The sequence below is a fragment of the Belonocnema kinseyi genome, chromosome 6, assembly GCF_010883055.1.
Source record: "Belonocnema kinseyi isolate 2016_QV_RU_SX_M_011 chromosome 6, B_treatae_v1, whole genome shotgun sequence".
In the NCBI taxonomy this organism is placed as follows: domain Eukaryota; kingdom Metazoa; phylum Arthropoda; class Insecta; order Hymenoptera; family Cynipidae; genus Belonocnema; species Belonocnema kinseyi.
Window position 1 is genome coordinate 64,772,994 of NC_046662.1, and position 63,153 is coordinate 64,836,146.

Genomic DNA, 63,153 nt, shown 5'->3' on the forward strand with positions numbered 1-63,153 from the left:
TGGTGGTTCGGAACCCACCTTAAACTGTAGGTCCCCCTTCCACCACCAAGTAAGTGTGTGGAGGGTGTGTACAGGAATAGAGAAGGTGTAAGAAAAATGTAAACCCTTAGGGGACACATTAGAAGCTTCCATTCCACTAAACCCTTCTAACCTTTTACGCCTCTGCCAGAAAAACAACACGAGCTATATAGTCAAAACTGTGAACATATGATCGTGACGAGTGTACCAACACAACAAAACAAAAAATTTAAAACTTGAATGTACGTAGCCCGCGATAATTGAAAAGTCACCTTACTTTTTGAACACACCTCGTATACTTTTTTGTATAGTATTGGAATGTATCTATAGAAAGGCATCCAGTATTTTAAGAGTCCTAGGTTGAAGGCAAGTTGTCGATGTATGGTGCCCAATACATCATTATATCTGTAACGTTTTGAGGTGCTCGCCATGGATCTCTTGCTGCCTCTATTGTATTTCTAATTCCTCTATGGTTTCTGCCCTGATATTCAAGACCCCATCTGAGGACAAATTTAAGAGCGTATAGTCAAGATCCGCCTTACAGATGCTACTGTAAAGCGCAACATTTCGTTTGCTGTTAAAATAGTCTCGCAACTGTATAACTTGTGACTCACACAGTTTCTTGATATCTACAACGCCCCTACCTCTTAAATGTCGTGGTAGAACTACCCTTTCAATCAATGAATTTCTGTGGTGTATCCGGTGCTTCGTCATTTCTACGCGAACAATTCTGTTTAACTTTTCAAGATCGGTGTTAGACCATTTTATGAGCCCGAAGGAGTACGTGAGGACACGGATGGCATATGTGTTGATTGCTCTGATTTTGTTTGCCGAGTTGAGAAAACTCTTTATAACACGTCATGGTTGAGCCATAACCTCAAAAAATGACGAAAAATCATGCACTGAGGCAAATAAATTTCAAAATAATGCCAGTGATGCAAATTTTAACTTCAAAAACATGTCGAACCTGACCTGACCTAACCTGAATTACCAGAAATTTATTGAACTACACGTAAAGCTCTGGAAGCATATTTTCCCAGTAGCAAATGTGTGCTACATCGAATGGGTCAACTCGAGCCTAACCTAGAAATAAATCTAACCTAGCCTAACCTAACCTAACTTCACGTAACACAATTAAACTCATTGTGTTGTCCCGTTGTGTTTGCGGTACCGTTTCATTCAGCTTCGGCTTAACCTACATAGAGGTTTAACCTATCCTAACCTAACAAAACCTGACCTAACATAACCTAGCCGAATGAAATCCAACCACACGTGTAGCTATGTAAGCGTACGGTTCTCTGTCTTAAATCTGTGCTATATTTAATAGGTTAACTCAATAAAATTCATTTCATTGTACGTGTAGTTCAATAAATTTCTGTTAATTAAGGTTAGGTGAGGTCAGGTTCTTTTGGGTAAAGTTATGTTAAGTAAGTTGATATCAGGCAAGGGTTGACCTTCACAGTTGTCGACATGTTTTTGAAGTGAAAATTTGCATCACTGGCATTATTTTGATATTTATTTGCCTCAGTGCATGATTTTTCGTCATTTTTTGAGGTTATGGCTCAACCATGACGTGATGGGTGATTTTTGATACCGAATTTGAATTCAGCGCCCCAAAATCCATAGGAATACGTGTGTCTTGTTACCAGATCCGCACACTTTTTTTTGCGGGGCTGTGTAATCAATCCAAGTCTCGTAGTGAAGGCAGTCGTTAGGCTTGTCTTAACTATCGTATTCTGAATACCTTTAAATTCAAGAATACCTAGATATTTATATGATTCGCCTGCAGCCATTGCCTCGATGTCATTTTCGAACTCGTTCTCTAACTCTGCGGTCCCTAACTCCCCTCTAATTAAATGCACTGTTCTACATTTATCTAGTCCGAACTCCATGTGGATCTCATTGAAAAACTGCTTTGTGACATCGATCACTTGCTGCAGTTTCTGGGCTGAACTAGCGTACAGCTTCAGGTCATCCATGTAAAGAAGATGGGTCACTTTATGACCATCCTTATTATCATGAATTCTGAAACCATGAGACATGCTGTTTAGTGTTTTGCTCAACGGATTCAACGCTAAACAGAAACATAGTGCGCTGAAGGATTCTCCTTGAAATATACTTGTCGTAAAGCGTATTGACCGAGTTATCCTTGGTTGTACATGATCAAAATACTTGATCCTTGTACCCCAGAGCCTCGTAGCCTGGCTTAGAAAGTCAATAATGCTTGGGCAGAGTTTGTAAAGTTTTAAGACTTCAAGAAAATAGTCATGCGGCTCGGAAGAAAATACTTGCTTGTAGTCAATGTATGCCATGTGTAAGTTCCATTAATGCTTAAGGGCTTGAGTCATGGCAACAGCGTCTATAGTGACTAGATCTTTACAGCCTCGCGAGTTTTTACATCCTTTTTGTTCTACTGTAAGAATGTCATTCTCGTCGTAACGAGAATATACCTTATCTGCAATGATAGCTGTAAGACATTTATAAATCGTTGGAAGACAGGCTAGCGGTCGAAAGTCAGATGGATTTTGAGCGTCTGGTTTTTTTGGTGACATATACGTAGTACTCTGGAGCATAAAGCCTGGCATCCGATCTGGGTGTTCAATGATCTTATGAAAACACCTTGCCAACGCAAGATGCATACATCTGTTCATTTTTCGTGCACTACTTTTCTTTTACCGACGCAGTCTGACAGTAAGAACGTCAAGTCTTTGTCGTTGGGAGTCTATAATCTCATCAAACATCGTTGGTGTTAATGTATCGATGTGCCGAGGGTGGATGATTTTAGTAACATGGTTTGTCAGCTTTCTGGTTCTATTTCCTTTTCTGTATGGATGGTGGATCTCGATCCCTTGCTGGGACAAAAACTGCAATAGCGGGCTTAGTTTTCCGGTCCAAAGTTCTAACGGTTGACACAGCTGCACAGTATATAAGAGTTTGCACATCTAAAGCAGTTTGTCCTTTTTTCAAATAAGTAGGTAAAACCTTGGTGTCGAGACGTGCTATTAGTGCATGCAGATCATTTGTGATGTTCATTTTGGGCAAAGAATACCTTAGTGTTGGTTCTACATATCTGAACTCTAGTAAAGCATGAGCAAAATTCCTTTCAAGGTGCTGTACTTTTTCTGGGATTTCCTTATCCACATCATCGTTACTAATATACGAATGTGGTTCTAATGGTTCCGCTACATGATGTTCATTATCCCTAGCACCTATGCCTTCAGCATCAATCAGGTATTCGTTGTCCACATCTTCCAAGGCGAGTTCATCAATAGGAAGCTGCTGTTCCACTTCCATTTTGATAGCAGCTATTTCAACAGCCGAAAGCAATCTGTTTACAGATATTGAGCGTTTTTGATCTGGCAGATTCTGCTAATTTATTTTTGTGGCTAGCTCTGGGTATTTAAGTAAGAAGAGTCTATGATGTTCTCTCCTCACACATTGCCCACATTTATCTGCCAAAAAATAAAGGCGTATAAAATCTCTGTTCATATGGTATGTCCATTTTCGTCGCTTTTTTGGTTGCTGAACCTCTGCTTCTACCTCTGGTTGTATAAGGTCATCCACCTTAGGAGGATGTGGTGTTGTTAGATCATCAATAGGTTGAGAATAGACATCAATTGCTTCTGCTTGACCGTTTGACGCGGCTTCCTCTAAGTGATGCTCATTGCCATCGTTTTGCCACGCCAAATCAACCTGTTATTTAATCTCCATTGCTCGGTCTTCTGTCACGTGCAAATTAGCAAATTTCGTTCTTAAATTGTATCCTTTTTCCATTTTCGTTTCAAACTTCGTACGTTCGTAATAGAGACGCACGAATTCCTTTTTCATTGTGGCATCCCAATTGATGCTCTCCCACGGTATTTCTGTCGAGGTGGTTGGCTGCAAATAGCTAACGCTAGCCAAAGCATCCTCAGCAGGCACAGTTGATGTTCCGCTGCTTACCGTTTGTCGCAGATGTTCTTACTGGCAAGCTATTTGATTAGTGACATCTTCCTGACAATCTCGCAGCTCACCATCGCCACCGTCCCGCATGCTGTAGCCCCCAGATGTGGCTCCATGGGGCGCCTCGAGGATCCTCGGGAAGCGACATGCGTTACAATTTCTTTAGTATGCTCTCCATTATTATTTAGTGCCTCTCTTCTTCGTTATCAGGCTATTTGTCATGGGAAACCCTGTCAGTAGCAATTCTACCGCCAACATAGCCGTTAAAGTCATAAAAGGAAAGCTCAAGACCTACCGCGACATCAACGCAAGAACAACTTCGGTAGGGTTATTTATTTATTATTATTATTATTATTAATTATTTTTTATCAAAATTTTACTCGTCTAAACCCGATTATACATTATAGCCACATTATAGTCAAGTGACTGATGAGATTAGAATGTCATAAGTTAATTCAACTAATTTAATACGATGCTTAAAACCTCCTGTGATGATGTTGAAGGTATACAATTACGAGCGGCCACGAGCGTTGAAGGTGACAACAGCCACCTCTGGACGCTTTCTTAGAGCTAACATCTTCTTAGAGCTGATGGTGATCTCTGATGACGATGGTGATGATTCAGACAGTGAAGGCAACATCAAATGATGAGAATGGTGCAATAAATGGACATACTTGCATATACAACTAAAAAAATAGATTACAATAAATTCATCAATATGGCCAAAATGATCATTTTTTTCACCATTTCATCTAAAGTTACTTCAATACCTGGCGTGCTGGACAATTTCTGTGGCTGAATTCGTTTTCAGCGTAAAAAAGTCTGACTTCCTATCATTTATGTGACTGATCCTCGCAGGACTGTGATCTTTAATAAATTTTCATTGCCTAATTAATATTCGATATATGATATACAAAGAGCTATTTTTAAATCTAGAATTTACGTACTAAAATTCTTGAATAATATCTCTGCACACCTACTGTGTAATTTTTTTTGTAAATATCATTACTTATTCAGTAAGAAAGCAAATGCTATAATTTTCCCGTCATCATGAAGAATGAAAATGGAATTCTGAGACGATTTTTGCTATAACACTCAGATAAATATATTTTTGTAACAAAAGAATGTTTCTCCACCCAAATGGAATTTCCTCTAAAGTTGAAGTTTAAGTTGATTTCTTTTACTACATGTTCCATCTAGCATTGTAGTCAAATAATTCTATTTTCATAAGAAATGTATTCACGTGATTGAAAACGCGTAACTGCTTTTTGATTATGAGAAGGAACAAAGTACTTTTCTCGTGCTAAAATATGAAAATTGATTTTTTTTGTAGAAAAACACTTTTTGTTTATCAAAATTTCATGAAAATATTAGTGTGGTATGTTTTTCTAATTTTGGTGACTCATTATTATTAAATGTATGTATGCTACTTTTGATAAGTATAAACTCTGTGTGTTGTAAAATTAATTGAATTTCCCGTATATTAGGATTTTAAAAATTATTTATGAGAAAAATAGAAAAATCCCTTGATCTTGAAAAAATGTGAAACACGTGCATAAAAAGCGTTTAAGATAGAAAAGATAAGAGCAAAAAATGCCGGACATAAAAAACTAAAATCAGTTTCATCAGTAATTTAGTTTCTGAAGTTCATAGGTTTAAAGAAAAGGCGAAAAATGTCCTTCTTTAACAAAAAAGTGAAATAGTACAAATAAAAAGGATTTAATGTAAAAAAAAGTAACAGCAATAAAGTCCGAAATGAAAAAATGAAGTGTCGCTTTTTAATAATGTAGTTTCTAAAGTTAGTAATTTTAGAGAAAATTGAAAAAAGAACAAATTGTTTCCTTTAAAGCTTTTAAGAAAGAAAATACAATATTATATGCAGGACATTTTTTCAATTTAATTAAAAATTTGAGGATGTTTTTTCACATCTACCATTTTTAAACATTTAAAAACTCTAACCCTATCCAATTAAAAAAATAACTACCTTCTATTTGTACATGCTTTACACGTTACATAACTTTAAGTGCCTTGCGAAAATTCAAAAATAATTACACAAAAAATAGGTTAATTATTTTATTAAATGGTATAAACTAACTGTAACTTTTCATATATAATTTTTTTCAATAAATAATTGGGTTGATCATTTCGATGATGATTATTTATGAAGCTTACCACTATGAAATATTAAAAAATAAAATAATTCGCTATCTATTTCTTATTAGTTTTAAGTTTATTTTATAGTTGAAGCAAAATATACTAAAAAATAATAGGAATAAGTTCCAGTAATTGCAATATTTATTTTAAGCATAAAATTAAAACCTGGTTTTACACTGTAACTAGACGATGCTTATTTTAATAAGAATGAAATCCTAATAATAATGAAAAAATTATTATTATACAAAGGATTCAAAAGATTTCAAGGGGAATTCAAGAAAATTCAAGTTCAAAACAGGAAATTGAAAGAATTCAAATAAATTCATCTCTAATCTCAGAAACTATATATAATTGAGACTTCTTGAAGAATTTTCTTCGAAGACAATCGAACTAAAAAAATTTACTTTTAAGAATATAAAATAATAAGTAAATTTTAAGTATTGTCAATTTTTTCGTAACTATACAAAACTTCATAAATTCATACCAAAATAAAAATAAGATTTATAAAATTCCTCCATATTAGCAGTGTTATATAATTGTGCCTGAACTCATGCATTTGTTATAAAAAAATAGTATATTGTTGTTTACAGAATTGAATTAACTACGATTAAAGAAAAGCAATGTTTAAATCAAATGATACAGTTTTAGCCAATGGTGCGTCCATAAATTACAGAATATTTCTCAAAATTTTAGATTTTTTTCTATACTCTGAATCATCGTAACTTTCCACCAACTAAAATATTAAAAACTTTTTTGAAAATTTCGAAAATTTCAAAAAATGTCAAAATTTTGAAAATTGCATCTGAGAGGGAGGATTTAAAATGTGCTAGGGGCAGTTCCTGATGGTCTTTTAACTTCAAATTGTGTTGGTTGTTTAAGGTGAAGACCGGTGAGATATGGCTCATTAAGTGTCCTAGGAGTTTGTTGGGATCGCTGACATTACTGTGGGGATGAGAAAACGTACTAGCTTCTTAGGAAAGTATCTGGGTTGACTAGATTTCAAGATTCACGATTCAAGATAAGGTTTATTATACAAATTCAAAGTGAGATACAAAAGGAATCGCACATTAAATAATTATACTAAGATGGGTTTCACACTGAAAAGCTAGCACAATGTAGTTAAAAATGTAATTCAGTTGGTCAATATTTCGTAGAATTAAAACGCGCTCGATGGACTCTAAGTCATTTCTTGACCCTTCGAGGTATTTTTAATGAATTTATTTATTTTTTGCTGTTTTAGTTAAAGGCAGCTGAGATGAGGATCGTTACATATATTAAGGGTAGTTATTGAAGGTGGTTAAATATGACGGCCGTGATGAAGTATTAACTAGAGTCTTGACAAGGTGTTCGCCGTGTTTATTTTTAATTTATTAATTTTTTGGGGGTTTTAGATGAAGGCAGCAAAGGTAAAGTTCGTTGAATGTGTTAGGGGAAGTTATTGTTGGACGGTGACAGCCACATTTTGCTTCCATTCACGTTACAAAATTACGCATCAAATTAAAAATTCGAAGGAAATTTATGTTATTGTTATTAATAAATCGTGAGTTGTTTTTACCAGTATGATTGAGTATATTTCTATAAAATAATTAACATAACCTTAGATTTATTATACGTTTCATCTACACTGTTAGTTCATATTTTTTTGCTAATTTTTTGCTCGCCAATGATATATGATACGTTCCCCAAATCTACCCCTGATTCATACATACCTACACCTCGTGACCAACAACGTTTTGAAAGTTGGAAGACCACCTTGAACAATGTGAACATGATATAGAACTGTGAAATATTTGTATCTGTGAAATATTTTATTTTTAAATCTTTGGCTGTTTTAATAACAACAAAAACAGTTAACGAATTTTTTCACAAAACAATTGAGCTTTCACCAAACAAATTATTTTTCAACTAAACAGTTGAATTTTTGACCAAAAAGGTTAGAATTTTCAACAAAAAAGTATAGATTCATCCCCGGAAGATGGCATTTCTACAACAACTTGAAAAAGTTGATTGATGAAAATGTTTGTTAAAATAAAAAATAGAAGCAAATAAAAAAAGTACACGAGCAAAATATGTGTATATGAGTGATAACTTTACTGTAGTGATAATATACAATTTTATAAAATATCGAAAAATTTATATATACACACGTCGTTCATAAAACACTAGTTTCCTACAAAAAAACGTAAAGATGACGTATATTATTAATTTATTATATATCTAGATAAAATATACAATAAATCCATCAAATATAAAATCATTTTATCATAATAAATTAATAAAAATAGTTAATAATGAATACTTACACTTTTAAGATTACAACTTTTCTCTAAAGAATGTGAAGAAATTATTATAGAAATTGAGTATATTTTTCTTGGCCTCTAAATTAAATATAAATGTACACTTTTTCAGTTTTTCAGGTAAATAAATGTTTAAGCTTCGACTAGAAGCTCTCCTAAGTTTATATAAAACTTTTTTTTCACCAAACTGAACACTTTTTTGTCGGATTCATTGTCGTTCCAAGAGGACAATTAAACACTTGCGCAAAGTCTTTTGTATTGGAAAGGGTGCCAATCACTCGAAATTTGCCAGGTGAATGCACTGCAGTTTTCAATTTATTTCTAGTTGCTTCCGGTCTCATCGACCCACACCATACTTGCGCAAAATTCAAGAAAAATAATTGCTTTCCGGTGGCATTGATACCTGGAAGATTCTCATTTTCGTCTCCGTTTGTCCTCAGCCACGTTTCATAAGCCTGGAAAAGGTATTTAAATTTTTTTCATTTACTTAATGTTAAAAACTTAATCGATAATACTTTTACAGTTTTGTTATTTTTCAGCAAAATTGTTTTAGAAAATATCGAACCTTTCACTAAGCAACTTTTAATCTTAGCCCCCAAAGACGAATCCCAGAGGAAATACAATTAAACATGAAATACTAACTAAAAAAGATCAGTTTTTAGCAAAAGAGATGAATTTTCAACGAAAAATGTAATAGATAAAATTTCAACCAAAAGTGATTCTAGATTAAAAATAAAAAAACAGTCGCATTCAACAAAAAAATTAATTTTGAACAAAATATGTCATTTTCCAACCAACACAGAATCTTCAGTTGAAAGAGAAAAAAATTAACCAAATTGTTGAAATTTCAAGCCAAAAGGGTGTATTTTCTACAAAGAAGTTGAATTTTTAACCCAAATATATGAGTTTTTAACAAGAAAGTTAAATTTCAAAAATAATTGAATTTTTAAGAAACAAAAAATTCTACAAAAATGTCAAATCTTCCACAAAATAACTGAATTTTCAACTATGAAAGAGAAATTTTCAACTAGAAATAAAATGTTTGGAGTGTCAATAAAATAGTTTAACATTGAATTAATAAAAGTAATTCCAAGCCAAAAGACCAAATTTTCTACAAAACAAATGAATAATCAATCAAAATAAACAAACAGAACAGGCATTTAAATTTTGTGGTTAAAAAACTGTGACCCCCAATTTTTGGAATTTAAACTAAAAATAATTATTTTTGATTAGACCTCACAGCCTAAAATTCTCTCAAAACAGATGAAACGGCAATTTTTTCGAAAATAGGGGAATAATAGGAGAATACATTATTTGAATAAATTAATGTGCGTACATTATTAAATTAAATTTCAGACAATATTAATTCAATTTCAACCATAAAAGTTTTTAATTTTAAATAAACAGTTTAATTTAATAAAAAAGAAGAATTTTCAACAAAATAGTTCAAACATCAACCAAAAGAGATGAATTTTCAAACAAACAAAAAACGAATTTTCTGCATAACAATTGAAATTAAAACCCAAAAATAGGAATTTTCAACAACAATTAATTTTCAACCAAATAGTAGAATTCTCTATTAATTTGTCGAATTTTTGAGTCAGAATAGTGAATTTTCTACCAAACAGTTGAATTATCAACCAAAAAATATGAAATTTTTACAAAAATTTCATTTTTGACCAAATAATTTTACTTTTGCCTAAAATAGTTTATTTTTCATGAAAGTAATTCAATGTTCAAAAAAATAGTAAGATCTGTAACCAAAATATATGAATTATGTATTAAATATATAATAAGTAGACTTTTTATAAAACAAGAATTAACTTGTACCTAAAAATAGTTAAATATTCTTATTGGTTTCGATTAATCCAATTTGCATTTAGGCGAAACAAAACTTGAAAAAGGGGGAAAAATAAATGTGTTAAAAGTGAAAAAATTGAGAAAGAGGAAAAAGTGTGAAGTATCTTTGATATTACTTACTCTAAAGGCTTGTTTGATTCCACCATTGTCAGCAATATTCTCTCCCTGAGTATTGACACCATCGATTGGCATATCCACATCCGTCACTGTATATCGACTATATTGATCTTTTAAAAAAATTAACTAATTTATGAAAAGAATAATTTATTATCATATTAATAAATTAATTATTAATAAAATTTCTCTACCAATCAGACATTGGGCTCTCAGATGAAATTCTTCAATTGCATCGTCTTTCCACCATCTGTGCAAATTCCCATCCTTGTCGAATAAACGACCTTTATCGTCAAAACCATGAGTTATCTCATGACCAATTACGACTCCGATTCCCCCGTAATTTAAGCTTCTGGGAAAGTATCTGTGGTAAAAAGGTGGCTGCAAAATTCCAGCAGGAAACACTATAAAAATCGGAATATAATTTAGAATATTCAGCTTTCTTAACAAAAATCCATTACCAAATTAACAGGAGGTGGATTAGAGCCAGTGTGAAGTTAGCTGATGAGCACAGCTCAGCTCTCACATGCGGTGACCGTCGAGTTGGCGAAGAGGGGGGGAGTCGCGAAGCAGCGTGCGTGCCCATAGACCAGTGGGATGCGTGCGCGCACACATTGGGCACGCACGGTGCTTCGCGACCCCCTCTCTTCCGGGCCGACGGTCCCCGCAATTGAGAGCCGAGCTGTGCTCGTCAGCTAATTTCACAGTGACACTAATTCCCTCCTGCGACATTAATTTTGATTAAGGATTTTTGATCAGGTGCTTGTTCCAGAAACTAAAGAATTGAACTGACTTATTTGATTTTTATTTCGACTGTAATAAGCATTTACAACTGCTGGAGCAGTATTCCAGAGAGTTTTGTTAACAGCACTTCCTAGGCGATCCTGTTCGACTCTAGTTAAATGATGCAAGATATTTAAAGTATTCTCGAAATATTTATCCGGACGTATGATAACCTGAAATTTCAATAATATCATACCCAAAGAAATTAAGGAAGATTGATGAGCAGTATTAATTTTAAGTTTAATTACATCTTTATAGCGTTCGTTGAGCAATTCAGGGTCTAATATAAAATCTGGATATCCAATCCGAAGAAACATTGCGTCTACTTTTTCACTTGCTATTTTCTTTGTGTCTTTATCGATCCAGTTGATTTTGTTCAGTAATTCTCTGAAAGATTGCTGAATTTCCTGAGTCATAGACAGCGTCTATAAATAATAAAAAATTGTGTAATTTAAGAATTTTATCATTCAGTTTCATGAGTAAGTGTATTCTAAAACTGCAAGGATTGGAGTTCTACCCCCTTTTCCCTCTTCAATTTTGAAGAATCCCCTAAAACACGTAAAATATCAAGAATTTTAACCCAATTTTCCATTTCGTGCCTTTTTGCAACTTTCGATTCATTTATTTGTTTACTACTTTTGTAGATTTGAAGAATGACGTCGACAGAAAAGAAATCGCTTTAGAATCCAAAAAACTCTAAAAACAGGGAAAATAAGGAGATTTTTACGAAAATAGGGAAATAAATGTTTTTAAATAAAATTAATGTATATGTACTACATTAAATTTAATTTTAAATGCTTTAGTTTGAATTCCAAATGAGAAAGATGAAATTATAATTGATTTTTAAATCAAAAAATAATTTTTATTCAAGAAATGACAAAATTTTCAACCAGGCAGTTGAATTTCTAGGCCTAAAATATTAATAGTCAGCAAATTAATGAATTTTCAACCAAATAGTTCAACTATCTACGAAAATAGTTGAATTTTTAACCTTAAAATATAAATATCTTTTCCTCTTTCTCCTTCTACTATTCCTCCCCTTATTTTCCTTCACTTTCCTTACTTCACTTCCAAAAATTTCCCCCACATTCTTTCACTCATTTTCCCCACTGCCCCTCTCCTCTATTTTTCTATTTCCTTTATTTCCCTCTCCAGATTTCCCCTCACTTCTTCTACTTACTTCCCCTACTTCCCCTCACATCCCTTTCTCTTATTACTTCCTTTAATGAGAAAATTAGTATTATGATTAATATTATTAATAATTTAACAAAATACATTAAACATAAAAAATGTCTTTTGCTCCCAATATTTCCTTATTGTATTTATAATGAATCAATATGATTGATTGAAAAAACATTTTCCTAATTTTTTATTATATTCTATTGTTTATATTCTATTTTTCGGAATTTTTCAGTTTTGGAAATTTTATGATTTGGCAATTTTCGATCGGAAATTTCATTATTTGGAAAGTTTGAATTTGGTTATTACAAACTGTCAGGAATGTTATGATTCGGGAATTTTACAATTGGCTAACATTATAAACGATTCAGGAGTTTTATTATTCGAAAATTTTCTAGTTGGGATTTTTATATTTCAGCAATTTAAAATTTTTGGGAATTTTCTATTTCGAATATTTTCTTTTCGGAAATTTTAGTGTTGAGACATTTATTTTTCGGGATTTTTCAGTTGTCCCTTTTCATGGATAATAATAATTTCAAGTACCTGGAGATCTTAACTGTTTTCATAAATATTGTTACTCACATATTGTAAAATTTTAAATAACAATATTTTTAAAAATTTAAGTTAATTCATATTTGACAAATGTCCATGCACTCTGCAATGAGTATTTTGTAATCTCATATTTTGTATACTTACATCATTTTTGCTGTTTTCATCAAAATATCTTTTAACGAACATGGATCCAACTGCCATTCCCATATTTGAATTGACTTGGGCGACACAATTTTTCCATCTAAGTGGAGCTTGCTCTCGCCCAAAAAGAATAAAATAAAACCTCTGTTTAGCTTCTTGAAAACGATCGTCCAGATTGTTAACTCTGTGTCTTACAAATCTCCATAAAAGGTAATTTGATACTGTCCTAAAAAGAAGACAATTGAAAATCAAAAATCAAAATAACAAAATATAAATACCGTAAACTTGGGCTAAGCGGCGCATGTGTTTTTAAACGCTTACAATGTTACTCAGAATAGCTCAAGATCACAATACTACCCCTACTGGAAGTAAATGGATAGAGTCTCTATCTGTTTGTATCATTTTATATCTTTAAGATTGAAATGGAAAGAATCGATCTATCGAGCTAGATCCCAGGTCATTTTCTATCATTTTCTATCTTTCTTCCAATTCACAATCACCTCTATTCTTTTGAATCCCAATCTTCCTATCGATGTCTATTTGCTACTTATCCACATTTATCCTTTTCTTGCCACTCCCAATCCCTATTCTAGTGTTTTTTTTTTCAAATGAATCCTTCGCTTATCCTCGCCTATCTTTTTCTATCCGTTAAGCAATCTAAGATTTCGTCTAACTATGTAATTCCTATTTTCCTGTACAAGTGAAACCATTTCTATCTTTTCTGAAATATAAGATAGCTCTATATTCGTGAAGCCCAGTATTTCTATCTAAATGAATCCTCCACTTATCCACCTCTATGCTTTTCTATCCTTTGAGCAATAACAAATCTCGTCTATCTTCTTGAATCTCAATCTTTCTATCTAAATGAATCCACAGCTTTATCCACCTCTATCTTTTTTAATTTGTTGGGCGAACCAAAATTTCGTCTATCTTTTTGAATACCTCTTTTTCTATCCAAGTGAATCCATTTCTATCTTTTTTTCAATATGAGATAGCTCTATCTTCTTGAATCCTAGTCGTTCTATCCAAACGAATCATCCGCTTATCCACGTTTATCCTTAGCGAGGCTATAATTGGAGGTGCAACAGACGCCTTTGCATTATATTAGTATAGATAGTCAGGGATATAAAGAGATAAATATAAGTACACGCGACGGATAGGGCGTGGAAAAAAGATAGAGTTTGTGGGATGCAAAGTGTGCATTTGAGAAGGATTGAATATCTCTATTTTTTCTATCCATACGTTTCTATTTTTTTGAATCTTTTTACTTCCAGCAGGGACCGTCGGCCACCGCACGACAACTGCAGTAACAAATGCTTTTCCCCGACATGCGCCGCTTAGCCCATATTTACGGTAATATTAAAAATACATTTCTCTTTATATAGATCTTATACCTTGGTGGAGTTTTTGAAATAAGATTCACCAAATCCTGAATATATTTAAGAGCAAATATAACAACTGGTTCGGAAATATTAGCAGGACGAGCCAAAACGATCGATAAATACTGATGCCAGTCTATCTGCGGAATCGCCAATCTTAACTCTTCAATGCTCATCCTCTTGTAAAGGTCGGAAACGTTTCTCCTCTCATCTGGTGAAGAAGTGATCTATTCGAAAAAATAATTTAGAAAAAGGTAACAAGACTGACATGAGATAGCAAGCGGTGTTTCTATATCAAGATTCCAACCTTATCGACTTGGAGAACATACTACAGCTGAAGTGGTTCATTTTCATGTTAAGTTTTGTAGAATATTCTCTGAGGGTTCCTATGATGTCACAAAATGATATAGCACACTTTGTGAGAGACGAATTTGCGTAAACCACTTCAAGGTTATCTATCATCTCAATTAGGATTTTCGCGTAAACACTTTCAAGGTTATATTTCGATTTGTCTTTGCATTTTCTACTGCGTCACATAGTTTTTAGAAAAACAAGAAGTTTTAAAATTAAATTTTTCTAAGAAAAGATCTTCTCACTTCACTTCACTGGGAATCGAACCACAGAACTTCCGATTACTAGCCGAGTGCTTTTCTAATTAAGTACCCGAAAAGCACGCGACCATCAATCGGAAGTTCTGTGGTTCAATTTCCAGTGGAGCCAAGTGAGAAGATCTTTGTTTACAAAAATTTAATTTTAAAATTTAAATAATTTATATTGCATGTAGTCAGAAATGACGTTAAGTATTTTGTGTTATTTGAAGAGTTACCTTGATCGATATTTTTTATTTCTATTTGCACAGATTGTGGGATGACATCTGCACTGATCAATAATAATTACCTCTGATGATAATACAGATTCCTTTAAATCACGCGTATAATAAATGTAACACCTGGCTTGAGATAGCGTATATTTCTGAAAAAGGATTTTTCTTTTAATCTCTCTAGCAGCTTAATTGGAAAGCACTCGATCAGTAATCAATCTGATAATACACATTCCTTTAAAAAAAAGCAATAGATCATTCTTGTTTTTCTCAATAAAATATGACGCAGTAGAAAATACAATGACAAATGAAAATATAACCTTGAAAGTGTTTACGCGAAATGTTTAATTGAGATAATAAATAACCTTGAAGTTGTTCACGCAAATTAGTCCCTCGAAATTAGGAAAATCATTTTGTCACTTCATCGGAACCGTTCGAAAGAAATCTAGAAATTTATCACGGACATAGACCACTCCGGCTGTAGAATTCTCTCGAACTTGGTGAGGTAGGAATCTTGATATAAAAATACCCGTTCCTATCTATTACTGTTGTTACATTGATCTTGCTTAGAATTTTGTTATCAAAAATTTTAATTATACTTTCGCTAGCCTTCTTTCGAATTCAATCAGTTCTTCTGCCTGCTTTTTTGCATTTTCCAAAGGTGATCCTAAGAGGGTTGCTACTTTAATCAAGTAACTTTTATACGCGTTGAGGTAAACTGCATTTGAAGATTGAAGAAAGTAGTCCCTTGTTGGCAAACCCAGGGATGTTTGATCAAACTGCAATTTAATTTAATTAGAAAATTTATTTTAAACATATATATATATATATTCAAGAAGATTGAAGTAGACATTTTTAGAAAGTAAGAGACTTTTTTATATTTTTATCTTTTCTGCAAATTAAATTCCGTTAAATTATTAATCATTTGTTATATAAAGCATGTACTTTCAAAAAAAGAAAAACGTTTTAATATTTCATTTAAGATTGGATCATTTATTTTTTTTCATTCAAAGCTAATCTTAAAACTTTTCTTTTAAAAATGGTCTGATTTAAAGCTTTAATCTTGTAACATTTATAATATAGGATCTTTTATAAATGAAACGAAATGTTTTTAAATTCATATTTAAGAAAATTGTATTTTTTATTCCTAGGCCTGCCTTCACTAAATTTTCTTCAAACAAGTGTTAAAAATTGAATAATTTTTGATGGACAAACTGAATAAAGGTGACGAATTTGCATGAATTATGAGAATAATGTTCTTCTAAATTTCAAAGAATTCGATGAAATTGACAAGCATTCCAGGTATATTTTTAGAAACTAATGATAAATTTATAAGATTCAAAACAATTCAAATAAATTTTTTTTTTAAATTCCAATGAATTGAAAAAATTCCAAATATCCAAAAAACCAATAGAGTTAAATAAAATTGTAGTGGATTTAAATGAATTTAAGAGAAATAAAAAAATTCGATGACAATCATAAAAATTCATGGTAAATTAAAAAAAATTAATTCAATTGAAAACACGTAAAAAATATTACAATTTTTTTTAATTTAGTAAGTATGAAATTAATTTAGAAAAATGTACAGGATTTCAGAAGAATTTGATGAAATTCTTAAGAAAAATATTTGAAAACATTTTCAAATCTTTAATAACCTTACGAAATCCCCCACTTCTTGAGAATAAATTTGGAGAAATCCATGAAAATATGATTAAATACCGTTAAATTCTATTAAATCTAATAATATTTCCGGGAATCCCGGTAAACTTATTAAAGTACATTAAAAGATTTTTTTAAGTATGAAAACCTTATAGGTGCTGTATAGAACCTTTATTGAAATCAATTATTGAAATCAATTAAAAATTCCTTGGAAACTTTTATAATTCGCTAAAATTTGTAAAATCCTTTTGAAATAACCTAAAATATTTCAAATCCTTTAAACTCCCATTAAATTATTGAAATAAATTACAAATTTCTTGGAATCTTTTAAAATCTTTTTAAATAAGGTAAAATATTTAAAAACCTTAAAATTCTTTAAATTACTAAAATCAATTAAAAATTCCTTGTAATCTTTCAAAATTGCTAACGTTTTTTAAATCCTTTAAAATCTTTTAAAGCCCCTTCAAACTTTATAAAGCCTTTGGAATCTTCTGGAATTCCGTAACATATTTTAATCCTTTTGAAATCACATTGAATTACTGAAATGAATAGAAATTTGATTAAATAACCTTAAAGCTTTAAAATCCGTTGAAATCACTTTAAATTATTTAAACCATTAAAAATACCATTATATACTTCCAATCCTGTAAAATATTTTTAATATTTTGAAATCCCTTGAAACTTTGTTAAATTCTTAGAAATTCCTTGGAATATTTATAATACCCTAAAATATTTCAAATCCTTTGAAATCCCCTCAAATTATTGAAATCAACTAAAATTTCCTTGGAATATTTTTAAATTCCCCTACGAATATTTGTAAAATCCCTTGAAATCTTTATAAAATACAATAATAAATTTAACATTTTATCGAATCATTTAAAATATCCTATAATAGCCACTTGGAATTCTTAAAAATACCGTAAAATCTACATAATCCTTTTCAATCGCTTCAAATGATTGAAATCTATTACAAATATCGTAAGATATTTTCGATCCTGTAAAATCTTTTGAAATTCTGTAATTCTTTAGAAAATTCCTGAACATTATTTGAAATTACCTAAAATCTGATATCATTTTACAGATCCGATAAGATCATTCCACATCTTCCGAAATAATTCTAGTAAATCCTTTAAAACCCCATGAAAATTTTTTAAATTCCATAAAATCATTCAAATCCTTAAAAATATCTTTAGAATTCGTATATCTTTTGGAAAACCTTCGAAATTTATTGAACTATCAGGAAATATTTCAGATCCTTCGAAAACCCTTGACACTTTCCAAATCTCTTGAGAATTCCTTAGAATTTTTAAAAACATCCTAAAATCTTTAAACTTCCTTATAATCTTTTTAAATTCCTGAAAATATTTCAAATCCTTTGCAATATTTTTAAATTTCTTGACATTTTTTAAATCTCTTAAAAATTCCCTAAAAATCTTTAAAAATCATTTTAAATCCCTTCAAATTATTGTAATTTATTAAGAAATCCTTTGAATCTTCAAATATTTGAAAATTTGAAAGAAAAAAGCTTTAAATACCGAATTGCATATATTAAAATCTTCCAATTGAAAGTAATTTTATTCTTACTTGTATGACATATTGATCGCTGTTTTTAATGTCAGGTCCAACCCACTCAGAAATGAGAATATCATTATTATATAGGCGCAATTGTGCGATTAATAAAAGCCAATCGAATTTCTCAGGACTCCAATCTGGACGAAGAATTGGCCAGCCACCCAATTCATCTAAAAGCTCCAGTAAAGGCTTCTCCATTCTTTGTTCCAAGATCTCTAGATTGCAGAGATCAAGACAATATATATTGTTTTTAAATTTTGATCCAAAGGATCTTTAAATTATTCGGAAATTTATTATGGGCTGACCACCAATTGTAAATTTTAGTTTCAGTTTCAATTTCAGTTTCAATTTTAGTTGCACTTTTTTATTTATCACTTTTAATTTTTTATTTATTCAAATGTTTATAAATATAATTTTCTACAGCAATCTTCCAAGCAATCTGCAAATATTAATTCTGTCAATGCCTTTTTCACGAGTAAACTGACTTCATTTAATTTTATCATGTTTTTCACAAACTAATTTATTTTATAAAATGGTTATTAAACTTTTTAATAGTATCCAACCTTCCGAAGCAAGTATTTCTTTTATGAGTCACTGCTCTGTTTAAAAATTCTGATTAAAAATACAATTTTTCGCTCCAAAATCCTTTTTTATACTTTTAACACTAAATATATAGTATTGTAATCAATTGAAAAAAATTAATAACATTCTTAGAAAACAAATTTCTTTGCAAAAAAGATGATAAAGTTAAAATAAGTCAGTTTTTTCATGAAAAAGGTATTATAAAAGAATTTTTATGAATTATTAAAGAAAATTATATTTAATATCATTTTATTGAAGAAAAAATAGATAAAGAAAAAATTTCAGGCAGAAAGAGTCGAACACGCAACCTTCCGGCCATGAAGCAGAAGCGCCACTGTCTGAGCTACCAGCTGATGAAAATTGTGTTTCATCAAACTCTATATGGCCTCTGGCGAATATTTTAAAATAAATTTTATCGAACGGAAAATTAATACTCAGGTAATAAGCTTTCATTAAAAAAATTATGAACATTGAGAATTCTATATCAGAACTCTTTTCGGTCTCGCATTGATTTAATCAAATTCTGTACTAAAACTCTATCGACTCAAATTTTTATTTATATAAGGAGCCATCCATATGCTACGTTACCAATTTTAAGCTTTGTTTTACACCCCCTCCACCCCACCCTGCCAGCCCAACCGTCCAACAGTGGTACAAAAAAAAATGTCTATGGACAAAATAATTTTTAGCCTACATTATCCAATCGATTTAGACGTTTACTCTTTTTAATGAAAGAATTTTTTTTGAATTTTTATTAAAAAATGTTTTTTAATTTTTTATTTAACAACAAAATTAGACATCTTTTTTAATTTTTGAGAAATACATTTTTTAAAAGATTTTCAGATTAATAAAACAAGGTCTTATATCTATACTAAAACTGTCTAAAAATAATTGTCAGTAATTATGATTAATTGAAAATAGATTCTTTCTAATAATGATTCAAGCAATTTTTATTTAAAAAATTAACAATTTGGATATTTTTAAACGAATAGGCTTAAATTTTCTTACGAAATCATATAAGATTATTTTTTTACGATTCCTTTATATGAGGCTTTCTTTGCTTATATGAATTATTAATTATTTAAACAATTTTTATAAACAAATTTACAGTTTGACTATTTTTCAAGCAATAGGATGACTTCTTTTATTGAAACAACTCAGAATGGCTTTTCGGAAACACTTTGCTTCCATTCTTTGAAAATGTACAAGAATTATTAATTATTCAAACAATGTTCATAAACAAATTCAAAGTTTGGTTATGTTTCAATGAATCTGCTCAAATTTTTTACGTGATCGACTAATAATGTCTTTCCGGTAATTCGGTCAAAAATAACCTGAAAAGACATTCTTGGTGCATTCTGTAAAAAAATGAACCTATTGTTAAAAATATTTCAAACTGTAAATTTGTTTACAGAAATTGTTTTAAAAAATGACAAATACCACCTATTTTTAATCAATCGTAATAAAAAATTAATTTCTCTTACATTTTATACAAAAACTCTGGCATTGGATGAGCTAAAAATTGCCATATAAAACCTTTTTTTCGATCAATTTGAAAATCTTTTAAAAAATGTTACTTTTGGGCAGTTAAAAAAGATTCTATTTTTAGTAAAAAACAAATTTTCAACAAAATACGTGATTTTTCAGTTAAGTTTTTAAAGCGAAAATATCAAATTCCTTCAAAAAAGTTCATTTACAGCTGAATAATGGCATTTTCAACTAAAACTATGTTTTTACATGTTTTTACTATGTTTTTACATAGTATTTTATCTTTAAACCAAACGGTTGATTTTTCAAGCAAAAAATATTAATTTGTAATGAAACTTGTAATAGTTGATATTTCAACTGAAAAATATTTTGTTTTGAATTAAAGAACAGTTTAATTCAACCAAAAATACGAATGTTTAATTAAATAGGTAAATAATCAACCAATAAAATGATCTTTTAACAACGTAGTTTAAATTTATCCAAGTGGTTGAATTATTGAGGAAAAATATGAATTCTCAACAAAAAATGTAATAGTTGATATTTCACACAAAGAAATATTTTATATTTTTAATTAAAAGCATTTAAGAAGATAAATTTGAAACAAAACAGTTGATTTTGTTACTAGAAAATATTTTTCATTCAAAGCAGAAAAATATTGTCTAACAAATTGTTCAATTTTCAAACTAAAAAGATATATTTTAAACCAAATTGTTTGATTTTCAAGCAAAAAAAAACAAATTTCTACAAAGTAGTTCTATTTTCAATTATATAATATGAAATTTCAACAAAAAAGTTTATCTACCACCAAATAGATGAATTTTTTTGAACAAATTTATAAAACTTCAACAACAACAAAATCAATTGGTTGCGATAGGTCATGTTTGAACCAAATAGTTTATTTTTCAACGAAAAAAGATAAAGTCTTAACGAAACTTGTAATAATTGATATTTGAACCAAAATATATTTTAATTTGAAATAAAAAACAGATGAATTCAATAACAAAGAGACTAATTGTCAAACGAAGTAGTTGAATCGTCAAGCAAAGCTGAATTATTTTCCAACTGAACTTTTTTAATTTGTAACCATAATGTATAAATTTTCAACAAACGAAATTAATTTTCAACGTAAAAAGACGAATTTTCAATCAAATTCATAAATTTTTACTAACTCACTGTAGCCCGCCTTTGTTTGGTCATGCCTGAGTGACAACCGCAGATCTCGCGCACCTCGCCCATCTCCTGTTACACCTACCTACAGCGCGGCGTCAATTCTCGGAAGGGCTATAGGAAGATTTCACTATATAATAAAAGATAAATATTCAATTAAAAAATTAATTTCTTAGACAAAATGAAATAGATAAATTTTCAGTTCGAAAAATTAATTAGCAAGAAAAAAAAACAACAAAAGAGTTTAACATTGAAAAACATGACTCTTTAACCAAATAGTTGCATTTTTTTAAAGAAAATAATACAAATTTTAATCGAGCGCTATGGATTATAAACTAAAAATATAATAGTTTTTTACCTAAAAATAAAAAACCTTTGTTCAAATATATCAACAGGAAACGTACTAAATGTAATCTAAGTCCATAGCGTTTTTTTATTGTCTCCCCCCCCCCCTTCATTGACACAAAATGTAGTACAGTGAAACCCTTCAATAACCCTCCCTTCTATAGCCCTTCCAAGAATCGACGCCGCGCCGCAGGCAGGTGTAACAGGATCTGTGAGGGGTGCGCGGTGTCTGCGGTTATCACTCAGGTGAGCACTCAGGCGTAAACAAATAAAAGCGGAGCGGACATTAATGATTTATTTCCCACCCACCGTCAGCCCCAAAATCGGTGCTATAGAAGAGTTTGACTATATTTCAGGAATAGTATATTGCGCAACAAGGTGCGAAGGGCGACAATTGTATGAGTGTGAAGTTAGCTGCCCGAGCGAAGTGAGGGTAAATATCACACGAGTCAAATTGTTGCTTCGCCTCGACTTGCACATACACTTTTTCATAAAAAATGTATCGAAAATTTGACTTTCGATGCCTGAAACTCCTTTGCATCTCATCAAAGTTGTTATTCTTTGTAAATACGTAGACAGTGACAGATATAGGTATGAATGACACGATTCTCGAAACGAAGTTCGATAAGAGGGAGAATTGCTGCAGACAACTGCAGATAAAGTAGAATGTATATACTTTCGATACCAGTTACGGCGTAAAGTTACTTTCGCGGTCGCCTGTTTCTACTTTCTAGTCTAGGGTTAAAAACACAACTTTCGACCCGCTACCGGGGCATCGAAAGTCAAATTTTCGATACATGTGTTATGAAAAAGATCGCACGTACGGTCTGGCTCTTGTCCCCTCCCCCCGTAGCGACGAGAGACGGTCCCCCACTTCCAGCTCTGTTCCCCTACAGTCCTATAGTCTTGCTATTACTCGGGAAAACCTATATCAATGAAGTAATTAATACTCGACTGAAATTTAAAAGGAAATAATGGGCAAAAACAATGTTTGAAATGTACGAGAAATCCTATCAATTTCTTCAGTTTTAGTACTTTTTTATAAAAAAAAAAACTACTTTGCGTAAAATCTTAAAACTTAGACTATCTCACGGTCCTGTTTACTGCTAGTACTTTAAACGACTGTGAGTTTCTGTGTATGTTTTAAATTAAGAAGTTCAAAGATATTATTTATCGTTCGTGAATAAGGTGGGCTGTTCAAATTATGGTTCATATTAATTCATGGCATGAATAAGTTCATGGATATAGGTTTTGCCGAATAAGGAAAATATCAGAGGGGTAACAGTCCGCTAGTAGTAGGGGGACTGCCTGCCCTCGCCACCGGTGATCCACAAGGATCGCACGTGCGTATGTTCTCGCCCTGAAGCAGGTTTGAGGACGAGTCGTGGACTGCCCGTGGGTTGGGTGTCGGGGTGTCGCTCTAAAAACAACGGGCGGTAACAAAGGTGGAAATCTATGTAGGATCTCGTCCTGAAAGAGGTATGAGGACGAATCGTAGATGACCCTTTCCCACCCTTCAAATCGGTAACGTATTGTATGGACGGCCCCTAATCAAAATATTGGATTCAAGTAAAATAAAATAAGAAAAATAAATAATGATAATAAATAACAAAATAAAAAAAGGATACGTACTGACCATAATTCATACAACTTTGAAAAAGGTGCTTCGCTTTGATGATAGCATCATTGGAATCTTTCAAATTTAAAGGAATTGGTTCTTCTAGCAGTTCCTTCAATACTGAATCCAACGATTCTCTCAGCATTTCAAAAGTGTCATATCCAGCTTTATCTTTCGGAATTGGATTATTTTTTTCCCAGTTGCCACATGCATATTGATAAAAATCCTCACAAGGATCCGCATTTCTATCCATGTATTTCAGCATCATCTTTGCTGTAATCGATTTTTATTTTTGAGTTGGAGAAACAAGCCTCAAGATTTTTCTATGCTAGAATGTTTTCTAGGAAAAGTGTACTCCTAAAAATAATTTTTAAAGAAATCAGGGTAGCCGCAAGTTAGGAAAACCTGGAAATCAGGGAAAGTCAGGTATTTTGAAAATAATTGCAAAAGTCCGGGAATTTCTAGAAGAGGCGCTTTAAGTAACTTTCAAGAATAAGCAGGGCTACCGCGCAGAAACTTTCAGTCAATTTTTTCTCAAATTACTTTTTAGTCACTTTTGAAAGATAAAGACTCCATGGTTACTTTCATGATTTTTGGCACACTATTGAACTAAAGTTATGCATATTTCTGAATTTTCTTCAATACTTTTGCCATATTTTAGGGTATTTTTAAAGTTTCTGATAAATTTTTATTAAATTGCAATCATTTGAAGGCATTTCAAAGGATTTAAAATATTTAAGGCTATTTTTAAATTTTTTCAGGGTTTTCAAGAGCATTAAAAAATGTCAAGGTATTTCAAAATATTTCAAAGAATGTTCATTATTTTATGATATACTAGAAGATTCAAAGGAATTTTTAATAAATTTCAATCATTTTAAGGAATTCTATAGGATTTGACGTATTTCACGGTATTTTGATAAATTACAAGTAATTTTCAAGAGCTTTAAAATACTTTAAGATATTTCTAGAAATTGCAACGAATTTTCAAGAGCTTAAAAAAATTCCAAGGGAATTCAAAATACTTCAAAGAATTTCAAATATTTTATGGCATTTAAAAATATTCCAAGGAATTTTTAATAGATTTTAATTATTTGGAGAGATTCCACAGGATTTGCAAAATATTTCAGGGTATTTTACAAAATTCCATGGAATTTTCAAGGGCTTTAAAACGTTTCAAGGGTTTTCAAAATATTTTAAAGAATTTTAATTATTGCAGGGTATCTGAAAATACTTCAAGAAATTTTTAAAAGGTTACATTAATTTGAAGAGTTTCAAAATGTTTGTGAATGTTTTAGGGCATTTTCAAAAGTACAAGTCGTTTTCAAGAGCTTTCAAAATTTTCAAAGAATTTCAAATGGTTTGAAATATTCTGGAGTATTTGGAAAGATTCTAAGAAATTTTAAATATATTTCAATGAGTTAAAGGGATTCCAAAGGATTTTATATATTTTAGGGTATTTCTGAAAATTACAAGACATTTTCAAGAGCTTTAAGAAGATTCAAGGGCTCTAAAGAGATTTCAAAGGATTTTAAATATTTTCATATTTTTTAAAAAGATTCCAAATAATTTTCAATAGATTTCAATCATTCGAAGGGATTACAAAGAATTTAAAATTTTTAAGCATATTTTAAAATATTTCGAGAAATTTTCAATACATTTCAATAATTTTAAGAGATTCGAAAAGATTTCAAATCTTTTCGGGTTTTTATAAAAGTTTCGAAGAATTTTCATGAAATTTAAAATGTTTCAAGCGTTTTTAAGTGACTCCAGAGGATTTTAAATATTTTTCAGGTTTTTTTTTTAATATTCCAAAGAATTTTTAATAGATTCCAATAATTTGTAAGGATTCCAAAGTATTAAAAATACTTTATGTTATTTTTTGAGAATATAAGTAATTTTCAAGAGGTTTAAAAAATTCAAGGGATTATAATATATTCCAAAGGATTTTTCATATTTTAGGTTATTTTTTAATTCTTCAAGAAATGTTGAATATATTTTTAAAATTAAAAGAGATTCCAAAAGAGATTCAGTCTCGGTGACGTAATTTGTTAACGCTACCATGTATAATGGCGTACACGGTTCTAATCCGGGCGGACTTAAATTTTTTCTCGTTTCTTACTCAAATATGTAATAGCACAGTAGTCGAAAATATTTAATATTTAACATCAAAATTAATCACATCATTCTTTAAATTTAAATATTAACAGTCAGGAAAAATGAAAAATTAGTAAGGGAAAAATCAGGAAAAATTGAAGGAATTTAAAAAATGAAGTTTGGCGGCCACCCTGGAAATGTACCTTGGGCTTTTCGAATACTATTTCGATTTCCCTCGCCTTTCCAGAAGGTATAAAAATCATCAGTTGTATCTTCCAAGTCGACCATCTGCATCCAAGAATTATCGAATAACGGTAAATCGTCTTCTTCATAATCATCCGGTTCTTGAGATTCGTCCTCGTCCATTTCGTCGCTGTTGAGTGAATCCGACAATTGCCAAGGCATCTGTGATTTTGCCAAATTACCTACTGTTGCCTCTAAGTTGACGAGCTCGTTTGCTCTACAACGTGCAAAAAGCCGGAAGTCACATTCGACGCGAAAGTAAAAATTATTTTTTTTACATGAGTTACTAACTCCTCGTAATCGTAATCGTTAGCATCGGCCTCGGCAGAATCAGAAATTTCAGTTTGCACTTCTGGATTATCATTCGCTAAGAAATCTTCCACCTTCTCATCTGGCCATTCAGAATCTATTTTCAAGTCATCCCTAATTCTAATCTGATTATGGACTAATGAACTGGTGACCCAGAAAGACAAGAGTTTCGAATTTTGTTTGCGACACTCCCCCAATAAATAAAAAAGGAGTTATAACTCAAGATTCCTGTTACTGACAAGTTACCGACATCGAGACCATTCCACAGCTCAAGTGGTTCGTTTCTGTGCTAAATTTCTAAAATATTCTTGAAGTTTATTGAGGATGCCATATAATGATATTGCGCAATTATGAGTAAAAATTTGTGCGTAAACAACTTCAAGGTTATTTACTATCTCAATTAGTATAAATAAGAAAAAAAGACGATTTATTGCTTTCTGTTTTCTCATAAACATACTATTTGAGAGGGTGCCGCATTTAAAATTCGGAACGTTCTTTTTTTTAGTCACTATAGGGGTTACGTAACTTCTGCAAAGGATGTTAATAAGTTATTTTTGAGTTAACAGTAAATGCACGAGCTGGCTTTTTATTTCTAAAAATTTGAAATAAAATAATATTGAACGATTTTAAATTAAAAACGTTGCAAATCAAACAATTTTAGATTAGGTACTGTCGGGCTAAAATATTGAAATTATAATTTAAGATTAAAATTGATTAGAAAAATTTTGCAAAAATTAAAAAATAAATTTACCGTTCTTTTCGCTGTTAAAAATCGAAAAGTTTTCAGTTATAAATCCTTCCAATTGAATGGATTATTCTAAGAAAATATTCTAAATGAATAGTCTTTTAAATGAAAAACATAAAAAATTAAACATTTCTAATACAGAATGTTGAAAATTAAACGAATCCAAACTTCATTTAAAACTGAAAAATGTTAGATACCAAGAATTGTGATATTAATACTTTTTCGTTTACTCCAAACTTAAAATTTGAATTACTTTAAACAAATTTAATTAGTTTAAAAATTCAAAATTATTATTCTTTTCAGAATTAATTTATTTCAATTTGAATTATAAAATTAAAACTTTTGATAGGAAAAAATTACAAAAGCATTTAACATAAAAAATTTAGAACTCTGAAATTGCAACCACTTAAAATTAAAGAAATTATTCAATTACTGAGATATCAATTTTTATCATTTTTTTTATATTTTGTTTTTTGACAACACAATTTTGAACTCTTCATTTTAAATCATTTAATATTTAACAATTCATTTTGAATTATTATTCATTTTCGAAGTTTTGCAATAAAATATTTTACCATTTTAAATGTTTCATTTTTTTATCTTTAACAAAAAATCTATTGCTTTAAATATCACATTTTTCAACTGTCCATACACTCGATATTAAATCGTACCAACAAATTTCATTTCTAAATTTTTGTATTTTGATATTTTTATGTTAGGTCGCTTAAATTTGTTGTCTGTTAATTTTAATTTATTCAATTTTAAACTCTCCAGGGTTCAATCAACTTAAATTCCAATTTTTCACTTAAATTTAAACAATATTTTTTTTTACTAAAGAGTTGTCTTAATATTTCGATCATTTTACATTATTTTGCATTAAAATTCAAAAAATTACGGTTAATTCAATTAGACATTTGTTATTTATTTATGATGAAATTCAAATCTTTTTTCTAGCCATCGTCATCTGATCACAGAAATTTTTATTTCAGAACGCTTATATCTTCCTCTGACAAAGAAATAATAAATGCCTTTTTAGGGTATCGCGTTTTTAAGTATACATTTTTTAACAACATTTTTGAAAATCATTTTATTATTTTGTTTCATATTTTCTATTTAGAGTATACCTCATAGCAAGCAAATTGAGACTTCAAATAAATAAATAAGTCGATTAAAGTCCAAGATATGGAATTTTAAAAAAAAGTCGTCCAAAAACTCAATGTCGCATAAGACCGCCATTTTTTCCGAATTTTTGAAAAATATTTGTTGGAATTTTTTTTCACTATCAAACAATCATATATCCTCAATTAGATCAAAATGCTATTCCGACATAAAAATTGCCGTGATCAAATGAAGTGGACATTTTTGAAACTAAGTTTCAATCTTCAACACAGAATTTCAAACTTTTTCAATTTTTAATTACTGTATGTTGAAAGGGTTCTATTTTGTTGAGCTTCAAAATATTAAACATTTTTCGATTTTTAATTCATAAATTGAAAATTGTTTAATTTCGGACGATACAATTTGAGATTCTTCCATATGTGTTTAAATTTTATTATTATTATTATTATTATTATTATTTCTTAGAGACTGAAATTAAAAAATTATTAATTTGTAACAGGTGAAAACTTATATATTCTACAATTTAACATTATTTAAATTAAAAATTAAAATTTTGACATTGCAATTCGAAGTGACGTACTCCTGGCCTTACGGAGGCTTTAATTGTATATATGTCAATTTCAAAATTATGAATAGAATTGTTTAATTTGTAAATTAAAATTAAAAAATTAAATAGTAAATAAAATAATATTAACTACAATATAGAATGATTCGTATTAAAAATTACTATTTTTATAAAAATACAATAGTTTAGAATTTACAATTTTGAACAGAAAATTAAAACTAAATGGAATTGAATTTATTTATTAGAAAAAAAAAAGAATTGAATTACTTGAAAATCAAATTTTACGTCTAACTCATAAAGTCCTGCTTCCAAAAAAATATTCAAAAAATCACACTACCAAAATAATTTACTTGCAATTCCGGAAAATCATTTTCATAATCCTCGTCAGAATCTCTCTTATAAGTAAAATATTCTTCATATTTACCACTGGGGTTTAAATTTTCTAAATTATAATCATGCAGCCACTTTCGGGAATCTTTTTTCTTTTTACCTTCCCGTATCTAATAGGGAGTATTATTGAATTGTACTAATTGACCGGTTATAAACATTTAAAAAATTCAAATAATTTCTACGGTTAAATTAAATAAATTTAAAAAAAAGCAAATCAATAAAATATCTAAAGATATTTAATTTTTAGAAAAGTTCATTCGGTTAAACTTTCCATCATATTAAACTTTTTTTTTATTTAATGTTGCTTATCCCGAAAAAACTACACTTTGTGTAGTTTAAGATCAAAACGTGCAGTGAAAAATTAATTGGAAATTGGAAATGATTTTTTTGTTGGAAATTTAATTATTTCAATTTGGTTTCAAGTTTTTAGTCAAAAATTAATCGCCTTAGTTAAAAATGTAAATATTTTGTTGAAAATTGTTCCTTTCTTTGGATGAAAAAAATCTTGTTAGTTGAAAATTTAAGTATTCCATTTTTTGTTTAGAATGTATGTTTTTAGTTGAAAATTCAACTATTTGATTTAAGAAGGAACTACTTTGTTAAAAATGCATTTTTTTGTTGCAGATTCATCATTTTATGTTTTAATTTTTTTATCCTACAATATTAATGTAGTGTAATATGAAAAAATGTAGGATCAAAAAAATCAAAACCGGGAAAGGGTTACACTTCAATAATATTGATAATTTTAGTTGTAAATTTATCTCATTAGTTGAAAAATTAACTATTTTGTTGCAAATTTCTTCTTTTTTTGGTTGTAATTAAATATTTTTTTGAAAATTAATCTATTTTAATTGAAAATTCATATTTTATATCATATTACATATTACAATATCATATTTTTGTTTGAAAATAAATCTTTTTGGCTGCAAATTCAACTATTCCATTTTTGTTTGAAAACTGATCTTTTTAGTTGAAAATTTAATTATTTGGTTCAGAGAAAAACTTCAGTACTCAAAATTGATATTTTAATTGAATCATCATTTTAATTTAAAATTTATCTCTTTAATCGAAAATCTCTTCATTTTTCTTGTTGTACTCTTAACTATTCCATTTTTTTAAAACTATTTAGTTAAACATGCGTTTTTAGGTTAAATATTCCTCATTTTAGTTGAAAATGTATCTCTTCAATTGAAAAATTCTGTTTTTTTTTTCGGTTAAAACTCAATCTTTTTTGTTGAATAAATTAACTATTTCATTGTTTGTTAAAAAATTATTTTTTTAGTTGAAAGTTCAACAATTTAGTTAACAGTGAAACTAAATCGTTAAAAATGCATTTTTTTTTGGTTGGACATTCATCATTTTAGTAGAAAATTTATCTATTTGTAGAAAATTCTTTTTTTTGAGAACAATTAACTTGTTTAACAACAAATTTTAATAACAGTCAACTTTAATTTATTCCAAGGGGCACGAAACGAGAACATTTGGGTATTTCAAGGCTAGAGGGGCCCCCACCTCTACCGCGAGTGGTGTGATGATTTTGTCAAGCGATGTTCATTGACTGCCCCTGCCTTGTATCCATGTGCACGCTGTAAGCATATATGCGTCCTTTCATTTGCGCAAGGGCTTCCCGCTCATCAGGTCGCCTCTTTTTAATTGGGCAGCCGCTGACGCGGACGAGAGCACACAGGGACAGTGGTGGGAGGCGAAATGGCTTCGCCACTTGGAATATCCAGGCGTAAGAGACTTGGAATAAGTGAGCCGTGGAATAAGTTTAAGTGCACTGTAATTTGTTTGGGTTAAGGATTTTACTATTTTTATACAGTTTATTCTTTTTATAGTTGGAAATTATTATTATTTTTTTAATTAAACTGCTCGATTTTTGGTTTACAATTTTTCTCTTTTTCTTAAAAATTCACATGTATGGTTCAAATATCATGTAACTTATTGAAATTTTGACTTTATTGGTACAAAATTAATCTGTTGGGTTGAAAAATAATCTTTTTAATTGAAAATTGAACCACTTAGTGAAAAATTCATATTTTTCTTTGAAAGTATAATATTTTTACCGCAAGTATTAGACTTTTAAAATGGAATACAATGCAGTGCCCATACTAATTTTAGTTAAAAGAATTTATGCCCCTATTGTTTTGAAAAATGTTCTAATTTGGCCTGTTCTTATAACATTTTGGCCTGTGAAGTCATGTCTGTGAAGTCTGTCATCGATAAAGTTGATAAAATGTTTTTTTGGCTTCGTATAAGTTTGAGCGTATGTAGAAATTATTCGAATTATTTAATCGTCTGACTGGTCATACGAGGAGCACTAATATATACTAAATATTGAATATCATTATTGAAATAATTATTTCACATCAGCGAATCTTGTTTTTTTTTTTAATAAGAAATCGTGAATGGGAAAGAAGTTGATTAATTAAGAATATACCTGGCGCATTTCTCTTTTGTGTCGCTGAAGAGGTTTTGTTTCGACAAATGAATTCGTCGGCACAAAACTAGTTTCCACGTCCGACAATATAACTCGCTCTTCTTCTGTTTCGTCTAAGTGACTCGGAATTGTAGCTAAAAGTTTTTTCAAGTGGAATATATTTACTCTTTCAATTTTAGGGATCTGTAGCCGAGTACAAAAATCCTTATATTTCCGGTCGAATTTCCGTCCGTCCGTCCGTCCATTCGTCCGTCCATCGTACTTTTTCAAAGAAAGGGAAGTAAGGACTAATGATAGGAAGGAAAGAAGGGGAGGCAAGGAGAAGTAGGGGAATAGAGAGAAATTTAGGAGAGAGGAAGTAGGAAAAATAAGAGAAAAAGAGCGGGAGGGGAGTGGGAATAGAGAGGAGAGGGGAAGAAGACGAAACGAGGGAAGAAGTAGGAGAATAAGGAAAATGAGGTAGAAGTAAAAGAATAAGGAAAATAAGGTAGAAGTAAGGAGATTGGAAATTAGAGAAGATGAGGGTAGGAGTACTAGGGGAAGTGAGGGGGAATTAAGGACTTTCCGGGTTCGGAATGGAATTAGGAGAAGATCTGTGTTAGCTAACCGATCGAGGAGAAGAGAAATTAGATGGAAGAAGTTGGGAAATTGAGGGCAAAGGGTAAAGCGAGAGGAGATAAAGTAGGGGCAGGGAGATAAATTAGGAAAGGAGAAGTAGGGAAAGTGAGAAGAAATGGGTTGAGGGGAAGGGTGAGAAGGAAACAAGGGAAATTTAGGGAAGAAGAAAGGGGAATAAGAAAAAGGAGGAAGAAATAGGATAAGTGAGGAGAAATGCATGAAGGGGAAGTATGGAAATATATGGAGAGGGGGAAATGAAGAGGAGATTAGGGAACAAGAAGTTGAGGGTCGGGTTAGTTGGGCGAGTGAGGTGAAGTTCGGAAAGGGAAGTAAAAGAAATGATTAGAAATGAGAGTATAAGAGCGGGATGGAAATTGAGGGCTAGGGAAAGCGAATTGTTAACTAAGGAAGCGAGGAGAGGGTTCAGTAGAGGAGGAGTAGGAAGAATAAGAGTAGGGGTAGTAAGGGAATCAAGGGGAAATTAGAGAGTAACATATGATTTTTTTTAGTTGGCTCTACTAAATCTCTACTTATTTCAGATAAAGGTAGTTAAACAATAATTTTAAAATATCTCTTGGTACTGTTTTCGATATCATAAATAATAGTAAAAGAAGAACATATTATTTGACTTACAAAAATGAAAAATTGATGATTCAGTTGAAACCTCTCGTCTTCTCTCAGTGCTTTTTTCAATGGGTTGTTGAAGTGAAAATTTTCCCACGACAGCAGATCGAGATAAGGCGATAAAAATAATAGCTACAGGTAAAATTACTGCAGGTATAAGGAGCATATATCTGATCCAAGCTCGCCAAAATTTATTTCGCCCCACGCACCATCTGATTTAACAATATGAAACTTTTGTTCAGGATTTTTTTTCTAAAATTGTTGATTAAAAGTTTAGAAAATAGAAATTTCCCCATCAATAGATTTATAGGGATGCTACAGGTCAGGAAATTCTAGAAAGTCAGGGAGAACCTGAAAGAGCCAGGAAATCTTCGATAAACTAAAATTAAAGTTGATAAAACTCAGTATGCCTTGTGTCCAAACTGCAAAATACTTCCCCCATTTCCATCTTTTCTGTTTTTGTGAAAATAATTCCTCCTTTTTTCTCTATTTTCAAGAGATTTCCCATTTTTTCAATATTTTTCGCTTAAATTCAAACTAAATTAACAGGACACAAGAAGAAAATCAATTTTTTGGGGGTTAACAGTTTTTTTTTTTTTATTAAACAGTCTACAAGTATATTTCTGGTTTTAAATTCGTCTCTTTTACCTTAAGATTCTACTATCTGGTTGAAAATTTAATTATTTTATTACACATTTAATTTGTTGGTTAAAGTAACACTTTTTGGTCGAAAGTTCAACTACTTTGTTAATTGAAATTTTGACTATTCAAAATTGTAATATTTTAGTTGAGAATTTAACTACTTTCTTGAAAATTGATTGAACTACTCCAATTATGGATAATTTTTTTAATCAACTATTTAATTGACAATTTATATTTGCAGGTTAAAAATTTAACTATTTGTTAAAAAATGCAACTTTTTGAATGAAAATTTCACTTTTTTGTTGAAAAGTCAATATTTTTGGTTAATAATTCAATTGTTTTGTTGAAGATTCTTCTTTTTTTGTTTCTATTTTTCGGTAAAATTTTTTTTTGCTTGTTTGAAAATTCATACATTTGTTTGAAAATTCATTTTTATAGGTTAAAAATGCAACTTCTTGGATAAAAATTCCACTATTTTGTTACAAAGTCGATTTTTTTGTCGAAAATAAATTGTTTTGTTGAAGATACATCTCTTTTAGTGGAAAGCTGATTATTTTTCTTTGGAAAATCATATTTTTGTTGTTAAAAATTCGTGTTTCTTAGTCTAAAATAAACCTGTTTTTTTTTAATTCAACTAAAAATTGGACTTTGTGGCTTAACTTTCTGAAAAATTTCTATTTGGTTAAAAATAAAACTGTTTTTGGTTAAAGTTGAATATTTTTGGTTTACAAATTTCTGAAATGCCTGAACAGAAATTTTATAAGGGGAAGGGAAAATAGAAAATTTTTCTGGGAACAGTAAGGGAATTTTGAAATTGGATTTATGTAGCAATCCTGATTTAGGTGAAAACACATTCAGAATCTTTAACGAGGGGGAATTAACTCGATTCTTCGCTCAAACGTCTAGATTTTTCAATTTAGTTTTTTATACAAAAATACAATATAAAAAAAATACACTGACAAAATTATAAATTTCAAAAATATAATTTTTGATCTAAACAATTGCTTTATTTATTTATATGGTATAAATAATGTATGTAAGCAAGCACTTCAATATAGTTTGCAAATTATGAAAATACTCATTTTTTACGTAAAATGCCTTATATTTTCTATTATATTTTCAATTTTAAACAGGGAATTTATTTAACTGCTTATAAAAAATATGTCTAATTATTCCTCTAAAGGAATGTTTATTCATGGAAATTTTCGTTTTGCAAATTGATACTCTAAGAAAAAAGTTTAACAAAAATGTAACAATTTTTATTTTTAATAATAATTAAAGAATGGCACAAATCATATTAAAAAAGAAGCCGCGAAAGAATTGATTTTCAGAAGACAATCTTCATAAGATTTGACAATTTAAATGAAAGTTCAAATAAAATTCCGCATTAAATTTCTTTTCGCCGATTTTTGAGAAAAAAATTATTATTTTTTAATGGAATAATAATATTTTTTAAGTCAATGTTTAAGTGTTCCGTTTTAGAAGTACTTGGATTAATATAAAAATGGCGATTCTTCACTTGAATCGCACTCAATTTAAAGAATGTATGGACAAAAAGATTTTTTAAATTATATTAATGAAAGTTAATAAATTAGTTCTTATTCTATAAACAAATTTTATCAGCAATTTTCAACATGTTAGGTATTAACACATAAAACTCCGCTTTTCACGGAATTTATAGCCAATTACTCAACAATGACTTCTTGCTATAAAGCAAAAAAATTGACTGATTTTTTAAACAAAGTTAATTAACAAATGCATTATTTGGCTATTTTTCAGCCTTTAAACTTTGTGTTTTTAATGCAATCAACTATTAATAACCAATTTTTAAATCTTTTTTAGACACTTTGATAACGAGTTACGACTTTTATTGTTATTAACAATGTTATGAACAATTTTTTTTCTTATACTGTAATTGTAAACTAAAAATTGCTTTTTTCGTATGGAATATACTAAAATTTACTTAGCAATAATTCCTTGCTAACAGTTGATAAAAATTTGTGATTTTTTAAAAAAACTGCATTGCTTGTTAAAATCCTGTATTACTGTGTACGTCTATGTTAATTAAAGCAATAATAATAGTCTATCGTCCTTAAATTTTATAAAAAAGTTGCATATTTGTCATTAACAGTAGACTATGTTAAAAGAACTAAGTTTTAATACTGGTAAGTATAGTCATATAATGCATTTTTTTAATAGTTTCCTTTAAACAATTATCAAATGCTATTAATTCCTAAGAAGAAGCCATTATTAAATATTTGGCTATGAATTTCGTGAAGGAAGTGCAATTTTATTTATAAATACATACATCATACAATAATAAAATTTTCTTTGAACAATTGTTCTCAATATTAAAAATTATTAATTTGAAAATTCACATCTTTTGTTGATAATTTAAATATTTTGTTCAAAATTCAAGTTTTTGGTTAAAAATGACTTTTTTAACTTAAAATGTAACTTCCATTTTTGTTTAAAAAATTATATTTTTAATTGAAAGCTGATATTTTGTATTTAAAATTTAACTATTTGGTTACGAAATCGTAATCTTTTTTCAATTAATCCTCTTGTTTGAAAAGCCATCTCAGTAGGTTGAGGATTTGAATATTTGCTTAAAAATTCGTCTTTTTTATTTATATTCCACTGGTTGAAAAATCTTTTTTTTATTGTTTTAAATTAGTTCTTTACACTAAAAATTTAACAATTCAAATTTTTGGCTGCGTATTCATCTTTTTTAATAAAAAATTCAACGCATTAAAATTTCAACTGTTTTGTAGATAAGTCATTTCTTCTTCTTATGGTTAGCATATCATATTTTTCGTTGTAAGTTGAACTGATTTTTGACAATTCAACTATTTGGTTGAACATTAATCTTTTTTACTTGAAAATTCCACTATTTGGCTTAAAGTTTATATATTTTCAAAAAAACTTGAATATTATATAGAGAAATACTTTTTTGCTAAATAATCATATTTACGTCTTAAAAATCTAACTATTTTGTATATAAATCAATCATTTGTCTCAAAAATTCGGGAATTTGTTGAAAATGGACATATTTTGTTGCAAATTTGCCTTTTTGGTAGAACATTGGTATTCTTGAAGGAACATTGAACTATTTAGTTACAATTTCAGCTTTTTTTAGTTGAAAATTCAACTTTAATTTACTTTTTTAGGATTCATCTTTTTGGTAGAAAAATTAATATTTTCCATGATAATTCGTTTTTTTTGTTCCTAAAAATTAATGTTCTTATCTGAAAATTCATGTATTTTGTTGAAAGTTCGTCTTTTTTATTACAAAAATTAATCTTGTTCGTTTAACATTAATTTTTTGTTGTGAAAAAATCGTCTCCCTTCGTTGAATCAAACTTGTCAAAAATTCTTTTTTTTTAACTTAAAATTAATTTAAAATTCATCTATTTGGTTAGGAATTCAATCAATTTGTCAAAAATTCTGCTTTTTGTACAATTTTACTGGTTGAATTAATAGAAGCCAATAAGAAAATCAACTATTTTTAGTTACATGTTGGTTTTGGTTGTTGTTAAAAAGTCTATTATATATATTTCTATTTCGGACTTCGTCTAGTTTGTGTAAAAATTTAACTACTCGGTTGAAAGTTAAACTACTATGTTTAAATTTTATTTTTTGGGTTCAGAATTCATCTCTTGGGTAGAAAATTTATGTTTTTAAATTGAAAATTCATCTCTTTGTTTGAAAATTCGATTTCGTTATTGAAAACTAATTTTTTAACTAAAGATTTAATTATACCATTTTTAGTTGAAAATAAATCTGCTTTGATCCAAGATAGAACTATTTTCTAGAGAATTCGTATTTTTTGGTTGAATTCATCTATTTTATTTTCGGAATGAAAAATCAAGTATTTTATAGAAAATTCTTATTTTTATTATAAAATTCAAGAATTTAGTTGACAATTGATGTATTGTGTTAAAAATTGATATTTTTATCGTAAGAAATTAATCTTCTTGGTGGAAAATTATTTTTTTTTTGCTTTAAATTGTACTATTTGGTTAAAAATGAATATTTTCTGTTTAAAAATTCAACTTTTTAGAACACGATTTTTTGTTTAAAAATATAACTTTTTTGGTTAAAACTCCTTCTTTTTTGGTAAAAATAAAGTTTTTTTATACAAAAATTTGTTGTTGAAAATTTCTCCTCAATGAGTTTAAAATGTACGAATTTTGTTTAAAGTTCGGCTTTTTGTGCAGAAAATTAATCTTTATTGTTAAAAATTCGTCTTTTTGGTAAAGGATTCGACTATTTTGTTAAAAATTCATTTCTGTTGTTGAAAATAAATTTTTTATTCTAAAAATTGATCTTTTTCACTTTTGTTTTAAGTATTATCTTTTTTACATAAAATTTCAATTATTTGATTAAGCATTCATCTTTTTTAATTGAAAATTAATGTTTTTGCGTATGCAGGCAACTGTCTTTCGAAAGTCAAATGTTTTGTTGTAAATTCGTCTTTTTTGGTAGAAAATTAATCTTCTTGATGCAAAATTTATATTTTTCGTTGTAAATTGAACTATTTGGTTAAAAATTCAATTTTTTAAAGATTCACCTCTTAAGTTAGAGGTTTAATTATTTTTGTGAAAGTTAGTTTTTTTTTGTTAAAAATTAATTTTTTTGTCTGAAATTTTTTGGTTTCAAATTTATTCTTCAAAAGTTAAAAATGTATGTATCTTGTTAAAAATTCCTCGTTTGGGATTAGACAATATTGTTAAAAAATTACCTTCTTTTATTCAATCTACCTAATTAAAAATTTAATTCATTTATTGAGTTAATTTTTTAACTAAAAATTTAACTACTCTGTTTTTGGTTTAAAAATTATAATTTTTGTGTGAAAATTCAATTATTTTAATGGACATTCAACTTTCTTGATTAAAAATTAACTTCTTGTTGTAATTCATCTTTTTGGGTATAAAATTGATCTTCTTGGTAGAAAATTCATCTTTGTAGCCAAAAAATTCAGCTATTTGCTTAAAAAATGTAACTATTACTACGTTGGAAATTTTTTTCTAAATAACTCAACTGTTTCATAAAGTTTCACTATTTGATTATTAAAGAAACTGTTTGGTTGAAAATGACTTTTTTTTAAACGAAAATTCATCTCTTTTAGTAGGAAATAATTCATTTATGTTTGAATATTAAATATTTTGTTAAAAATCCAATATAATTTAGATTATAAATTTTAGGAAGTTAAAGCCTTCTATATTGAATTTAACAAGGTGTCTACATTAATGTTATTTAGAAGAATGTATTCCCCTATTATTCCTCCACCTTTGAAGAAAAAGAAGACACCCTATTTCCCCTCTATTGCGAGCATTTTTGACTCTGAAGTCCGATATTTTAATACTTTTTAATTATTGTTTATTCATCACAGAAGCTTATTGTTTAGACAACAGCTACTTTACTACTAAACTTTCATCGACGATGGGGGGGGGGGGGGGGGGGGGGTAAAAACAGACAAAAATTGGTCAAGCAGTTTATTGATGGCCTCGAAGAATCTCTATTACGTGTAATCCCTATTACACGCAATCTCTATTACACCTAATCATATTACACGTAATCCCTATTACACCGTACATTTTTCTGACGAGTGAATTCCCCCTTGGCCTTTGAAAATTACTAAGTCATTTAATGTATAAAAATAACAATATTTCTAAATTGGTACCCATTGTTCAGCAATGACTACCAAAAAAGATTAAAGCTAATCTCTCTCTGGATTTAGATTGAATTAAGATCACTTCAAAAGAGATATATTATGTCATAGAGAATTACGTACTTCAATCTGCCGGTGTCCTTGTTAATGGCGAGTCTGCAGGAGGGACAAATGCCACCTGCATAACAATCGTCGTCACTGATTTGGCTCAATTGGTCTCCACTCCTCATTTTTTCTATAAAAAGTCCTCGTGTCAGTTTTTCTTTACCTTCCGGAAACGAAAAGTTCGTTCAAAAAGCCACAGGTCAGTCCAGTATCGACCATTTAGTTCGATCGCACTTCAGGGTTAATTATAGTTAAACGACCAGTAATTAAGATTATCAGGGGGAGCCAATGTTCCTTTTTTATACTTGCTATTTTTTAATCAAATGCATTTCACAAAGATTCAAACACTTTATCTCACTGGCGACCATGAAACGAAATAAAGGACCGGATCATTGGAATCATCATTTTACCCATTTACACCCACTCACCCATTTACCTTAAATATTGCACAATGAAAGGCCTAACCCAGGGAATTGGAAAATAAACACTCTTCATTTATTGAGAAAGTTTTTTAAAATTATTAATTATTCATTATTAATCTGTTAACTTTAGATCCTTTATTTTACAGAAAATAAAAAAATTTGAAATTATCTAGCGAGTCCAACAAATTATATACCAGTGTCAGATACAGTTAAACAAAAATTTAACTTTTAAATCGTGAATCGGTGACTTTCGGAAATCGCCCATTAATATTCCGGATTCACTAAGGCTTTATACCAATTCAAATTTTCCAATCGGTTCTTTGTTTCTTCTCCCCCAAGAATTCTTCCCCAAAATTGAAGTTCTATCAAAAACTTGACAGTGATTTTAATTTTAATTTTGAGAAACACTCGATGCACTTTTCTGAGAGAACTCACCAAAATAAGCACTGGGTAGAAATTCGTTGATAAATAATTTTGAAAGACACAGAAAAGATTGAAAGTGAAGAAGGAAGAGATCTAACAAAAGCTTGTTGATCTTTGAGTATCTGGGGCGAATATGAATGTCAATCTGGGTGATTCGAACGACACTGATGTCTCTGCTGAGAGTAGAGAATTAATCTATTAAATGCGACTGAACTCGCTGCGATTGTAACTAATGTCATACTGACATTCAAACACGTATTACATTCACATACATGATATTTTAGGTACATAGTGTAAGTAGAGTTTTATAGGTAGGAGAGTTTTTAAATTGTTGGACCAGTCGCGCCCTCCATACGTTTATATAAATAGTAATGCTTGGGTTTGAACGGATTAGGGAATTTTGCCTACTTTTTTAGTTTAACAATAGACTCTAAATTGTATCTAAAATTTTTTAAATCTCTTGAAAACTGGCTTTAAATGTTATAAATCCTTAGACACGCCTTCAAGCTATTGAAATCAATTATAAATTTCATGGACTCTTTTAAAATTCCTTGGGATCTTATTTAATATCCAAAAATCTTACAAATCCTTTGAAATCTTTTGAAATCCCTTCAAACTTTGTAAAGCTCTTGAGAATACAGATTTTCCAATTTTGTATTTACGCATAAAAATTTGTTCAAATCATTAATATTCTCGAAAATCCTTTAAAATCAAAAACTCTTTTATAATCCTTTGCAGTTTTTTTAATCTCTCGAAAATTCCTTGGAATTTATTTAAACACCCGAAAAAATTTCAACTGTTTTAAAATCCTCTGAAATCTTTTCAATTCCCTCTAAATCTTTTAAAATATCCTAAAATATTTCAAATTTTCAAATTCTGTACAGAAGCATGGAAAATTGTTCAAATCCTTTAAATTCATTTAAATCCTTGGAAATCCCTGAAATATTTGTTTAATATCTTAAAAAAAGACCATTTAATTTTTTCAAATACCCTTAAAAAATTCCAATACTCTGAAACCCTCATAATTTAAACAAATAGCCCAAAATATTTAGAACATTTTGAAATTCCTTGATATTATTTCTAAAGATTAAAAATTCCTCGGAATCTTTACAAAAATCTTAAATTGTATATATCTTTCGAAATTCTAGGAAAATTTTGAGATTTGAAATTTTCTGTAAGTCTAGAAAATTGTTCTTGGAATTATTTAAAATACCTGTAAATGTTTCAAATCTTTTGAAATCCCTTTAAATTATTGAAATAAACTAAAAAGTCCTTAGAATATTTGTAAATTTCATCAAATATTTCAAATCCTTTGAAACATTTCAAAGCTCTTTAAAATGCCTTGCTATCTTTTAAAACGTTTTAAAATACCCTAAAATATTCAAAACCCTTTGAAACTGCTTATTTGAACATTTTTTTAAAACATTAAAATTTTTAAAATCATATTAAATTACTTATGTAAATTTCAAATTCTTTGGAACCTTTCAAAATAAACTAAAATATATAAAATTCTCTGAAACTTTTTAAGGCTCTTGAAATACCCTTGGAAACTTTTTAAATGCCGTAAAATTGTTCAAATCCTCTCAAATCCCATTAAATTACTGAAGACAATTCAAAATTCTTTGGAATATTATAAAATATATTAAAGCCTTTACAATTTTTTTTAATATTTGGTAATACCTTAAAATATTTAAAAATCTTAGATATCTAATGCAATCCATCCATTCTTGTGAATTGAAGACCCCTTGCAGTTTAAAAAATTTTTTTGAAAATTCCATGGAATTTATTTAAATACCCTAAAAATTTCCAATCCTTTGAAATATTTTTAATCTTTTTAAAGTTCCCTAAAATTCGTTGAAATCTTATTAGATATCCTAGAAATCTTCCAATCCTTTGAAATATTTGCAATCTCTTAAAAATGTGTAAAGCTTTTGAAAAATCCTTGAAACTTTTTAAAGTTCTTGAGAATACTTTGAAATCTTTTAAAATATCCTAAAATATTTCAAACTACCATTTTCAAATTTTCAAACTTTGTAGAGATACATAAGAATTTTCACTTGTTCAAATCTCTTGGAAAATCCTTGGAATTTATTTAAATACCCTAATAAATTTCAGCTCTTTTGAAATCCTTTAAAACTTTTCTAAGATTCTTTGGAATTTCAGGAAATGCCGTTACATATTTAAAATATTTTGAAGCCCCTTGATATAAATTGTCCTTGGACTCTTTTAAAATACCCTAAAATGTTTTAAATCCTTTGAAATCCCTTTAAATTATTTTAAATCAATTAAAAATTCCTTTAAATATTTTTAAATTCCATAAAATATTAAATTGAAAATTCCTGCGAATCTATTTAAAAACGATAAAATATTTCAAATCCTTTGAAACTTTCTAAAGCTCTTGAAAATTGCCTAGACTCTTCTAAGATACCCTAAAATAATTAAAATCCTTTAAAATTCCTTTAAATTACTGAAATAAATTGAAAATTCCCTGGAATATTTTTAAATACCCTATATTTTTTTATTCTTTCAAATCCCATTTAATTACTTAAGTCAATTGAAAATTTATTGGAATCCTTTAAAATATACAAAAATATTGCAAATTATTTGAAACTTTTTATTGCTATTGAAAGTGCCATTGTAACATTTCTAAATACCCTAAAATGTTTCAAATAATTTAAAATCCATGGCCATTTTCTGAAGCATTTAATTCTTTGGAATTTTTGAATTTACCGTAATTTTTTAAATCCTTTGGAGTACATTTAAAGTATTGAAATCAATTATATATTTCTTGGAATCTTCTTAAATATTCTAAATTCTTTAAAATCCTATGAAATCCCTTAATTCTTGTGAATAAATTCTTTACAAAATCTTATTTAAATACTTTGATAGCATTTAAAATCCCTTAACATCATGTAAGTCCTCGAAAAGTTTATAAAATCTTTTTTAATCTTTTTAAATACCCTAAAAATTTTGAAATCTTCGAAAATCTTTTAAAATCTCTTGAATCTTTCAAAAGTCTTTTTAAATTCCTTGGAAGTTTTAAAAATATCCTAAAAATTATTAAAAATTCTTTGGATTACTTTCAAATTATTGAAATCTAATAAATATGTCTTCGTATCTTTTAAAATACCCTCAAATATTTCAAAATAATTCAAAAGATCTCTCATTTTTTAATTGTTTGTCTTCAAAATCCCTATCTTTTCCCTGATTCCTAGGATGATCTGCGACCACCCTGAATGGGCCTTTTATTTTATTAAGTAGGCTAAATCTGGTAACTCACTTTGCTTTTTATAATTTCTGTTCTTAGCTGTTTCTTCAAAATTTTTCCAATACAAGCAATCATATTTGGGTGGCATATAACCCACACTTTCAGTGATTTCATTTTCGCTAAATATCATTTCCACTGTTCTTTATTCAAACTTCCGAGTAGCAAAATAGGCGAAATGAAAAATTTTTTCACAATTGGAAACATTTTAAGCCAACCTTGTAACGGTTTTTAATTCTGTTTACTTTTTTTAAACTGACGTTTTGATGTCAAATTGATATAATTGAAATAAAAGAAAATCTACCCGCCCAGTAAGAAGAAAAAATCAGCGAAACCTGAGTATAAATATTAGCTCTAAAGATTTGTAATTTATAATACTAGAACTAATTATCCTTTCTTTACAAAAAAAAACTCAGTCAACTTTTTTAATTTACTTAAAAATCTTAATTTGAAAAGTTAAATTAAATTTGATCATTTGAATTTGATTGTAATTTTCTTTAAGATTCCATTTTCCACTTTTTCTGGACATATTTGTAGTAAATTATTTTATTTGTATACAAAAATTTTATTTTTATATTTCAAAATTGAGAAAAGTGTAACATTTATGTGCATGATGAAATTGAGAAAAGTTCAAGATCTATAATGTAATATTTTATATAATCAAAACAAACACATACAAGACTATTTCAATTTATATTTGACATGAGCACAATAATTAAGTAACTTTATTGTTACTTTAAAGTCAAAATTATATTTTTACAATAAATAAAAAAATAACAATTTTTGTATTTTTTCACTGCATCATTTACATTTAAAAAGTAGATTTTAAAATCAAAATTTGACGCAAAAGTTTAATTTATGCTAGTTCTATTAAAAATGTGCGCTTCTCTTTATACCTTGATCCACTTCACTCAAAAAGTTGACACTTTGAGAGGTCTTTCCATATTTTTCAAGAAGAATACCTCTCTCGCTATTTTTGAAGACAGAAAACCCATGTGCAACTATTAAGTTAGAAATTAATTTTTTCGGTTGGACTCATTATTATTTTAGTTAAAAATTAATTTAACTATTTCGTTTAAAATTCATTTTTTTGTGACAGTGAATTTTTTGCCTGAAAATATAACCATCCCACTTTTGGTTTAAAATGTATCTTCTTCACTTCAAAATTCAGCCGTTTGATTGAAAATTTAACTATTAGGTAGAAAATTCCTTTAAAATTCCAAATTTGTTTGAATATTGGGTTGAAAATTCGTGTATTTTGTTAAAAATTAATCTTTTTTGGTAGAAAATGAACCTTCTTGTTAAACAATGCATTTCCTTGATTGGAATTTAGTTCTTACATTAAACATTAATTTTCAGCTGGAAATTTAACTATTCGATTTTGTATCGAAAATGGATCTTTTTATATACATTTAATCTTCTTGGTTAAAAAATGAATTTGTAACAAAATACTTAGTTGAATTTCTAACTTGAAAGATTAATTTTTTTACCAAAAAATACTTATTTTCAACCAAACAAATGAATTTTGATCTGGAAAAGAACAATTTTCAACAAAAATTAGAATAATTAAAATATTAGAAAAATTAATTTTCAAGAGAACAATTTTTTTAAACAAAAAATAAAAGAATTAAATTTGAGTTCAAACAGTTAACTTACAACCAAAAAAATGAATTCTCAAAAAACAATTCAATTTTAAGCCCAAAAAATTAATTTTCTATCAAAAGATTGTTTTAATAAAAAAAAATTTCAACTAAAAAAGATAAACTTACAAACCAAAACTGGAATAATTTAATTTTCAGTTAGAAAAGTAAATTTTAAATTTAAAAAACGTATTTTCAGTGAAATTAATTAACTTTCAACTAAAAATATAAATTTTGAAGTAAAAATGGAATAGTTCCATCTATAGTTTAAAAAATTAATTTTTAACGAAACAGAAACGAATTTTCAGCCGAAAGAATTCATTTTTAACTACGGTTATGAATTTTCAAACAAAAATATGAATTTTTGACCAAATAGTGGAATTTTTAACCAAAAAGATGAATTGTTTATTAAAAAAAAAAACGAATTTTTATGTAAATTTTTTTTCAATCAAAGAAATGAATTATTAACGAAAAAGATTACATTTCTACTAAAAAAAGTAAATTTTCCACATAAAAAATGGAATAATTTAAGTGAAAATGGTAAATGTTTATCTCAAACAAAAATTAATTTTCAACCAAATACATGAATTTGCAGCTGAAGAGATAAAGTTTCAGCCAAAAACAAAAGACTTGAATTTCCAGTTAGCAAAATAAGATTTCAACTAAAAAAGAAACGAACTTTAAAGAAAATAATTCAATTTTCAACCAAGAAGATTACATTTTTTATCAAAAAAGATAAATTTTTGATTGAAAAGGTAACAGTTACATTTTCAGTTGAAAAAATTAATTCCTGCAAATAATTTGAAACTGAAACCTTTAATTATTTGAAAGTATAAATATTTTCAAAATGAAACCGATCTAAATTTAATAATTTTGTATGCAAATCTTCCGATTTTTTTACTTTAAATCTTTCAAAATTGTACAAGTGTAAAATAAAATCCTTTACAGATAAAGAATTAAAAATAAATACGTTCAAAAATAGTAGGTTTTTAAAGAGGGGTTTGAAGTGAAATGGTAAAAAATTGTACAATATACTATTTGCAGAACTTTCACTTGGAATCGCGTGAAAGAGCAGGTTTTGTAATAAGTATCATAATAAGTTTTGTTTTTGTTTTTTTGTAATTTGTAATAAGGTATACAAAAGTATACAAAGTATACAAAATTTATTGACTGTGTATTTAAAGCACTTCTAGTTTAGTGTAGAATATCATTTTTTATTTCAAAATGTTCTTTTACTTAATAAATTAAGAGACTTAGTATTTTAATTTTGTTCAAACTTTTAATACCATGAAAATGTTAAATTCAATACCTTCCAAATTGAAAAATGATTAAAGAGAATTTATAAACGATGCAAATGACAAGACAAATATAATCTGATAAAAACACATTCTTATTTCTCACTTATAAATTACATTCGAGTGACAAATGATTTGAAACTTGGGACGTCGATTCTTGTCTAAATATTTCTTAACACTTTTTACACTATTTTAAAGTCACATATACAAAAATGAATGAATTAAATATTCTCTTTAAAAAATGCTAAAAATTCTTCTGTCAAAAAATTACCCCTTCAATAGAATAGTGTGATATACAGATAAAAAAAGGACAAGATATTAAAACGTGCCCATAGTTTCAAGTATGAGTTTGATCCTTGCGACTCAGTTTTGCAATTTCTTTCAACAATAATTTGTTAAAACTATTTTTTTCGATACATATCAATAGCTCATCATTCATTAATTAATTATCTATCATAAACATTACATTGACTTCCGTATGCTCTTACGCAATAATTTATAGTCAAAATTTTGACTTTAACCCTTTTCCTTTAATTTGATTTATAAGTGGCCTTCATCAAAATTTGCTTCTGAAATATATATAAAATTATTTTTCACTTGCGAAGCTCTAGCCACTGTTGACAATTTTTAATGAGCCATCAAGGGGCCGTTCAAAAACTACGTCACGCTATTTTGGAATCTTCAAAAAAACATGACCCCCCCCCCCCTGGCTTCATAAATAAGAACATCCACCACTTTATAAGTCAATTTTTTTCGATTTCATTTGATGAACAAAACTTTATAGCCCAAAATGCTCTCAATTAGGAGACATAGTGCAATTTTTCACAAAAATAGGAGAATAATAGGGGAATACATTTTTTTTTAATATAAATAATTCACAGGTATTATAATGAATTCAGTATGAAACGTTAAAGATTTACAAGTGAAATATATTTTATTTTTAACCAAATAATTGAATTTTAAACAAATAAATTAATCAAATGAAAATTAACTTCAACCACAAACAGTTAAGTTTTTAACCAAATAATCTAATCTTCAAGCCAAAAAATATAAATTTTCAATAAACAAGACGAATTTTTAACAAAAGTTTCATTTTCAAACAAAAAAGATGACTTTGTAGCAAAATATTTGAATTTTCAACGAAATACTTGAATTTTCAACCACAGTAAAATTAATTATCAACCAAATAGTTTAATTTTCAACCTACAGAAATGACTTTCGACGAAATTAACAGTTAAATTTGGAACAAGACAAAATTTCCAATGAGACCATTAAATTTTCAACATTTTTACAGAAAATTAATTTTTAACGAAGAAATTCAACTTTCAACCGTAGTTGAATTTTCAATTAAAAATATTTATTCTCAAAGAAAAATGTAATGGCGGAAATTTGTGACAAGAATTTTTTTATATTTTTAATAAAAAATTGTAGAATTTAACCAAAAAGATGAATTCTTAACAAAAAACGTAAGAGTTGGTATTTCAAGAAAAATATTTTTTTTATTATTATCAAAAGCAGTTGAATTAAAAAAAGAATTTTCAACGAAATAGTTGAATCCGCAATCGAAATTTATGTATATTTTATCATATTAAGTTTATTAATGAATTATCAAACCCTAAAGGCGAATTCTATAGAAAGGATTTAATAATTCAACAAATCGATCAGTCCATTTTTAACCGGAAAATATTAATTTTAACCAAAAAGTTGAATTTTCTACTAAACAGATGAATTCTAAAACAATTAATTTTTAAAGGAACAATTAAATTATCGTCTAAATAGTTGAATTCTAAGCTGAAAATACGAGTTTTATACAGAACAGCAGAATTTTTTATTTCAACCCGATAACATAAATTTTTTATCAAAAAATATATTTTTAATGAAGCAGTTAAAAAATTATCAACCAAAATGTGAATTTTCTACCAAATTGTTTAATTTCCAAGCCAAAAGAGTAATTTTCTACTAAAAAATTTATTTTTTTAACTACAAGTATTTTCTACAAAACAGTTGAATTTTTAACAAAAAATTAATTTTAACCGAATAGTTCGATTTTCAAGCTAAAAAGAAGAGTTTTTTACAAAAAAGTTTAATTTTCAACACTAAAATTTAAATTTTGAACCAAACAGTTGAGTTTCCTACCATAAATAATATTATTTTTAACACCCAAAGATTTCGTTTATAACCAAATATGGAATAGTTAATTTTTCAGTTGAATAACATGATTTTCAATTTTTTTAAATGTCAACAAAATAGTTCAATATTCAAAGAAAGTGAAGAATCTTCAATCAATAAAATGAATGTTTAAAACAATACTTCAACTTTAGCCAATTTTTAATTCAGAAGATTAATTTTTTACTAAAAACAACGAATTTATAACAAAATATCTACATTTTCAACAAAAATGGAATAGATAAATTTTCTGTTGAAAAAGTTAATTTTCAAATAAATAAAAATTGAATTTTTAACAAAAGACATGAATTTTTAACCTAATAGATTAATTGTCTACCAAACTGTTGAATTTTCAAGTCAAAAGAGGAATTTTATACAAAACCGCTTAATTTTTAATTAGTCAAATTTTCAATTTCAACCCAAAAATATGAATTTTCAACCAAATAGTTGAATTTTCTACGAAAGTAATAGAATTTTTGACCAAAAAAACGAATTTTCAACAAAAAAGTTAATTTTCAACCAATTAGTTAAATTTTCAATTAGGATTAATTCTTTCACTAAAAATGACGGATTTAAATTAAAACACGGATATTGCCAAACTGTTGAATTTCCAAGTCAAAAGAGGAATTTCCTACAAAACCGCTTAATTTTTAATTAGACAAATTTTCAATTTCAACACAAAAATATGAATTTTCAACCAAATAGTTGAATTTTCTACGAAAGTAATAGAATTTTCGACCAAAAAAAAATTCAAATTTTCAACTAAATTCTTATATTTTCAAGCAAATAGTAGAAACTTTAATCAAAAGTAACAAATTCTAAATAAAAAATATAATATCAAACTTTTCAACGAAAAAGATTGAAAGGAGACACTATATTTTGATGCTTCACTTGTAAAATAAAATCATTAATTTTCATATTTGCAAGCATTTCAAAAAATTGTTATTCAAATGTATATTTTCTGTAAGAGTCACATTCTGCGTTAACGCCCCCCCCCCACCCTCCAGCATGGCAGCGTGACATAGTTTTTAAACGGCCCCTAACCAGTTAATTATTACGTATGATAATTTCGAGGCTGAATTCTTCATTTGTGCAAGAAGTGGTATTCCAAAATGTCTTCTTCGTCTGAAAAAGAAAGAAAAAATGTCGTTAAATTTGAATCCGCAATTTAGTTCTTCACACGAAACAAATTTTTTTTTCCGTCAATATTAGTCCTTTAACATTATTTGAAAAGTTTTGCAATAGTTTCGAGAATTATGAAAGCAGAGAAATTTATAATTTTGTAAAATGTATTTTTGTTTATTGAAAAACTTACTGTTATCCAGATCACTGGTTTGTGTGTGACTTTCTTCCTGCGTGCGACGCCCTGTTTCACCCACCAGTGCAGCAAGGCACAAAAATTACCTTATTACATCCTTTTCAATCTACGATTGCGTGCCCAAAAGAATTTTTAAAAGAGCCAAATCAATTCTTTTGCATGTCAAAGAGAAAACTTCATCTTCAAATTAAATAGATTTTTATTTTATTTTGACGAAATGTAAACGCGGTAATATTTTTAAAAATTGCCATTTCATTTACAGGGTGGCCGTTTTAATAGTGAAAAAAATCCCGGTTATTTCCCGATTTAAATCATTTTTCATTGTCATTTAAATTTAAAAATGCGAACGTCACTTATTACTTCATTAATTTAAAAATTCTAATTTCACTTTATCATTATTTCAAAGCGCAAATATACGTAAAATAATATTAATTTAATTGATATAAATTAATTAATAATATAATACTTATTTAACTATTGCTACACTCGAAGTGAAACTCTTTTGAATTTCAAATTTTAAAAATTGAAGCTTAAATTTTTTCACTCAAACCCTCAATAATTTATACCCATAAAATAGAAGCTTTCATCGCTTAAAAATTTTTTTTAAATTAAATGCTATTAAACTGCATAACTAAAAAATTTTAGCAACAGTTTCAAGATTTTAGGTTCAAAAGTATAAAGCCACGCTATCATTTTTTTTGCTTTATATTAAAGAATGAATCAATAAATTTGGAAATGTTCAAAATTATATCACTGTAAGCTATTGTAAGTTATAAATATTAAAAATTGAACGGGCAATTTTTTTTAAATGAACACTTTGTAAGTAAGAAGTTCAATATTTTTTTATGACTTTTTAAAATAATAATTATTCAATTTGAATTAATACATCTAAATTCAATACTTACACTTACAAACCAAAAAAGGAAAAATTAAAATTGGAACGTTCAAAGTTTAAATTATCACTATGAAAATTTAACTAGTCAAGGCTATTTTAAACTATTTATATTCAAATTGTACAGTTTTTAGTATTTGAATCTAAATTCCGTATTTTAAATAGTCAAATATTTATAAATATTTTTAAAAAATCAAATTGAATGAATTAAAAATTGAATACTTTTTTTTAAATAAAAATAATAATAAAAAAAATTCTTGTAAAATAAATTATTGTTCTAATTTTAACAATTGAAATATAGTTAGAATTTAAAAACCAATAATTAATTGGTTAACAAAGAGATGATCAAGAGTTAATATTTTTATAAATCTCATAAATTCTCTATCCGGTGGTTAATTAGATGACTGTTAATTTGCCAAAAACATTATTTGCCAACGGCGACAAGTTAACGAAAAAATTGATTTTTTTCTTTTTTTTTGTGTACATTGAAATGTTTATTAAATTCTCATGTAAAAATAAAATTTTAGCAGTTGAAACTTGAAGAAAATTAAAAATCAAATTTTCAACTGTTAAAAATTCTAGAAAAAATCGAATTCTGTATATTAAAAACAAGTGCTACGAATGTTATATTTACCTAATTTTATATGAGAATTTAATAAATAAATATTTCAATCAAATTTTGTTTAAGGTCGATTTTTTCGTAAACGGATTTTTATACTTTTTATTGGCAAATAATATATTGATAAATTGATGACCATCTAATGGACTCTCAGTAGGAAAATTATGAGATTAAAAAAAAATCTCATTTTAAAACTGCATTTTAAAATTATTTAAATTGCAAATGTACGCTTGAAAAAGAAGACACAGAATGGAAAATTTGTGAAGCAAAAGATTTTAGAATTATGCATTATAAACTGAATAATTTCAAATTAGAAATAGTTACAAAATTAACATAAATATTTTTTAAAAGTTTACTTATTCGAAATTGCATTATATTATTTAGTGACTCTATATATTTTTCTTCTCAAAATTGTAAAATTTCCGGTGATTTTTCGATCTAACGGCCACCCTAAATTAACAATTACATTTTTATAACTAAGGTAGCTGTGCCAAAAACCAGGTCTCTTAAACAAAAAGTTTTCTAGGCTTCCTACCAATTTAAAATAAAAATCGTTGAACTTGAACAAATTATGGCTGATTTTTCTAGGTAAAAAAAAAGATCACCGACAACCGTAATTTTTCCAATTTTGAAAATAGGTCATTAATCTTCAAATATAGTCATTTGCTTAAGAAAATGTTTACTTTTAAAACAATTTCGTCAAAATATTTTAACCACAGAAAAATTTACTTTAAAAATTGGAAACAGGAGAATTTTTTCCCCCTGAAAAAATAAGCGAACGCTGATTAAAATTTAACCATTTTTCATAAACTGCTAAGAAGCGATAGTAAGGAAAAATGCGATTGGAAAAACGATTGTTAAAATAATTTTTCTTTGTAAGTTTTAAAATTGTTTCATTAAAAATAATGTTTTACATCTGCAATAACATCATGAGTAATATTATGTTCATTCTTAAAATAATAAAAAACACTTTTTTCCTAGATCTGATTTTTGGCACAAATATCTTAAAAAGTTTAGAGTTGAAATTACTTTAAGGAGACATCTGCAAACATTAAATTTGTTTGTATAATTCTTCAAATATTGCGATTTTTCGACAGAAATCTATTTAGCGAGATTTCAGATTCCTTCATTTTTCCTTCCAACTTTGACTTCAACATTAAAAAGAAAAATTTCAAGCAAAAAATTCTTGTTTTTCTCTTCCTAAGAAATTTTATATCTTTTTAAAATCCTTTGAAACTTTTCAAGGCTCTTTAAAATTCCTCGGAACTTTTAAAAATAGACTAAAATCTTTTAAATGCCTTGAAATCTCTTCAAGTTCATGTTTTAAATAGTTAAGTTTAAAATAGTTAAATAAAAAATCTGTGGAGTCTCTGTAATTTATATTTATAATGGTTAAATTATATTATAGTTTATTTAAATGATTAGTGATTCAGGACAGATTTTATTTCAAGTTTTTGTACTCCCTGAAAATTATAAACAGAATGTTTAGAAATGGAAAAAATAAAATTTTTTTCTATTTTCTGCGACTCTTCTAGGCTAAATTATTAAAACTAAATTAAGAAATGTAGTTTAATCTTTTCATTGAATTAATATCATTAAATTTTAATTTTAAATTTAAAAATTAATTAAAGTAAATCAGAATCCTAACAAATTAAATTATTTAATTTTGAACGTTTTAAATGATTAAAGTTTGAAATATTTGAAATTTTTCTGTTTAGACGTTTTGAATTATTTAAAACTATAAAACAATTAAACAATTAAAAATGAAAAAGAAGAAACTGGATGAATTTTTTGAAAAATGATCAGCTTTGAATCATTTATTAAAATCAATAAAAAATTCCTTGAAATATTTTTAAATACCCTGAAAAAATTCCAGTAATCTGCAATCTTTTTAAATCCCTTAACACTTTTCAACTATTTAAAAAATTCAATTTGGAACGTTTAAAAATTTTTATTATTCAATTAAGAAAGTTTTCAGTTCAAAATTTTCTATTTTGAAAGTTTCAATTTCAGTATTTAATTTGAATATAAAATTGTAACATTTTTATTGAATTAACAATTATACAACAGTTGTACCAATATAAAGTCACTTTTTAAATTGCGGGTATTTATTTCAAGTTGTTTATTTTAAAGCTCATGAACAAAAAATTTAAATTTTTTGAAACTTTCAATTAAAATAATTTATCTTGCATTTGAACATATCAAATTATTTACAATTACTGGAAACTAGCAAAGTTTAATGATTAATAGATGAAAAATTCGTGTTTGCTCTAGATTGTCTCCTTAAATCTAAACATAATTTAAATTTTCTAGAATATTTCACAAAAGCACAGATATTCGATACAAGAAAATATAATTCTATTACCAATTGAGTTTTTTTTCATAAATAATTCTTTAAATTTCTTCACAGAAAATTAAGCCTCGCAGCATACATTTTAATATAAATATAACAACAGGTATTTCTGACGCAAAAATATCATGCAAACTTTGATTGAATTTTAAGAACACTTAGTAGCTATCAATGATTATTAAGTCCACACTAAAATTATTTAAATATTTAAATATTTAATTATACAATCGTACAATATTTTCTGCTTGAATAATCATTGATAATTTGTGAATTGTGCTGTACAAATCATGCAGGTGAAGGCGTGCTCGTGAAACTGAGGCACTTTAATCTTAAAAACGAACACACAATGTGTGTATTTTAAAAATTCGTGTATTCAAATACCTTAGTACAGTGTATAATGTGCACATTGCGAATCGTATAAGTTATTTTCTGTACATGCAAGTAATTCACGAAGCGAATTGTCAGTCTTGAAGCATAAATTATTCTTTTTTTTCCCTGCCATAAAAATTATTCGCCACTTCTGCATCAAAAAATTTTTAATTTTACAAAGTAAGTTTTAAAACTAATTCAGGGTGTCTACTCAAATCCCCCCAAAAAATCCCCCAATTCCACATTTTTACCAGGTATCTCAAGAATTTTCTATTCTGTAGTATTCTGTGAAAACTTAATTTGCAATAAAAATAAAAACAATTTTTAAACAAATAGTTCAATTTTCTATAAGTGGCAAATTTTCAAACTAAAATGATGAATCTTTACTTGAAATAGTTGAATTTTTGATCAAAAAGGTGAATTATCAAATAAAATTATGAATCTTTAACTGGAATAGTTCAATTTTTAACTAAGAACGTTAATTTTCTACCAAAAGGACGAATTTTCAACAAAATTCAATAATTTCCATTCATTAATTTCAACTAAAGAGATTAATTTTCAACTAAAGTGGTGAAATAGTGAACTGGATTAATTAAATATTTAGTCAACAAACAAAAAGACGAACTTTCACCATAATAGTTCTCAGTTTAAAAAAAAATTAGTTTTCAACCAAATAGATGAATTTTCAACAATATTGAATTTTCAACTAAAAAAGATAAATTTTGTACCAACAATTAAATAGGTAAATTTACAGCAGAGAAAAAAACTTCAAACTATAGAGATGCACTTTTCACTGAAATGATGGAATATTTCGCTGAATTAGTTGTATTTTCCATTTAAAAAATTAATTTTCAACAAAAAAAGAAAGAAATTTCTAAAATTAATTTTCAACTAAAAAAAAAATTATTTTAAACAAAATAGTTACATTTTGAACTGAAACAATATATTTTTTGGGTAAAAAATTAATTTTCAACCAAAGAATAACGCATTTTTAGCAAAGTGTTAAATTTGTAACCAAAGAGATGAATATTCACTTGAAACTAAAATGATGGAATATTTCACTATATTACTTAAATCAATATTCTGTTAAAAAATTTACTTTCAACAAAAAAAACGAATTAAAAAAAAATGGTTAAATTTTCAATTGGAATAGTTTAATTTTCAGTTTTTAAAAATAATGTCCAATCAAAGAAAAACGAATTTTTAGCAAAATTGTTAAATTTTCAACCAAAAGGATGATTTTTCAAGTTAAATAATGAACCTTATACAAAAAAATTAAATTATTTACAAAAGAGTTCAACTTTCAAGCAAAATAGATTTTAATTTGTAATCAAAAGAGAGAAAATAGTAACTGAACTATTGAATTTTCAAATGAAAACATCAATTTTCAATCCAGAAGATTAATTTTCTATCAAAATAGAAACTCCTTTGAAAAATGAAAAAAAAACATTATAATATAATTTTATATTACAATTTCAAACAAATTTAAGCACCCTCTCGAGAAAATTCCTTGACTCTAAAAAAATGCCCTCAAATTACAAGGTTTTCTAGGTGAGTAGACACCCCATAATTATTTTAAAGTCCATTAAGAAATCTCAGGAAGAAATAATAAAAGAGTTTTTAAAGTGTCAAACAAAATCTAAAAAGTTACTTTTTTAAATATTAACACTTCCTTTGCAGTATATAAAAAATGCAAAGATGTTCTCTCGATGCAGAATAAGTATTTACTGAAAAAATGGAGAGCATGAAACGTTAAAAATTCTCTAATTTATTCTCAAATATTGCGATTTCTATTAGAAACTTATTGCATTATGGAATGCATTTGTCACTAAAACGGATTGCTAACAATGAAAATATCTGTAAAACATCAAAGTTTAATATATCTAGGGAAGAAAAACGAAACCAAAGGCAAAACTCAGGGAAAAACAAAAACACCCCAGTCATAACAAAAACAAGGGGGGTGACAGTGTTTTTTTTATTCCCAATTTCTTTTAAATGAAGATAAAATTATGAAAAGTAAAACTGTGAAATTCCTAGAATCCAATTTTTCACCAGTTTTGGGAAAAACCGCTTTAAATTTTTCGCCGCCAGTAAAGTTTCGGATTTGTAACAGAAGGTTGCGGGCTTAATTCTCGTTGCATACACTTTTTTCCAATTTTTGTTGTCGAATTATCTATATTAAAATATGTAAATTAACAATTTCTTTAATTATGCAAAAATAAACAGTTTAAATACTTTTTCTTCAATGAAAAACGATTTTAAAACGCATAAAAATTGGAAAAAATGTGGGTAGCGAGAATCGAGTCGTCGGTGAAAAAGTTTAAATCGTTTTTCTCGAAACTGGCCTAATATTGGGTCCTAGGAATTTAGAAATTTTACTTTGGGACTTACTTATTTAGAAAAATTACGAATAAAAAAAGAGGCTACCTGTCACTTCTCTTGTGAATCACTAATGAAGAATAAGAAACTTTAAAAAGCATTTAAGAACAAAAATATGTTTCCGTGTCCTTTCACCCTTAGCCCGTTATCTTCCGATGCGAATGCAGCCTAACGGATTATTAAAAATTGCATTCCGCTCTAATTTATTCTAGTCGCCTTCGCACAATTTTTTGTGCACTTTCTCTTCCACTTATTTTAAAGCGCAATATGTATAACTTTAATAAATAGTAAACGTGATAGTATACATATTTAGTCAGACCACTTTATTATTATTATAGTAAACCCTGATCCAGAAAAGTCCATTGGACCAATAAAAATAGACTTCTTATCATCCAAATATTCGAAGCAGTACTTTGCTTTGTGCTCGACTGACTGTATTCTACATTACAGTTTACAGTACAAATCTAGTCGTTACAATCGCATTCTTTCTATAAAGTTTCACGTACAGCAGTATTAAAATGCACCAGAAAAAAAAACCATTTATTTATAGATCTGTAATGTGCAAATAAAAAATAATTTAACAACACAATCAAAGTTTAGGTAGAAATGAAATTTAAAAACTTTAAAAACGTTAATCTGTAAACAATGTTCATTTAGACAATTTTTCGAATTTCCAGTATTCAGGGCTCGGATCGCATAAAATTAGAAAATCGCATGGAATTTCGAAAAGTCCACAAAAAGTCACGTCCAATTTTTAAGAATAACTTAAAAAAGCAGTATCAAATATTTTTTGCACAACCCAAATAAAGTTTAAACCATTTTTTAACGATAGTTATTCACGTTCAAGGATTTCAAATCTCGATTTATAATATTTCTTTCTGAATCAAACTTGTCAATTTGGATTATTTTCAAATGAAAGAAGTTTATAATTTAAATTCATTTTGAATTTTTAAGTATGAAATTATTCATTTTTTAATCATTCAGAATTCACAGCTCAAAATGTTTTCGAAACAGAGGAAATACGGTAATTTTTCACAAAATTAGGGGCATAATAAGACAATAAATTCTTTTAAATTAAATTAAAATATATAGAGGATTAAACTCAATATTAAGCGCTTTAAGCTTTCAAGATTTTAACTTGAAATATCTTGAATGTTCAACAAAGTAGTTACGTAGTTAAGTTTTCCAGTTAAAGACTCGAATAGTTTAGAAAACCGTTTACATTTAAATCCGAAAGATTAATATCCAAACAAACGTTTGCATTTTTGAAGAAATAATAATAATAAACCAAATAATTAAGAACTTTCAAGCAAAATGAGACGAATTTTTAACAAAATGACTTAAGTTAATGCGAAATAGCTGAATTTCCAAATAAAATAATTAAATTCACAATGAAAAAACAAATGTTTTGAAATAAGATTAAATTATCAATCTGAAAAGTTGAATTAAAAAAAGATAATTTTCAATAACGAAAGATGAACTTTTAACCAAACAGCTAAATTAAAAAAAAAAGGTGAATAATTTTCGAAGAAAAAAAAAGTTTTTCACAAGACATTTAAATTTTCAACAAAAAAGTTCATTTTAAACCAAGAAAGATGAATTTTCAATAAGAAAATACGACTTTTCCACCATAAAACATACGAATTTTCAAACCGTAAGGTTAAATTTTCAAATAAATAGACGAAGCCTAAGCCAAAAAAGTTGCATTTTAACCAAATAGTTTAAATTTCGAATCAAAAAGATTAATTTTTCAAAAGAAAATTGAATTTTCAGCTTAAAGTTGAATTTTCAATCAAATAGATGGGCATTTAATCAAAACGAAGATTTTTTTTAGAAGACAGTCAATTTTCAATAAACATGTTATTTTTTGACTAAAAAAATGAATTTTTAACTAAAAATTGTTTAATTTTTAAGGCAAAAAGACGATTTTTTTAGAAGAAAATTGAATTGTCAGACAGAAAACTTTAATTTTCAATAAATTTATCGTTTTGGAGTAAGAAAGATGAATTTATAACCAAATAAATGTGTATTTTTTACTATAAAACAGGTATTTTTAATCAAAAAAGTTGAATTTTCTATTAAAAAGACGAATGTTCAACAAAATAGATCAATTTTCGACTAAAAAAGGTTAGTTCAATAGTAAAAAAAAAATAATTTTCCAATAGACAATTTAATTGTCAGCCTGAAAAGTTGACTTTTCAACAAATAGATCTTTTTCAACCAAGAAATATGCATTTTTGACCAAATAGTTCAATTTTCAACAAGAAAGTTCATTTTTAACTAAAAAGATCAATTTGCTACAAAAAATGTGACTTTTCTACCATAAAAGAGGAATTTTTAATCAAAAAGGTTGAATTTTCAACCAATTAGTCGAATTTTTAATGAAAAAAAATTAAATTTTCTACCAAAGATAGTTGGAAGTTTGTTTAAAACAGAAGGAAAAAGAGGAATTCTTAAAAAAAAAAGGATAAGGAGGAATTCGAAATATGGTAAATCGATTTAAAACTTTTTAGACTTAAAAATATCCATTTAAAACAAAATTAAGAGTTTTCATACGGATTCACGGAATTATGGCTTAATTTCGAACGCTATTAATTAAAATTGTTTCAAGTATAAAGCTTTAATAAGAAATTATTCAATTTTTAATATTTTCATTGAAAATGCTACCGTTTATTTAGTTTTGAATTTCAATGTTAAAAGTTTCATCCTAATTAGAATTCAAACTAAGTATAGCAAACTGCTGGGAAAAACGGATAAAATTTTTCTAAAAAGGCAAAAAAGCTAAAAAAAAAAAGTCGCACAATCCGAGCCCTGAGAATAAGAAATAAAAGAATCAAAACTTTGATTATTAAAAAAAAATTGATTGGGTATAAAAATTCAAGAGTTCCTTTTAACACTGCTGCACTTTTCTACAAATCTATGCATTTCTTTTAGAAAAGTTTGTCGCTACCGAAAAACTTATACCTGTATATGTCCGTAAAAAACTGCGACTGTACTCAAATATCACAAATTTCTGCAAGATTCCTAGTTCGCTTTTTTATCTCTAAAATTTCGATTTTCGTACTTTTGTTCGGTTACAACTGGTCGCACGAAGAGATTGACAATCGTACACGACCTAACAACTACATTATTTCTGCGCGCAGACAAATACACTGATTATATTTTTGTCCCAGTTAAATTTCACGTATACGAAATACATCGAGCACTGCATTCTCGACTTTTTTTTCTTCTTTTTGTTAATTTAATAGTCTGTGCGACGTTAGCAAAATTTATGTGCGAATTAGTCAAGATAACTAAATGAAATTCAGTCAAAAACATTCTCTGAAAATCCTATTGGCCTCAAAATAATATCAAAGAATTCTATTATACAATAAAAGTTATAAAAAAATTTCCTTTAAATAAAATAAATTATAATATACAATAAGAAAATATTGCTGTACAAATGATAAAATCACCGCAAATACCGAAAAAAATAATCTAGGAATAATTTAGGACATCTGCAGATTTTTTTTGACCAAAATTCAGAGAATTTCGAGACTGAATGTTTCGCACATGTCTAACGAATATAATTTCTCTGACTTAAAATTCTTTTATTCGCAAGAAATAATAATAATAATAATAATAATATAAATTTAAAAACAGTATTATACTTATACGCGTATAAAATAAACAGTAAAGAATATGTCAAGATTAAAATACAATTGGCCATACACCGCTAAGTTGTACGTATTTCGTCAAACGGTATTTGACTTACCTTAGTCTAACAGGAAAATAACTGCTATTTCCTTTTTGATGATCCACGAGTTCGTGCACAGAGCTTACGATAAAAAATGAGTAAAAAAATGCATTTACCATTCCGACAGCGTACATTAATTTTGTTCGGTTTTAGGCAAAAAATGCTTAGATGGCACATTCAATATCGGTACATTATGTTAGTATTTACATGTCGATTCCTGTAAACACTCTGATTCGCCACAGTTGAAATTCTATCTGTAGAAAATTTTAATGTTAATTACAAACAAAAAATTATTTCTCTATTGAAGAATTTTAATTTGGACTGCAGTTCTAAATTGAAAAGTTTTAAGTTGCCTACAAAATAAAAATAATTAAAAAATAAAAAAGGAAACAAACAAAATTCCAGTCACTGAAGTTTTAAGCCTTCGATTTTTTAATTTACATTCAGCCGTTTAAAAATTGAGGGGTTAACCATTAACAATTTTAATATGTAGCTCTAATCATAAAATAATAAAATCAATTAACATACATAAGTTAATTGAAGGTCAATTAAATTAAAATGTTGAATCAATTTCACAGAAATTGAACTGAATTCTTCTTGAACCTAATATTTGCTTAAAAAAATGTTTCAAAAATACTTCAGAAAATCAAAAACCCTGAGGTTCTATTCTTTACTTCTACCTAAAAAGCAACTGCGTGGAATTTGGTTACGATCAATTTTCGATCTTTAAAAAACCTGATTAGTCAACTTTTTGTTATTTAAAAGCTTCGAAACTGATAATTTTTAAACTTAATAAATAAATTTGAAAATTCCAAAATCTCAAGAGCTTTGCAAAAATAGCTTATATTCGTTTTTCGTAATTTACAACATATGAATAATTTTCGAAAATCATGCCAGAAATTAAATATTTTCAGCTTTTGTAGGGTCTCATTTTTATAAAGCTCAAATTACTCAAATAATTTAAAAATGTTTTTCAAACTACCCTAAATTTTGTTGAGCTTTTAGAAACTTTATTGCACTTAAAATTTAATTTAAAAAATGTAAAAAATTTTAGCCAGTAAAAACGTCAGAACCGAAATTAATTGCTGAAGTCATTAAAATTTTTCTATTGGGTAAATTTTGAGTGCGAGAAAGAATGCAGGCTCAAACAAATTTAAGATAGTTTTCAAAGATTTAAAAAATAATTTTACTTTTTTCAGGTTTATAAAAATAAGATTTTGTCCTAGAAAAACAGAAAATATAGAAATATTACCAGATGATTTAAAATGGGACATATTATGCAAAACACGAAAAAAACTATTAGCGATTTTTTCAAAAATAGAAACTTATTTTTCCAGGAGTGTCAAGAAAAATGTTATATTACCTTAAAATCTTTTAAAATCTTCTTAAATCTACATTTTATTTTAAATTTATTGAAACTTTTACAATTTGGATTTTTTCAAAACATCTCAATATTTTTTGAAGTCGAAGTTTTTCTAAATTATTTCTAAACATTTAAAAATTTTTTTTAATTTCTTCAAATCTTCCATATGCTTTTTTGACAATTTTGGCAATCTTTTGGAATATTCACTTAAAACAATTTTCAATTTTACTACAAACCTTAAGAAATTTTTTGAATCTTTTGAAACCTTTCACAATTCTTAGGAAGCATCTGAAATTTTTTCGCCATCTGCACAAATCTACCTTTTTTTTAATTATTTAAAATTATTTCAAGTTTTATATTAATTTTGAATCTTTTCCAAACTGCTAAATATTTCTTCAACTTCCTCGTATTTTTTCAAATTTTTTTCAGAATTCAACAATTTGACTTGCAAATCAAAACTTTTTTAAATAGAAATATTAAAACTTTAACGTTCCAAGTTTAAATTTTCCTATCTAAAATAAGAACGAAGCAAGGCCTTCTATTTGAACAATTCAGTTTCAAATCGTTTAGTTTTGTATTCTAGATTTATAATGGCTCTTGATAAATAAACAGCAAAATATTGCTACATATTCATTTTTCCTTTTCTTAATAAAAAAATTCAAATTGAGTAGAATAAAAATGAAATATTTTAGACTGAATCAATATTTAAATAGAATCAATATTTAAATTTGTTTAACTACTAATTTTGAAGGGATTCAGAATCACATTGTAAAATAAATTGTTTACTTTTTAATATTTAAAGCACAGTTTAATTTTAAAACGCACTAATTAATATTTACAGTTGATCAACCAAAAACGTTTTTTATCAAACCTTTTCGATTTCAAATGCTTTTGAATTTTAATTTTTCAAGTCTTTAAAAATGCATCTTGAAAGAGCTTCAATAAACAATTTATGCTTAAAAATGAATGATGATTTGTAAACTGAATATCATAATTGAAAAACTTATCAATTAAACGTAACATTAACAAAATTTGAAATCGAACTTATTTTAAATTTGTAAGTACTTTCTCAAACAAGAGAAATGAAAGATTTTTCTTCTACAAAATTTTAAGATTTCCGAACAAAATAGTACATTATGCAACAAGGGGCGAAAGAAGTAGATTTTTCCCGCAGAAATTACTTGAGGGAAAAATCTACTTTCGTCCCGTGTTTCCTCGAATTTTGATCGACTAATTTTTACTTTCGACCCGCAAATTTCACTTTCGCCCCGCAAATTTTACTTTCGTTCCGCTAATTTTATTTTCTCCCTGCACATTTTACTTTCGTCCCGCTAATTTCACTTTCGCTGATTTTACTTTCACCCCACTGATTTTACTTTCGCCCCGCAAATTCGCTTTGCGGGAAATACATGCTACTTTCGCCCCTATTTTCAGGGGCAAAAGCTGGCCATTTCAGTCGAGTGTGGAACAAAATAAATTCATTGTCATTTCCCGGCACCAAATTTTTAGTTGCTTTTTAGATTAAAGAAATAGTGAAGGGTTTTTGAATGAGGATTAAAAAAAAAGATTGAGAACATAAAAAAATAAATGTCTTCTACAGAAGATGTCTTCTCAACTCTGTGATGAGGTGCCACAGAATACTAATTGTCGGTTATGTTTCTTCATTTAATTAACAATT

At 27.9% G+C, this 63,153-nt stretch overlaps 2 protein-coding genes across 10 annotated transcripts in view; both read right to left on the reverse strand.

Annotated features, from left to right (window-relative positions):
• Positions 1–8,390: 8,390 nt before the first annotated feature.
• LOC117175014 (neprilysin-4) lies at positions 8,391–40,306 on the reverse strand. 5 transcript variants are annotated; one of them, XM_033364513.1, is made up of 15 exons: positions 40,096–40,306; positions 39,257–39,368; positions 32,827–33,029; positions 31,576–31,709; positions 25,968–26,169; positions 23,689–23,943; positions 18,483–18,685; positions 15,839–16,018; positions 14,435–14,646; positions 13,044–13,266; positions 11,417–11,593; positions 11,179–11,341; positions 10,580–10,789; positions 10,392–10,498; positions 8,391–8,866 (listed from the first exon to the last, which is right to left on the reverse strand). In XM_033364513.1, exons 2-15 carry the CDS (start codon positions 39,361–39,363, stop codon positions 8,591–8,593), a joined length of 2,652 nt encoding a protein of 883 aa, XP_033220404.1. In that variant the 5' UTR covers positions 39,364–39,368; positions 40,096–40,306; the 3' UTR covers positions 8,391–8,590. The 5 variants fall into 5 exon arrangements, with proteins under 5 accessions (XP_033220404.1, XP_033220405.1, XP_033220406.1 ...); XM_033364514.1 differs by lacking the exons at positions 31,576–31,709; positions 32,827–33,029 and having other exon boundaries at positions 8,591–8,866; positions 25,968–26,224; positions 40,096–40,305; XM_033364515.1 differs by lacking the exons at positions 31,576–31,709; positions 39,257–39,368; positions 40,096–40,306 and having other exon boundaries at positions 8,591–8,866; positions 25,968–26,224; positions 32,827–32,946.
• A 6,085-nt stretch (positions 40,307–46,391) lies between these two features.
• The window catches only part of LOC117174383 (segment polarity protein dishevelled homolog DVL-3), a 66,468-nt gene continuing 49,706 nt past the window's right edge, over positions 46,392–63,153 (reverse strand). The window contains exons 11-13 of one of the 5 annotated variants that reach the window (XM_033363469.1): positions 49,765–49,815; positions 49,508–49,574; positions 46,392–46,852 (exon numbers count right to left, since the gene is read on the reverse strand). In XM_033363469.1, the coding sequence (XP_033219360.1) occupies positions 49,534–49,574; positions 49,765–49,815 (92 nt within the window). In that variant the 3' untranslated portion in view covers positions 46,392–46,852; positions 49,508–49,533. Of the gene's footprint in view, positions 46,853–49,473; positions 49,575–49,764; positions 49,874–58,775; positions 60,367–63,153 lie in introns of those variants that run through there. The other 4 variants (XM_033363470.1, XR_004467302.1, XR_004467301.1 and 1 more) reach the window with 4 other exon arrangements.

Bases quoted from the DNA above. Each gene is read 5' to 3' on its own strand.
- LOC117175014 (XM_033364513.1), bottom strand. From the start codon at position 39,363: ATGAGGAGTGGAGACCAATTGAGCCAAATCAGTGACGACGATTGTTAT. The intron at 33,030-39,256 runs GTACGTAATTCT...TTGTTAAATCAG, and splicing joins AAGGACACCGGCAGATTGAA to ATGGTGCGTGGGGCGAAATA. The intron at 23,944-25,967 runs GTACATTTCCAG...AATCGATTACAG, and splicing joins TAGTATTCGAAAAGCCCAAG to CAAAGATGATGCTGAAATAC.